This window comes from Aquila chrysaetos, chromosome 7 (assembly GCF_900496995.4).
Source record: "Aquila chrysaetos chrysaetos chromosome 7, bAquChr1.4, whole genome shotgun sequence".
Lineage (NCBI taxonomy): Eukaryota > Metazoa > Chordata > Aves > Accipitriformes > Accipitridae > Aquila > Aquila chrysaetos.
In genome coordinates this window covers 17,319,598-17,391,686 of record NC_044010.1, presented here as the reverse complement: position 1 = coordinate 17,391,686, position 72,089 = coordinate 17,319,598, and the positions used below count along the sequence as shown (strand labels likewise).

General features: G+C 42.3%; 1 protein-coding gene across 5 annotated transcripts; it reads right to left on the bottom strand.

The window, feature by feature from the left end:
• Positions 1 to 29,932: 29,932 nt before the first annotated feature.
• Positions 29,933 to 58,250, bottom strand: VGLL3 (vestigial like family member 3). Of its 5 annotated transcripts, none has more exons than XM_030020749.1 (4): positions 57,998 to 58,250; positions 48,405 to 48,660; positions 42,396 to 42,899; positions 29,933 to 35,800 (listed from the first exon to the last, which is right to left on the bottom strand). In XM_030020749.1, exons 1-4 carry the CDS (start codon positions 58,100 to 58,102, stop codon positions 35,757 to 35,759), a joined length of 909 nt encoding a protein of 302 aa, XP_029876609.1. In that variant the 5' UTR covers positions 58,103 to 58,250; the 3' UTR covers positions 29,933 to 35,756. The 5 variants fall into 5 exon arrangements, with proteins under 5 accessions (XP_029876609.1, XP_029876610.1, XP_029876611.1 ...); XM_030020750.1 differs by having other exon boundaries at positions 48,405 to 48,657; XM_030020751.1 differs by lacking the exon at positions 57,998 to 58,250 and adding an exon at positions 57,751 to 57,813.
• Between the last annotated feature and the right edge of the window lie 13,839 nt (positions 58,251 to 72,089).

The following is a 72,089-nucleotide window of genomic DNA, read 5'->3' as shown; positions in this document are numbered from 1 at the left end:
TGACACAGGCAGAGATTCTAGGGGTCAAAAGCATACTCTGAATGTGTGATTTGCCAGTTCTGCTTTCCATGACCTGTGTGGTCTGAAACATAGTAGCCTGTGAAATTATCTTTGAGTTACTGCTAGGGTTCAAACTGGCAGGACTACTAATGCTATCAGGTTCCCAGTTGCAGAGGGGGGACTGGTTATGGTGATATTTCCATCCAGGGTCACCCACTGCTCATCCTCTCCTCAGCTCTTCCAGACCCACACCAAAATCTGTTAACTTTCAAGGAACCCTGTAAAACAACTTCACCTGCTGAAATTCTCGGTAAGGAGGAAACTGTATGGAAACAAGGCAAATCATACAACTGCTGGAAGACAGTTGCCTTCTTGCTGGTTACTTATGTTTTGGAATCTGACTTAATCTGAAAGGCTTTGTCATTATTTATCTTTTCCTGTATTTATAATCATCTATGTAAGTATCTGGTGTTTGAGGACAGGCACTCTTGAACTAGAAAGTAAACATTGGCTCAACCCATATTCCAAAATATTCTAAATAGCAAAGTCCTTTTGAAAGCATATTGGTGACCTTGCTTGGCATTGCTGCAGCATGATTACCCTCCATTCTCTCACAAGGAGAGGGGAAAGTTGGATACTTCAGTCAAAGTAAGCAGACTGGCTTGCTTAAAAGCCTACTTACTTGCTAAAGTAAACCCAAAATAATGAACTAACTTTAATTCTTAAATAAACATCTTTGAGATTGTTATTTTAACACATCTGGTAACATGAAATGACCTATTGTGAGTCGCAAAGCATCCATGTATACGAGTCCCAAATCCTTATAAGCACAAAAGAAGCCACTTCAAATTCTTATTTTCCTATTTCTCTTCTGGTTTGAACCATTTTAATCAAAAGTGTCACTGAACCTACCATACTTTTAAAGTAGGTGATCTAAGAGGCAATAAGTATAAAGGAGAAATGAAAAATAAAACCCTGTAGATTATGAATGAGATAATAATTGCTGGAGTCTGCAAGATACTTCCATTATATGGGCAAACCAAACAATAAATCAATTATTTTTATTCCAAGAGCCATCCCAACCCACAGCACCAATTCGCTGCACTGGACTACTGGGGAGTTTGCTGGTGTCCAGATCTGGCAAGCAAATAAGAACTGTTATCAGGGAACTCTTGTACTCAGGTGTCCTAGTTTCAGCTGGGATAGAGTTAACTGTCTTCCTAGTAGCTGGTACGGTGCTATGTTTTGAGTTCAGTATGAGAAGAATGTCGATAACACTGATGTTTTCAGTTGCTGCTAGTAGTGTTTAGACTAATGTCAAGGATTTTTCAGCTTCTGATGCCCAGCCAGCGAGAAAGCTGGAGGGGCACAAGAAGTTGGCACAGGACACAGCCAGGGCAGCTGACCCAAACTGGCCAACAGGGTATTCCATACCATGGGACGTCACATCTAGTATAGGAACTGGGGGGAGTGGGGGCGGGGGATCGCCGCTCGGGGACTAGCTGGGTGTCGGTCGGCGGGTGGTGAGCAATTGCACTGCGCATCATTTGTACATTCCAATCCTTTCATTATTGCTGTTGTCATTTTATTAGTGTCATCATTATCATTATTCGTTTCTTCTTTTCTGTTCTATTAAACTGTTCTTATCTCAACCCGTGGGTTTTGCTTCTTTTTCCCGATTTTCTCCCCCATCCCACTGGTGGGGGGGAGTGAGTGAGTGGCTGCGTGGTGCTTAGTTGCTGGCTGGGGTTAAACCACGACATCAGGCAAACTCTTGCAAGTACTGAAGAAGTTGTCCAAGAGCAGTATTACTGCATGATGTGGGCCTACTGGTTGAAGAAAAAAGAAAAAACCTCCGAACACTATAAGGGTACCTAATACAAATTTCTTAAAATGTTTCAATTGACTGAATGTATATGGTATTTTAATAGTTCTTCTGCTCTGAAAGTAACCTAGGTACATGAATGTTTAAGTTTATCTTAAAACATTCTAAAGGTTAAATTTGTTGAAAGTAAGATAAATAAATAATAGTGTGTATAAAGTTTGGGTGAATAAAAACTAGAGTTCCCATTTGTCAAGAAACAATTATGGTGAATTAGATTCTTGCAAGAAGGTCCTTGTATACAGTAATACTATACACTATACTACTGTTCTAACTTTAAGCTTCCTGTATATGTAATTTGGTGGCATTACAGAACTATGAATTCCTCATATGTCTTCAGCTGTCTTTTCAGAGAAGTTTCCACAGCTTCTGGCTTCTATAACTCTTGGCAATGATGTAATCAAAACTAATCCTGAAGTCAGAAAATCAGTTGTTAATATATCAATGTGATTCAAAAATGCCTTTTGGGATAATAATTCTTTAAAAATACATATATACACACATACGTACCCATCCCACATTAATCCTAAACATGCATTCATTGATGAAAAAACTCCAAACATCAATTCTCCATTTTCTTTATATATATCTGCTGGCATTTTATAAACAAAAGCAATATTTAACTTTTAGTCTGCTGTAAATCTTGATGTTACTTTCACAGAATATTAAAGTGATAGTAAATTCTTTACTTTATAATTCCTTAAAGTAAGCCTTTTTTTTTCCTGAAAAACCCTAAATTTCACATGACCTTATAAATCCTATATTAATTTGGTAGATTTGTGGTCTGGAATAGTATGAATTTTTTCCAGGTAAACCCTTTGTATTGTTGAACTGGTGTAATGAGCTTTACTAGCCTCAAAACTCAGAATCACTGTTTTTTAGTCAATACTATTGCTATGCAGCTGAGGAAGAACCTATTATCAAAGTGCAAGTGTATACTATATTCTGAAGACTTTCAGACACTCTTTCCAACATTAATAAATATTCCCCAGAGAGTATGTATCTTAAATCACTTAAAAAAAGGAAAAGTCACTGCAAAAGTCTTTTTCACTTATCCAGTGGAGCTGATACACAGATAAATTCTGCAGTTCATTCAGACAGATATCTGGTTTGCCAAAAAGTATCAGACTTTAGATCTAGTCAAAGCAGGTTTTGGTCCATGTGGTGTGTCATGAATACCACTGTCGTCTTTTCTTATGGAGTAGGGAAAGATGGGTAATTTGTTCAAGATGACACTATCAGAACTTCAAACCATCTTTCTGCCTGTGTGGTTACAGTGAATCAGAGAAGAAAAAAGAGGTTATTCTTTGATGAACCTACCAAGGACTGGCTGCTAGTAAAACAAGTTGTTTCTATTAAGCAGGATTTGTGAGTTGTACCAGGTGCTTCAGCCCAGAAATCTCAAAATTTTCAGGGGATTTATTATCATTGAAATATGAATATGTTGCTGTATTTTATGAATATTTTACACGTCCCTGAATAAGAAGCAATGTCATCCAAGAATATCAGTGTAAAATCAGCAGCCAGGAGCTAACCCAGTAAAGGCAGAACCACCTCCTGTATTTTGCTTCCGGCTCTGTGGATGTGATTTTCATAATTCCCATCAAACCAGTCCAGGGAAAGTTGCTAGTCCTCTGTGATCCCAGGGAAAGTTAATGACTCGCTTTAAACTGCAGTAATCCGATAAACATGCTTTTCGCTTTAATGAAAGCAAGTATTTTCTTCACTTTTCCAGGATACAGAGAATGCCAGAAACCAAATCTCTTACATAGGTTACTGTCAATATACAGCCAGGCCTGGTTTTGATGAATTTCCTCATCCTTAGTAGTTCCTATGTATTACAAAGTATGAGTCAACATGAGCGAAGGTGGCAGAGACTGGCTCTTACGGCTGGCTTAATGTCTGCAGCAGCAGGGTTGCCATCTAAATTTAGACTAGCATTTGGGCAGCCAGCAGAGTAATTAATCTCTGGAACAAACTTCCAAGGGCGATGATAGTGACTTTCACCAACACGTTTAAACTAAGTGGCAGTTTGGGGCTACTCTGGTATCCCTACACTATACCACACCTGCACCACTGAGGGTGGCTGGGTATTAGATAGACAACATTGCTCCCTCAACAGGAGGAGGAGATAGTCGGTTGTATGCCCACCTTACTCTGGTTCAGCTTCACAAAAGAGTGATGGAATGAAACCTCAAGCCCTTCTTGGTTTCCTTAACTACTTTACTGCTCTCTCAGGGAAATGGGTGAAGAGGTTGAATGGTGATTCAAGGATATTACTGGAACTCTTCAGTAACTTGGGTCAGAGTTCAATCACCATTACCCGTGCGTGCGTGCCAGGTTGAGCTCATCACATGGCACATAAACTGTTGGCCAGAATTAAACCCACGAAAGAAGAGTTACGTTTGCAAGTAAAAGAAAATATCATTTCTGGGAGGCAGTTGCCGCAGAGCTGTCTCCAATGGTTAAGGGCATGCACCAGGAGATCCTCAAGGAGAGACCACAAGTTCAAGACCTGCATTCCTCACTGACTCGCAGACAGTGCTGCCTGTAATAGACCATGGCAGGTCGGAGACTCCATCAACTCCTCACTGCCAATGCTATGACTCTAATTACACCAGTTCTTGCCCTTTCCACACAAGATTATGGATCTGGAATTAATCTGAATTAGAAATAGGCAATCTCAACAAAAAATGCAAAACCTGAAATTCTCGCAAGTTGCTCCTCCAGGAATCCCAAGGTTTAAGTCTGCCCCTCGGTAACAGACTTCAAGGTTAGGCTTTGGTTTACCTATGCATTTAAAGTCTTGCACTGTGTTCTCATTTGCTATTATTAGCTCTATTCAGCACTGATACCTCTTGAATATAGGTGCTTCATCTTTCTCAGGTTCAGGCCAAAACCCATGCAATTCAGTATCAGCTGAACCCAGACTGACAACAATCCTAAAGCACTTGAACTTTCAGTGTTCTGTACAGACGCACGCTCAGATCTTAAAAAACAAGCAATCACGTAAATAACTATCTCGGTAACTTTTCTCTGGAGATAGATGGTAACAAAACTTTATTGACTTTATGTTGGCTAACAGAAGTCTTCTGGTTCATTTTTAGCTGTGGAGAACACTCAGATGCTACCACAATAAAGACAAGACACTGCACAGAACAGGATTTTTAACAACTTCAGGTGCTTGCCTGTCAGGTTGAATTACATTTTTTGTTAAACACCAAGTAGTTGTTCTGAGGAAGTTAAAGCCCATAACAAGTGGAGGAAGGAACCCAAGACTCCCATGCTTAACTTGATGCATAATCACTTTCTGAGATTTAAGAGCACAAAGGAACCACTAAGGAAAGCCAGACTTGCCAGAGAACACAGTGAAGGTTGTATGCAGTAAAGGTACATGTATACTTTTATAATGTGTGTGAAATAAGAAAATAATATATAGTCTTAACACAGGTTTATCTCCCAACCTAAAGCACAGGCCTCAGGAAAATAAGAATACATGTTAACCACATACTCTGGATGCTTCCAGGAAAGAGTTTCCTTGTGATCCCAAGCATTTCTGTTTGTAAATTTCAAAGATGAATATCCCATTCCCAATGGACTGCTTTAATAAATATGATTACTAATGAAACAACAACAAAAAGCAATGAGCTCCAAGCCTATATTTCCAGAAACTTAACTATGAACTGGTAAATTCAGTTTGAAAATTTTATAAAAAATTAATTGGAAACAATGAATTATGCACTACTTCTTCCTGTAAAAGCTGAGCTAATGAGAAGGCATATAGATAGACCAAGTGAGGGACTGACTGATCTAAAAATAAACCACTCTGGCTATAACCAAATACCATTTTGAGAAGCCTGTGTAGTTGTATTATAGCACAGCTCGTTTCTGAGCTGTCACTTCAGAGGGGGCATTTTCTTAAGTGGTTTTTTTCATATTGCTCTCTGGAAGCAGTGGGACAGCAGAAGGGTGTTTCTGTTTGTGCGGTCTCTGGACAAACATGGAATCTGCCACAGAGCAAGTACTACAGTGGCTTCCTGGTAGGGTGCAGATGAACTCCTCCTGCTCCAAAAAAAATCTCAGTGTGGTACCTTTCCCCAAGACGTGACCCCTCAGAGGAAGAAGCATTTTGGACATTTAGTTCTTGCTTCTGTTCCCTGCAATCCTCCTGTGTTTGCACGGCAAGGAAGAGAGGAGGAAGAGATGGGCTGCAGAGCTTGTTTCTAATTCACAGGGCAGCATGAGGGCCTGTGAGTTTTTACATTGTTAGTGATAACCCTCACTTCAAATGTGATTTTAAAGTGCATGGGAAAGGGCATGGTTACATTTAAACACTTTTCTTGGCCAAAGGCCACTGCCACTGTGTATGCCCTTCCACAGGGGGCTATGTCTGGAGTCAGTTTAAAGCAGGGATAAATTTGCCTTCTTTCCTCATTTTTGAGCCTCATACTACTTCTCAAATAGAGCTGTGCAAGGTAAAACACAGACAGAGTAATGGAGGCAGACCCAGGGTCAAACCAGAAATGCTGGTACCGGGACATCACGCAGGAGCCAGAGCCACAATTAGTTGGGGTACAGCCCAAGAGGTGACAGCTCCATTTTTTGCTGTAATCTGCTATTGCTCAGCAGGAAACTGTGTCCTGGTTGTAGCTTTATCACAGGACACCACATGGGTTTTGTAGCTGGGTCTTGCACTCCATTGACAATGCAGTTTTGCAGCACAGCCTTCCCAACAAGCAAGATGCAGGAGATCAGAAAGCGGTATAGCAGTTGTTGTAGGATGGCCTGAAACATCACCTTCCCAGGACCATGGCCATCCTTAAGTTCACCTGTGCTCTAGGCTGGACAGGAGTGCATCTTTTGAATGCTCCTTGTCAAAGCTGCAGGAGCCAACTACTGATGCGGCAACACCTGCCTGTGCAGGGTACCATTTACCTGAAATGTTGGGCTCTGCATAATCTCAGCATGGCACCAGACAAATGACTTTCAGAGGAAAGCGTCTAGAATTGGCATGTGTTGCAATTCAACCGTTTTGACATTGGCCATTTGTGTGGATTTAGACTGAAAGAAATCTGATTTCTCATAAAAGGAAATTCTGAAAATAATTCCTCTGGCCTCAACTTAAATATCTGGTTGGACAAAACAAGGTCCACTTTTGCCTGAATTGTGACTATTTTTTCAAGTGGAGACAGATTTATAAAAGGTAAAAGCAAAGAAGAAACCATGAAAATGTATTTTGGGGAAACAAATAAAAAATGCTATAAAAAACAACCACGCCTCAAACTCATCTCCACTAAATGCTTTTATTTTGACAAATGACCATTTTCTAGAGGAAGGTCAGCCACCAGCTGTGCCGGCATAAGGCAGAACCATGTTCATGGGACCCACTGCTGAAAAATAATAGCTACATCAGTAGCTAGTGCTGAGATGAGCAAAAAGCAGGAAATCAAAGGTGGCAAATAACTAAAGAGGAAACACTAAGTCAAGTAAAACTGCTACAAACACACAGCTTCAAGTAGTCTGCATCCTGGATTAGGCAAATAGTAGTTTAAACTTCTAACTCACGGAAGTACAGAGCGATTCACATAAGTAAGCCTTTATGCCTATGCAAAGTGCCATTGATTTCTGAACGAGGCAATATTTTCCTTTGCACTGGCTCTAAAACAGAAGACTAGATTATGGAAGGAAAATAGTGCACCAGCAACAGTATCAGATACTTGTTTCCACTGGGACACAACAAGGAAGGATATTTCTAAAGGCACACACAAGCAACACAAAACACTGCATATAGATGAGCTCCACAGATGCCTTTCAGAAATCTACAAAACTGTCAGGGAAAAAGATGGTTTTACTTCTCAAGGAGAGCCAGAAGTTGTGCCTGTCTTCATTATTCAGTCTCACAGAATTGCTGCCATCTCCCTACGGTATACATCCAACAGTCAGGCACACTCTTGCCAAGACATAGGTGGGCCTAGACCCACTGACTCTAGAATTTAATGAAAAGCATGCTTTCAGCAGCAAGAGGCACATTTTTGTGATCTTGAAGAAAAGTTGCCTTCCTTCTGTTCTTAAAACAAATGGGATTGTTCCATATTTCCAGAATATCAGATATTTATTTCATAACAGTGGTGTATTACGGTGATGTATGATTACAATAAAAAAAAAGCTAAAGTGATGTATTTCCTAATTACATTCTCAAAGAATTCACATCCAATACCAAAGTCTGAGCCACCTCCCAAAAGCAGTAATAGGAGTCCTCTGCACTAGCCTGTGAGGGAAAATAAGCCCACGAGTCATAGAAAATTATATTTAAAATTCTTTCTAGAGGGTAAAGTGCCCTTTTAGGTGGCTCTCGAATAAATGGAAAGCAGCCCACGGGAATCCTGCCATTAATTTTGACAGTCTTTGGATCTGTCCTTATTGTTTCATTAAAAACTGGAAATAAGTCTTGTCTACTCACATAATTTGAACCATACTGTAGCTATGCAAGTATAATTCACTGCAGTCCAATCCTCCTATGGGGATAGAGGCATAAATTCATATTATGTGAAAGGGACATAAACCATAACTGCATCCACAAGATGGCTCTGACCAGTATAACGTTATTGATCAGAAAACCACCTGCCTTCCCCCTCCCCAACACGGTCATGCTCATGGCACAACAGCTGTTCGTCAGGGGGCTTCTTTCCCACAGCCCTTCTAATTTGTGCCTATCACCCATGAGCATGCACACAGAGCTCTTTGGCTTCCATTTGCTAGGTCTCTCTGCTAATCCAGAAAGCCAGGACATTAAGCAAGCTATTAAATACATGAGCAAAAAAATGGCAAGTAGCCAAAATATTTCACATAGACTTGTACTGCTGATGTTGCTTCTGGATATGCACTGCATGCTTTGCAATGGGCATCTCAGATGATAGATTCCCTAAAAGTAAGGAAGTGTTTGAGTGCACAACAGAAGGACACATTTTAAAAAAACCAAAAACAACGAATGAAAAAAACCTTGGCCAGCTGACTTCTGATCACAGCTTGATTCCCAGCTGCTTGCCACATCCAGCCCCATTCTGACACTAAGAGCATTTCACTCTTTTTAGTTGCACAGAGACTTAAAGCCAGTATAAATGTAAAGTTACCCACTCTTACAGGTGTTCCCCTTGCTTTGCAACAGTGGACATATTTTAATAAGGTTTAAGCCCTCCATCTAACTACTTATGCCTGTGAAACTAGAATATAAATCACTCCCTGCCCCCCCGATGCTGCATGGAGAGAAATGAATGCACTGAGCACAAGGAAGAGAGACACTCATTACCTGGGCTCTCTACCTGCCAAGGCGGTCACACACACACACTCCATTCCTCTCACATCACATGGTTTATGTCAAATTTGTTTTCAGACTAAGGGAAGTTTTGGAAATGGGTAATAACCACTGGATATACACAATGATTAGGCGAGGTGGATAATCATATCCACGTGCAGAAGTATCAGCATTGTGTCCTGGTAACAGGAGAGGAAGACGGGGGGAAGGAGCAGGGAGCCAGGATTGCCAAGACAGCCTTGCTCATCGAGGAGGTGACTGCTGGCGCTCAGTTCATGCAGCAGCCTAAGGAAACGGGTAAGCAATTCAAGGTGTTGAGCACTCGCCCTCAGCAGCCTTGGGCTACAAGGGCTTGACTGCCTCTCTCCTACTGTCCACCCAATAGATGCCACTAAATTCAATCAAAATTTTTACTGATGCCTCATGGAACAATTACAAGCCAAGAAGGATGTGAATCAGGAAACACTTTTTTACTGTGAGGGTGGCTGAGCACTGGCACAGGTTACGCAGAGAAGTTGTGGAGTCTCCCACCTTGGAGATATTCAAAAGCCATCTGGATATAGTCCTGGGAAACCAGGTGTAGGTGATGCTGTTTGAGCAGGAGGGCTGGACCAGATGACCTCCAGAGGTCCCTTCCAACCTCAACCATTCTGTGAAAAAGTGAAGTAGCAATGCTCCACACACACCCCAAGTCTATATGGGTCTGTTTTGAAATAACTAGCCGAAATATACATGTCGTGCATAGTCCTACAGAGCTTGCAGCAAAGCAAATTATAGTCTGGAGTGAATGAAGGAAGCTGAATCAAGACATATTTCTGTACAAAATGCTCGTGGCTTAGCAGAACTGGTCATCGTCTTTCCTCTCATGGTTGAAATATCTTGTGTTATGAGCCAGTCTCATGCTAAGAAGCACAGAGAAGAAACTGGTCTGGTCTTTTAAATAGACAATTGTGGGACCAAAGCTAATCCATAGAAAATTCCAAATATCCTTGAAATGGAAGATCTACGTTGCTGCCTCTCTTCAGAAGTCTGACAATGGCCTCATACTAGATGTTATCATGAAGATCACAACAGCATTTTGACAGCATTCAGAGACAGGGAGATGAGAAAACAACCTATCTGAATTCTGACCGGAGCACATTCCAAGCAAAATTAAAAGTTCGAGTTTTACTCTCAAACCAGCTGTTACCCATTTATATATAGGTGCAACTGCAGGTTGCATTGGTACTGAACCTAACCAGATTATTTCAGGTACAAATATTTAAACAGCACAGAGCTCAACGCAGGCCAAAACCCACTGGTATTTTCCACCTGGCCCCAGTAATGCTAGCCTGTGTTGGGTCCTCCAGTGCCCTGGCTATGTTGTGATCAGCCTCCAGACAGGGACATTTTAACACCTTAGGTGCATCTTTGTGATCTGAACTCTTATCATCCACACATAAAAGCAGCTATCTTCCAGTAAGAGAAATGCTAAGCAATTCATATTGGTAAATAGCAACTTCTGTTATGAAAATGGCCTGGACACTATTAAGTTTCCAGGTATCTTCCATAAGATAATCTGTGCCATCTAAATGCAGCTAAGTGCTCAGCAAATACGAAGGACTTTTGCATCATGCACCAAGCTGGAAACAATTTGTTTTCCCGGAGGGTCAGGTATGCCACAAGCCACTTGCTTTATCACTCTCATATGTACAGGTCCTGTTTTGTAAGCTTCCTGACAAGGAGTCATTGGGCAGCTTAATTAATGTAGTTGCACAAATCATATGGCCTTACGCTTCTGTCTTGTCGTCCCACCTTCTTGCATTCATAGTGTTGAATAGCTGGTTATGATTTTCACTCCACTTCACACTAAAAGGTGCCAGAATACCAGTCTAGAAAGAAGCACTAGGGAGAACATACAGTCTGTTTATTTTTAATAGGCAGATATTACACCCTCCAAGTACTGTCCTTCATGGACTTGTGCCATACTGTAGTTGCATATTCTCAGAATAAAGAAAAAAAAATCCTTAAGAAAGTAAATAAAGTCTTGAATATCAAATCTTGTACTTCTCTGGTACTGTCATCCTTCTAGTCCACTTGGAGCAAAAAAAAATCCTCTCTCAGCAATCTATATGTTTTGCTTCTGATTTTTAATCCTTAATAGCAAAACTCCATGCCCAGTGTATCTCCTGGCACAATTAAAAGAAGCCAAACCAAAATGACCACGGCTCAGCTTTAAGACTGATGTCAAAATAATTCAAGTGTTTCAATATTCGATATGGCTTTCTCAAAGTAAACATAGTTGGGGAGAGGAAGCTACATTTCTTTTCTTGTTTGCTTATTTTTTGATTGGTGCAATAGTAGAGCAGATAAATGAGAAAAAGCTTTCTCAGAGCATCTCATGTCTTGTGCTATACTATACAGTGTGTTCACTTCAGAGTCAGTCAACTGGTTTTAATCATCCCAGTAGGATACCATCTCATTCCTAGCAGGGAAGCTTGGGGGGGAGGAAGAAGGAAACACTGAGCTGGCAAAGGCACTATTATTCAGCTAAAGTTTTACACTGAGGTCTATCTGTTCATCTATTGCTGAACGCTGTCTTGTGGGAGTCAGAGTTTATGCAGAGAGAGAACAAGGGTCACCTCAGTGTCTTTCCCAGCATCTCGAGAGAATGTTTTTGCTCGCTTAGGGCTGTGCATGAGCAGCTGCTAAGCATAAGGTGACAGCTGTGTTTGTCTGTATGGTCTCACTGCAGTACCACCATTAAAGAGACTGCTTTGGGCCAAACTGCAGGTTAAATGCATCCAGTTCACAGCTAAAATCCAATAGCATATATATAAAATAAATATGTGTTTTCAGAGAGTTCTTAATCTCACAGGGCTCACATGTCCAGTGTATTGGAAGAGCCTGTACTGCCCTGGCTCTGGCCACAGTCCACATCCCATCTCCTGTCACTTTTCTCTCAGTGGCGCAAGAGTTGGACTTTTCATCCTGAAATGGGACTAAGATGACTGCATCACCCTCTTCTGGGGGGTGAGGGAGGGTCAGGCCAGAGCAAAGGAGTGCCGTCGGGACAGTGGTGACCCCCAACACTAACTCAAGCACTCTTTAAACTCCTCTGACTTATGCCAGAGGCTTGGTTGGCCTTGCAAAAGGAAGAGGATGACTTAAAAGTTCCCTTCAGCCTTCCCTTGAGCAATTAAACTATATCTTCTGTTCTCTAATTCTGTTGGGGTTTTTTAAGCTGATTTATTTCTCCAACACTGTTCACCAAAGGTGAAATGATTTTCCATCCTGGAAAATATTATCTCCCTAGCATACCTACATGAGCTTCAGTGTAAATTTCTACACCCTGTGCCTGCAGTAACCTTGTCTCTGTTGAAACATCTGAGGCACAAATTTAGGCTTGAACATGTGCAATAGGAGACAAAATCTGGCTCCCCTAGTGTGAAATAGCTCAGTTGCCCACTGACTCAACATCAAAAAAAGATCAGCCTGTTGGAAAGGATTCATTTTCAAAACTTAAAGTAGTAAGGAGGTGAGGAGAGGGAAAAAAGGAAGAAAAAACAACAACAAAAAAAAGCACTTCATCTTTTATGCAGCCGAGTATCCATTCATATAATGCTTTGTTGAAAGCATTGACACACATGATAAAGTTTATTTTTTTTCCCCCAAATTAACAAGAATATTTTTCTGGTATCTTTCATTTCAGCTTTGTTACTAATATTTATAAAGCACTTGTTGATGCAATCATCCTTAATTAGAATTTACAGGAAGTAATCCCCGTCATACAATCTGCATTCAGGTACCTCTGAGAACAAACGGGTGCTACTTTCTGCAGTTGGCTAGGGTAGCAGAAGTTTTTATGCTTATTTTCATTCCATATTTAAAAGACTGGCCATAGCCTCACGATCCTTTAAAAGAAACCAAAACACAGAGCTCATTCACTGAGATTTTAATCTCCAGTTCAAGCAAAACCACGAAGTGTTTTGGAGACGCGGCAGGACACCCGGCTGACAGGGAGCGACCGCACCTGCTGCGCGTCCTCAGCACGGGCGGCCCCGCGCTGCCGCCCAAGCCGGGGAGGGGGGCACCTTTCCTGGGGGGCCAGCCAAACCCGTGCCGCAAAGACTCCACCGACAGCCCCGGGCGTTCGGTTCTGGGTGGAGAGGCATTTTGTTGGGCTGTGAATGCGTGTATGTGAACATACACAGTATTTAAAGAGAACAAATCACCAAGACCCCCAATCTTCTTATGCAGCAGAAAATGTCTTGCTGTGAATGATGGGAATAATAGTGCCTGTTGGGTTCAAGTCCTAAGTACACCCTTTTGTTACACCACTGTGAGACACCGAGATGCCCCAGTGACGGGCACAGCATAGGACCCTGGTTATATACTGCAATACCAAGTCCACTATTATCCTTGGCTTCACTCTTCCTTCAAGCCTCCCGTTGCACGTTCCTCCCACCTATCATAAACACAGAAAGCAAAGCCCAGGGATTTCACTGAACAGAGCTCTGAGTGGAGGGGATAAAGCTATAGGACCTGATTCCCGGTTACATGAAAGCAAAAGATGCCAAAGTCTTAAAGTACTTTGGCAGAAAGCTAGCTCTGTATAACCAAGAATGCAAGCTCTGTGGTTAGTTTAATCCCTGGAATAGCTCTGCAGATTTCTGAGTAATATTTCACAGGGTGAATTTGACTGTAATTTTTTGATATCTTTAAATTACTTACTGCTGTATTTTCCTTTCTCGTCTTTTCGGTCTTTATATAAGCTTTCCTTTTAAAACATACAGGAGAAGTGAGAAAAATAAGTATCTGAAAACAGACAGCAACTTCCACTGTAGAAAATTTGAATCCTGGGGGAGAAATTAGTTCCAGTAGCCGCCCAAGCAGTGATGTAGCCCCATCTAGAAAGGGTACATCTGCTGCCTCAAGGAGTTTTTCAAGGAAAAGAGCATTCCAAAAACCTTTATTACTGTTATTATTCTTTTTATTGCCATTAATTGAGTCTTAGGCTGCTAAAGCTGCACCAACCTGTTTCTGTATTACTGTCACTCTTCTGTGCCCAGAGCAATAATGTCAGTAAAGAGATGGAGTAGAAAGGGGAATTGGAGTTGCATGAATGAGACAGATGAGTTGGAGTTATTACAGGGTATTTCAGAAATATTATTTATTTTCCCCCTTTCTTCAAACACAGGCTTAGCATCTGAATACAAAAGTCTAGCTTAGCAGAGAGAGAGAAATGGCTTATCATTCCCATATGTTTCGGTACCTTTAAAATAAAGGCATGGTAATACTTAAATAGTATTAAGCTTCAAACAGCTGGTACTGTGTTTGTTACTATAATCATCCGTCTAATTATATTGGAATGTGACAAAAAAGTAAAAAAGGGGGTTGCTTTGACAGCTCTGTGTTCAGGGCTCCCAACAGGCCACCAATTAGAACCTGGAAAAAGGAAGGAACTTGTAAAAACTAATGACTGCTCAGCAATGGGATATAGACCTATTTTTGTCATAAAAGTACTTTTTTTTTTCCTACAAGAAATCTAGCCTCCTTTAGCTAAAGCAACTTTCTTTAGGTTACCTTCATGATATATAAACAAAAGATCTTGTCAGTCAGCACTTTTTTTCTGTTTTTTTTTCAATTATATCCCTTGGTTTCTATAAACATGCAAAACCTGTCACGAATCTTAACAGGAATTCATGATGATGAACGAAAATATTCTGATTTCCGGAAGTTCATGATCAATCTGAAGGGTTTAAGTCAGTGGCTCTATATACATTTGCACAAAAGGATCCAATTCCCACAGCATTCAGAGAACAGGGTTTCAACACACTCATCCAAGCTCTATCCACTGGTGACGGATTTCTTCTTTTTTGGACTCAGTGACACCTCCCACGCTTAAGAAAAAAAAAATTAGGCAAAACGCTGAGCACTACCAATGTTATTTAAAGCAGTATGCAGCTGAAAAAGCTTAACAACATACAGGGTGAGATGTAGAATATGGTCCACTAAGGAAGTCAGTTATACCAGTTGAAGGCTTAATCCAGCTGCACAGAGGTTAATGGGGATCTTTTCCCTTGCTCCAGTGCTATTGGATTTGGCCTAAACTATTTTCTCTGTAATGAAAAGAAATGAGCTTTTTGCCTCTGCTACATTTCTTTTACCACTGCACTGTAGCATCCATATCTTGTCTTTTCCACCACTCTCTTGTTCACATTTTAAAACAGAACTACATTTCCACTGTATAAGGATAATAGTATGTGAATTCAGATCTCATTTAGGTGAGGGTAAATAAAGTTTTTCAAATGTTTTTGGATCTCAGTTTTGGTGCTTGTCTGAGTCTGTTCCACAATACTTGGCTATTCAATTTTCTGGTTTGAAATTGCACAGACTGTTTTTCCACAGACAAGTCTTGCCTAGGTAGCTCAGTTCAAAGTCAACGAAAGCCAAGTTTGCACAGGCATTTCATATTTTTAATTCCCTGCATTGAGGTTTTTTGTACCCAGAAGCTCTGCTCAATGACAGCTGCACAATCGGAGCCTCAGCTGGAGGAAGGGCTGTGCTTGGTGTTACAAGTCTGTCACTTCAAAGTGAGATGGTTCAAGCAAGAACCATTTATCTATGTTCACACACAGCATACAAGTCATTTTGGCTCCATATCCAAAGGACTCCTTTTAATTAAGCATTTACAAACATGAGTGTTGGTAGGGGAGGTTCCTTTTTTTGCTTGGGTGGTTGGTTGGTTGTTCAGTAGCTTAACCCTACCTTAGTTAAGAGCAAAGATCCTGATTCAGCCAAGGACTTGTGCCTAAATACAACCACTTATATTAGCCCTACACTTACCCCAAGTTTAGATGATGGGCTGAAAAGACCTGAATGTGAAAAATAAGAATACACATATAGTTTATACTCAAATACTCCTATAAGCCATATTTTTTTGAAAGTAACTGAACTGATCTTTCAATAACATTGTTCTATTAACATTTTCTGCCCACTAGTTCTTTAGCACTCTCACATTCCACAGAATTTCCTTCTCCATTTTGGCTAGATATGATAACAACTACACGTCTTTGAATGCCTTGTAAGGAAAATTGAAAGTAATGTCCTTTTAAAGGTATACAAAGTGGTTGTCAGTACTTTCAATACATGTATTAAAGGAGAGAACATGTACAAGAGATGAGAACATCTTAAATACCTGCTACAATTTATAATATGCTAGCAAAGTTACATCACTTGTACTATCAGTTAGATTGTCTCATTGGCCCATCAGTTATTAGCATGAAACAGATGTTCAGTTGCTCCATTTCTCTTCATGGCATTCCTTTGCTCACCAAATTTCTTGTATTTATTTCTGCAGCTATAGTGATGGAAGACATTTACTGAGAGGAGTCACAGCAATTTAAAAGAGGTATATTATATATTAATTTTTAATGATTCAGAATATTTTATTAACACCCTAGTAATAGGCATTCGGAGGATGCGCCGTTGAAATTGCTGTAATAGGTATTTCCTATTATTTCCAATTTTGTAACAGGAATTCAGAAGTCTTCAAGAATCCTAAAGCTTATCAAGAAGCGTTCCTATACTATAGCATTCTTTCCAGTTTCTGATGTGAAATCTAAGTCTATCTTGTTTTGCAAGCCTGGTTTGTGAATGTAGTTGATTAGTTATTGTAGTTTTTCCATCAATGATTTCACTGGAACAGACTGAAATTGCTCTCGGAAACTAACATTGTATTCTTCCATACTCTTCAGCTTCTTTTCTGCTCTCGTGTAGCACTGCGACAGTGATTCACGTGATATGGTTTGCAGGGCACAAGTGCAAAACTCTTTTCTTTACCAAAAGATATCTTGGTCTTACTAAGGCCTTGATTGCAAAGGAAGCTGCACCAGCCTGCCTTCTGAAGTTGATATTCACAGTACATATCATTTCAATTTAAAAGTGACAGAGGGTACACAGAAAAAGGTAAACCCACAACAGATACGAGGCAAACTTGTAAAAGGCACTGGGAGCCCCAGGGCAGACCCCCACGGCCACCCAGATCCTGCAGCTGAACAAGGTGCCACTTGCCACCGCTTGCCTGGCCATCACCAGAGACATGCTGTGCACCTCAGCCCGGTGTACCCACCGAACCATTCACGTCAGTTTAACTGTGCTTATTTACTAACCAATGCTAATCTAGAGCAATACACCTTTCTAATAACATACAACCTTTTTTTAAGCTTCAGACCCAACCCTTGTGTAAGAGGTTACTCTCTAACATGAACAAAATACAAGGGACAGAAAGAGACAAATATGCAAAAGGTACTTTTTCCCCATTTCATACACATATGTAGGACTGCGTCTTTCCACTACACCTCCTGGAGATGGACTGATGCATCAGAGATTTCCATGCAACTAGTTAAATTATGTTTTCTATCTGTTTCATACAGATAGAGCTACAAAAAAAAAAAAAACCCCAAAAAAACCCATGTCAGAGAGCGAATCTGGTCTGCTGGCTTTCTTTAACAGTGCTACAGCCATTCAAAAGAGGTTCAGATAGGATCTTCCAGCACAAAAAAAGTTTTATACAGAAAAACCCAACAGCTATGAACAATGATGCTCAAGAAATTACAGTTTAGGGAGGGTTTAAATGCATTCAGTGAAACCATCACCAGAAAAGGTTGACATCTCAGTGAACACTAGTGGGAGGAAGTGGTGTCTGTGATCCACAGGCCCAAAATTATGGTATTGACGGCAACATCCAGCTGTTCTTTAGCCTTTGTCCTCAGCTCTATCTCTGCTAGGAGCCTTCCCCCAACAGCAGAGCTGGGAGGTTTTCAGTGGACAGCTGTGGATAGGCTGCTTGCAGATACAACCCTTCCTGGTGCTACAGGTCTAGCTTAGAGAAGCTCTCCCGTATAGTAAGCTCTTTCGTCACTTCAAAAGCTGTACAACTTCCATTCTTTCTCTTCGTGCATTCCCCTTACTGCACATGCACTCAATTTTTAATCAATGTAAAAACTTTCCTTTTTAAGGCCACATCTGAGACCATGCTGTGTGCCTCTATTGGCATATCAAGGTGGTTATAATAGCACAGATTTATTCTACAGTGGTAAAATGATCATGTTAATAAAACAAAACCAAAAAGCAAACCAAACAGTTCTGTAAAAGCAGGTACACGTAAAGCACACAGCTTTCTTCAATGACCAATTTCATAATAAGTTACATCATTACCCATTTCACCTCCTGCTCAACAGCTTTTTCCCCCCCCCCTTGTTTCCCAGCTTGACTTCTTTAGATGAGATCAGCTGTTCGTATCCAGTCCATAAGCAGCTGGAGAAATTTATCCTACTGTGAATGAAACTTTGTTTGTATAACTGGGGAAAATTAGCTCAATCTTAACTTCTCTGTTAAGGACAGAAAAGCAGCCTGCTGTAACAGCGCACCATGAAAGCTAAATACATATACAGGTGTCTTCAAAGTAGTTTATAAATATGAGAGCGTGTACATAGTCTTTAAGGGTAGATTTACAGTTTAAATCTCTATCTCTTAAAAAAATGAAGACAATACCTCCACATACAGGTATATTCGGTCGAAAGCCATTTGTTTTCAATGTGGTTCATACAGCTACTTTTCATGTTAACAGTTCGGTGCCACTGAAAAGGCTGTTGCCTCCAATACTAATTAGAGAGGTGGCAGTAATGGTTTTCTAATTAAAGCTGATTTAACTTTTGTATGTTAATTAGTCTCAGTTAATATCAATTAAATAAAGGAATAATGGGGTCATTTCACATTTAAATCACAGAAGCTTCAAGCATAAGCTGCCTTAGAGGAAATTAGCTTGCAATTTAACAGTGTTATTAATAATTGCTTGTAAATGGTAACAGCCAAGCTGTTGCACAGACCATGCCTAGTGGTTACAATTATAACCATCCACACAAAAAATGACAGAGGTAAATTCTGAATAATCCTTTCTCAGTATTTCAATCTGCTTATTTTGTTTAAATCTCCTGCCTTCCTAATTAATGTTACCCATCATTGTCTGTCAACAAGACATTTATTTCACAGGGTATTGTAATATGCTCTTCCACAATACCGTCCCTGTCTGCATTCACCTGCCTCCTGACAGCAGGGGGACCTCCCTGTTCTCCGAGCTCCTGTCAGCTACACTTACAACCAGAAGGCAATTTTTCCAACATACAGAAGTTTATGTACATGCAGCAGTTAACACAGAATGAGCCTCTGGTCATACTAGAGCCCTTAATGTAAAAATACAATGACAGAACTAATATTAATGTTATTGTCCACCGACATATTTAAACCTCCTTTTGGCTGCGCAATCTCTACATTAATAGTCTAAATACACAACCAGGCAACTGATACATGCTGTCCTCAGAAAATAGATATTTATCCTCATAACAAGCTTGAGGTCTTAAGTTACATGTGTTTTTTCCTGAAAGGGTGGACAGAATGCCCATGTTTCTCACAATTAGATATGAGCAGTTTGGGAAAACAGATAGAGGGAAGAAAAAGGGGACCGTATCAAAGTCAATATCAAAACACCATCTACCTTCAGGTGAGCTACAATTTTATTCAAGGACTCTGACAGTAGGAGGTTTTGTGCTGTCACACCCATTCCCAGAAGCACACCTATTATTGTGCATCCAGCACAATAAAACACTGCGCCCTTTAAAGAGTTCAATTCAAATGGAAGCGTCTCTAAAAATTCCCCAGAGAAAAAAAAAATTAAAAAGAAAGGGGGGGGGGCAACCTCAAATCTAGAAGACAGCATGATTCCCTCAGTACAGAAACTAAATACATAACTAATAATCATACCTCAAAACACAGGAAACACACTGATAGTAGTTATCATGCTATGCCTCTAAGCTTCCTCCTACTTAAAAATCTCAGCCAGCTTTTATAAGCTTTACTAAGTGAACAGTTGTAGGATAGTTATTGTGAAACTAAGTAACTTCCTTGACTTCAGGAATAGAATCACAGAAAATATAAGATCCACTCAGATCAGTATCATTTGCTTAGCTGATTTCAGTGCTCCTGACCAGTCCCTACAAAAAAACTGAGAAGGCAATTTTACTGAAGAAAAATAGATGATAGCCTACCTGAGTTTTCATCTTTGTCAGCAATGGTCTGATGAAATACAACAAAACCTTTTATCTCCTCCTTCAGCTTAGTCAGCAGTGTGCTCAGCTCAGCTGTGAATTTCTATGCTATTACCCTGACCTTTAATTAGTTAATCAAGCTACTTTGCTCTATATTGGAATATACTGATCACAAAGTATAATGTTCATGACCATCCTGGAAGTGAAGTCACCTTTAATGATGCCCATTCAGTGAACCAACACGTATAAAAGCAGAGCACCAGCAGCCACCACACTGTGTTTTCTAAACAGTGTTTCTCTCCTCCAGACATTATATCACTGCTGCTAAGAAGTCAGACCATATTCAGCTGTATACTGAGAAAGGCAACACCTGTTGTAGGACTCTAATGTGCACAAAACAGCCAGAATCAATGATGGTACTGCTTTTGAATAATGTCTTAGTATTAAAACTCTTCCACAATAGGACAGAAAGAATGAAGTGGAGGAGTTGTTTTGCTGAGCTTTGGGGAAATTGTTATAGACTGCTTCCCCTAGTAAGTCAGCTTGTAGGCAGAGGGGAAAAAACATAATCCAAAAACTGTTTTCTTGTTCCCATTTGAACTTTTAGAGACTGTGGCTAGGGTAGCAGTATGGAGGTAAACGTGTATTGGTAAGGAGCAGAGCTGCACCACTGACAGAACTGCACACCTCTACATCTGGCTGTTTGCAGAGGTTGTGTGAATCTGCATCTTTTTCCTGAGAGGAGCGTCTCTCGTACCATATACTTTCTTAGTTTATTTCAGGTTCTCTTGTTATGTGAGCCTGCTAGCTGCCTCCTCTCAAGCAGGGACAAGAATTGCTACAGATGCACCTGCTCAGAGATCACAGTGAGGCACTTGCAACTGGATCTGCCATATGGGAATTAATCTCTTAAACCTACAGACAGCAGAAAAACCACATGAAAATGAATGGCTTTGAGAGACCAGGAAAGCCTCAGCTCCTTGAGAGCATTTTGAATCCTCTCTCTTTTCCATTTACAAAGATAGCAATGGGCAGCAAAGGAATAAACGTACAAGTGAATATTGGCTTCTTTTTCTAGACCTTCAAAGAAACCAATGTAGAAACCAGATCTCCTGCGGCAGCACGGCTGCCAGGGGAGCAGAGGTGGGTTGGCTGGCTGCAGCTCCTTCGCCTCACTCTCACACAGCTCGCTGTGGGAGATGGCGGAGATCCCACCCACAGTAATGGCACGGCTTGTCCTGAGGGGTCTGGCTGCACCAGGGACAGCAGGATGCTGTGGATGGTTTTCCGCTGTTCTGCCACTTCTGTGCTCCTTGACATCAGTGTTAAGTGGGTGCAAATGAGCATAACCAGTGCTGAGGGGGAACATTTCACACCCACTTTGTGCAGGTGTAAATAACTACGCAAAGTACATAGTCCGGAACAAGGCCCCTTACTTACATCCTCCTGCTAAGGCTGTAAATAGTACATGTCCAAGTACTGTATACCAAGCACAGAGGTAGGAGAAAATATTCCCTTTGTGAAAGTTAGTTTTGATGCACTTAATGCTAAATCTCGTTACTCTTTCCAACAGGCTTATACTCCCTGGATTAATGAGAGTGACATGAATAGGATTTGGCCTCTAGTCTGTGATCTACCTTTCCTGGCCTCCCTGTGATGATATTGCCAATAGATCTCCGATTTCTTGGTTTTCTTGTTGAAGTTAGGATTCTGGCTCCCTAAACAGGTGAAATAAAAGAACTGAAACATCTTCAGGGCTTTCCCTTCCTCACAGACTAGCCAAATTAGAACAACTGCAGCAGCATGGTCCCATCTTACCTTGATCTAAGACCCGTGTGAAGCTGGGTCTTCTGAGATATTTCAGAAGACCAGCTATCTGTTGAACTATTTCCAAAATTTTTTTCAGTTTAAGCTGTTGTGCAACACATTCAGTGATCACAGAATAACAAGAGTGCAACTAAAACCAGTGCACTGCAAGGGTTCAGATGACTTAATAATAGATAATAGCTCACAGTTCATGAATGTCTTAATCTCTTAGTTTTAGCTTAGCTCAAGCACATTCTGTCTACAGATGTATACGGACAAATTATTTGGGGGAAAAAACACATGAATAAATACCAACACAACAGTGTCAGCCCTGGGAGATGGAAATCATACATAGTTGTCACTTCAGAGCAGAAAAATACACCTCCCAGTGACTTCATAGGATTATCACTCTCAAAACTCATGACAAAAAGGACAAAAATTTTATTGTTAACTGTCTTAGACCACATTGCTGATGTTAGTACTGAAGTAGGTAAAAAAAAAACCCAAACACACAAAAACACAGCAAAAGTCTGCCATTAAATGGAAAAAAAAAGGTATCAGAAAGACCTTGCGGTTATAAACTTCACATTGCCAGTGAAAAATCACACTTCTACAGGCAAAGGCACCTACAAGTGCACAAGAAGATTTGAGTTTTAATCCATTGTGGAAAGTCATTTATGTTTCTTGAAGATGCCTACCTTGGTACAAGCAGAAGGAACAGTTACTCTTATAAACCCTAACAACAAGGACACCACCAGCAAGATGCATGAGCTCCCAGTGGTGGATCTGGCTTCTACCCAGACTAAGCTCCTGCAGAAAGGCCTGCTTTGAAAAGAAGTAGTGTTGGTATCACCAAGGAGCCACTAGTGTTCGGACAAGAAGCACTGAAGTAATCTTCTAGTCCTTGCTGGGAGGGTTTGAGTCATAGCTCCTGGTGTCCCTCCTCGAAAGCTCTGCTTTAAGCCCTTTTTCTTTGGCTGCAGTCATTAAAGTTGGGGCCATAAATTAAACTGAATTATTAAAGCAATATGTCATGACAGGCACTGGAAGCGATGGCTGCAGCTTCTGCCTTGTGGTAAGTCAGTCACAGCGCAGTGGTCTATATGTTATATTGTGACTATCACTTAGAGAGTCACCCCCCTCATGCCGAAACCAACAGGGTCTCACTGAGGCCCAGGAAAAGCACTACATAATTCAGTGAGGAATTCTCTCTGAAAAGCCCTTGAGTATGGCTGATTAATGATCTTGTTTACCTCATTTAGCCCCAAGTTCTCCAAGTAAGAGCTGGCCATGAAGAGTTCTTATGCTCTCTGATATCCAGCCGGGACAATGTGTCCTGTCTTTGTTTTCAGCCATCAGGCTTGTGTCAAACACACCCTGACAGCTGCAAAATTTTTTGGTGAAAACAATAATTCCACTTTTCCTTTCCATCTGCCTGCAGATGGTTTAAATCTGACCCATCAAAAGGAGAAGGAAAAAAAAGGGGAGGGCATAATATTCCAGCTGAGATGAAATTATAATGATTGCTGATTTCATATAACGAAAATAACAGGTTTGAGATTTGCAGAAGAGTCCTTGCAATGATGAATTAAACTGTGCATGGAAGAACTGGAGGTTTACCAGTTGATCCGGGTTCTCTATACTTCTTCTCAGACCTCTTCAAATCAGCAAACAGCCACATGAAAACTGATCTGCAACGTCTGTCATGGATGACAGCTACTTTTTCTCCATTACTAAGGAGAACTTTTGTTAAGAATCACTGAAATACAGTCCAAAATATTATAAAGGAATAATTTCTGAAGGGACAGATTTGAAGCTTGGGGATCCTACTTAGTTTCAGTGTTCCTTTAAGCTTCTCTATGTTTCAAATCCAAATTAAAAAACTGATGTAATTCCCTGTTTGTAACCAACCACCTGCATTGCAAATGCTGCTTTGCAAGTGCACATTGTGAATGTGAGTTTGTTCATGGAGAACATCAGCTGTGGCACATAAATTACTAGTCAACTGGTTTCAGTGCTTGCTGTCCCCAGGTTTGATGAGACCAGCACATGCTGCAAAGTATCATAAATACATAGCAACAAAAATAAATTACTTTCTGCTTAGGGATATAGGAGCGAAGAACGAAATGGCATCTCTTGTTGTGCTGGTCTCTTCAGGACAACATGCAGACATTGCATGAGGGGGCAAGTGAGAAGTTCAGCACCTTTTTCTTGAGTTGTTTCTGCCTCTGAGTCTCTGCTTGGCTCACCCATGTCTGGACCTCTCTCCGTAAGTAGGGTGTTCTGGTCTTTTGGTACCTACTTTCATACAAAAAGCAACTATTTCTCCATCACAGAAAACAACAGAAAATTAACCAGGCCACACATGAGCCACAAAACAGTAAATTTTTTTCAAGTCATGGGCTTTAACAGCGGCCTCAAATACTTTACTGCATCATCCAGGCTGGAAGCAATTTCCAGTCACTGCAAAGGGAAACTGGTGGTAGAATATATGACATTACTGGAAGATTCATGTGGGACAAGACCTGAGGAAACAAGAGTTAAGAAACCTGTCACTTTTTAAACTAGGAGAATATAGCATTAATGCATCGTAAAATGCTATAGGTTGCCAGAGTGTCCTGTCCCCACGGTGCTGTTTTTTTGCATTAGGACACAGGTAAGGTGGGGATGAGGATCCTAACAGCACTAGATCTCATAAAGATCCCCTCGAGCCTATTCACACAGAAATGTCATTGACAGCATGGCAAAAAGGCCAGCTAGGCTAACTGGGAGCAAGGAGAATAAGTAGCAGCAGGTCTCTGTAGGATGCACTTAAGCTAATTCCCTTGCCAGAGTAAATGTGGCTTTTTTCTGAAGAAGCCAGACTGTCTCCTGGGATCCTGCTGAACAGCGCTCCACTTCCCCTTTGCCCTTTACCCAGGGCTGTTGTTTGTGCCAAGCACTTCCATTTGCTGTGACTGAAAACACCAAACAAACAAATGGAACTTGTATTTGTATTGCACCTTCAGACATCCACGAGTCCAAGCACCACGGCTTATGGACAGATCAAACTCGCCGTGCACACAGATGCTAACTGTGTGACAGAGAGTCGCTGTGTCATGTCCCTGGATATCCGCATTGCCAGACAGCCGGGAGTTTGGAAGACTGCCCTTAAAGCAGTGGAACTGGGAAACAAGAGCAAGGATAAGGGTGGAAAAAAAACATTAAAAACAACAGGTGGCTAAGTCACACAGAATATCCTGTAGAATTCAGAAGTGATTCAGAGACTTATAGTGCATACAGGATGAATTACCCTCTCTGCAAGGATGTCTAAAAAGCAGCACACTGTTTCATTTTAAAAAAAGTAATGTGAAGAGCCTAGTAGTGCTATGGACTGAGATTATTTTGGGTGACTTTCTTTTCTTCTTACTGCAGTTCTCCTGAAGTCTTCAGTAGGATCACACGTGTATGTAGGCTTCAGCTCTCCTGGCTAAATAAAGGACTTGAGGCTGCAAAACTGTCGCCCTTTCCTAAGCAACAGATTCAATTCAGGGAATTAAGACTCATACACCAGTGACTAATGCTTTTGTCAGGCCAGTTACGAAGCACCCGCAGATGGCCACGAACACTGTGTGCTCCATGTTGTGTCTTAGGTTACCGTTCTTGAAAGGCCAAGTTCAGTCGGACCCAGGCACCATCCCACCTCTAATGAAAAGCGATTGCTGTGTGCTGCCCTCAGGGCATGTGCTCCTGTGCTCTGTGGAAAAGAGGTTTCACCATACAGCAGGAGGTTATTCACAGAAGTTCAGGCAGACTTTAGGGCATCACTTAGGCCCATTCAGCCTCCTCCCTGTTTGTCCAGTGGGAATCACAGAGAAGTGATTATCTTGGAACAGACACAGATGCTTAAAAAAAGAGGGGATGATGGAACAAAAACACTACACAAAGCCTCCTCACGTGAGCAACAAGTACACCCCACAGCTGTTAGATTTGTTTTACATATTTTACATATTTACATACACAAAATATTTCCAAACATCCCTGTGTTTATTTAAAACTCCATCAGTAACATGGCTGGCAGAACAGATCCAGTGCAAATATATTCACTGGATGACACTTCCCTGCATTGGCTTTAAAACGCATCAGGGGTCCAAGGCTGCTTCTACTGAAGTCAACAAAAAATTCCCAGGTTTCCTGGGATTAGGAAAGAGGAAGAGCTAACTCTATAATCCTGAAGTATTCACCTTACAGCAAAGGCCTTCAGCCAAACAGTCTGAAAATGAATGAGGCAATACTTCTGAAACAAGGACAGCCGGTACATTAGAGAAAGGGATTTTTTGCTCATGTCACAGATACCAGTTGCTTATGGGTGGGTGGTGGGGGTGGGTTGGAATGCCCATTAAATCCTTCGAAGGAAGTGCTGAATAGCTTTCCTTAGATGGTGTAGAGAAGTCAAAGAAACTGCTCAAGAGCAGGAAGAGGTGGAGGGTGTTGCCTCCTCCTAAAAGCACATTCCGGCTTCAAAACAGGTAGAGTGACACCTATGTACATGCTCATCTTCAGGTGGCATTAGCTCCAATTCAGAAGAGGTCAAATGATTACATGAGGAAGCATTTGGCTATGAACATTTCTGGGTTTTATTTGTAAGATGTCCCTTCTGTTCCAGCTCAACCAGCCAGGCAGGGAACTGGGAGTCCCACTGTCCCTGGTCACCCTCTGTGGACACTGCACAGCTTGAAAGTCTGGCCATGGGAAAGAGCATAGGGCTGGCTTCCCGCAAACGCCCCTGATGAGAAAGGCAAGGAGGAAGGGAGCGTGGGGTGATGCCGCTGCTCCATGCTGCATCGTTGAGCTTACTTGCCAGGTGGAGCAGTCTGTCCCTCGGGGCCAAGGAATTAACTTCTCAACAAAAACAAACCAGAAAGAAAAGGGTAAAAAAAAGCAGGGGCAGCTGTGCAGCTCATGGAGTTCCCATTCACCATTGGCTCTGTTGCTCAGAAGACAGTCAAAGCAGGGCAGAAAAAAGCACACCAGTGTGTGGGGAAGCTTTACCCAGACTGCCCCCAAAAGTGCTTTACTGATGAGGCTCCGCAGAAATCTCCCCATTGGCTTCTACCATCTACAGATGCCAAAAAATAAGTTCATACCTTTTACACTGGCGTTTGAGAGAGACTAGGGAGTTTCCCACTGAGAAACTGGCTTCCTTAAAGTTGAATTTTTTTCTTTATCCATCTCCATCAGAAAAGAATAGAGTGTTATTCTTAAAAAGGAACAGATTTTTTGGTTTTGGCCAGATATAGGAATCTTTGTTGCTATATTTGGCTTCCAATGTAGGAGACTCTGCTTGCTGGTGGGAGGAGGAAATTAGAGCTGGTGTTATTCATAAGTAAATGGGCATGAAAAACAAACCACCTCCCTTTGAACCTTGGTGCTACTATGGGCATTCACATAACAAATCATTTTCAAAGCCTGTGATACCTCTGTACATGCAATGGCCAACATCTAAACTTTATTACCCGCTCATTTTCCCATAGTGATAAACTGTTGCAGATGTACATTTATTGTCAAGGCAAAGACACTGGTGTAGTTCCTGGTGTTGGTTTGTTGTTTTGGTTTTTTTTAAATGCAATTGCTCGCTTGTCTTCAAAGAAAGCAAAAGTGATATTCTGAAGGAGAGACAATTACTGGAAGGCTGCGGCATCCAACCCCCCTCCTCCTCCCAACAACCCCAAAAAAGAAATCAGCTAAATTAATCGGCATCCCAGCCCAACGCACAGCTCAGCCATGAGGAATTCTCACCAGATGTCTTGGTCCCCACCCGGCCTCCCACGTCATGCAGGCAACATAACCCCTCGGAGTCCGAGGTCCTGCCGGGACGACCATCCCCACTGCGCCTGGGGTCTCCATGAAGGGCTGATGGCAGCCCTGTCCCACCGGGACCAGCCAGCCCCAGCCCCAGCCCCAGCAGCTGGCATCTGGCCACACTCACTGCACGGAGGTTGCCAGCCCCGCTCCTCACTTTTTCCGTGGCATTTCTCCCTGCACCAGGCGGGCCGAGCACTGCTGAGGTCACCCAGCTCAGTCCTGGCTCCAAGGGAAGCACCTCCCCCAGGCACCAGGCTGGGACCCAGTTTCCAGCTGATAACACCCGAAATGAAGTTCATCCAGATGTAACTGATGAGATTTTCCATGGGCATTAAGATCACTAAAGCCAACTGAGGGATACTGATTTACATTAATGGAGGACGTGGATTGTCATGAATAAAATCAGTCAGAAAATAATGCTTACTCTTGAGCATCGCTTCCCCTGCTCTCATTTCTTGAGGTAATGACAGCATGTAGAAATAACCCCCATGAGCACCTGGACACCCAGGTGTGGGGCAACACAGCGGGAGCCCTACTTGGGTGAGAGCAGCAGAAGATACAGGGAGAAGAAAAAGCACTTCAGCTAGTTCATCCCCTAGCTTAACGCACTCTTGCTTCCTAAAGCACATTTGCTTCACTGAGGATAATTGTGATTGTCTTAAAGCAACAGGGCTCCCACATCTTTTCTCACAGACTAAACCGCAGTGTACACAGCTCACTTCAAAGAAAGAAATTTCCTGCAATGTTTATCCTAAGTTTTCCTTGACACTTAGTTTATACCAAATTTCTAAGTCCTCACATTATTCTAGTATTTTTTGATGGCTGCCACATCCCACTCTATGTCTTTCATGTATTAGCCAAGCAATTGTTAGGCATCATTTGCTTATTTTTCAGTGGTCCGTGTCTCATCTTCATCCCCACTGTCCACGGAGACTGCTTCTCTCCTGGTAGCTCCCAACCCCATTCTCTCCTACAAGAAACTTTTGAACCCAGTCTCTTCCTGGCCTTCCTTTCCTTGAGTTTCTGGCTGGCAGCTCTCTCCATCTCTTCCTCGCAGCCTAAGAAAGAAGAACATGGTGATTTTGCACAGAGAAAAAGTGCCCTGCTTTCTGTCTAGTCCTGGAAACAGGGCCTGGAGCAGGATGTGTGGGGAAAATCCTGCTCATCTCCTGATGCTCTGAAACAGAGTACATCCCATATGGTCAGGATCTTCAGAGGATTTTGCAACTAAACTCTTAACAGCTCCCTGTTGATTGCGTGCAAGTGGCAATTTTTCAAAAGCTGAGTGCTCGGCCAAAGTTTCAAGGGTATTTTTTTCCCCTCTGTTGGAACAGTAAATGATGTATCTGTGACCAAAACACCAAACCTTCAGCCCTCGAGCCAGAACATAGATATGCAAACATTTCTTAATTAAACAGTTGTAAAATAATTTTAGCAAGGGCAAAGTTACCACCTTAGTGGAAATCACTGAACTTTGCCAAAAAAAGTCAACTTGAGATACATAACTTGCGTAGAAAGTCTGTACTTGACAACTGTCAAAACTGCCAGGAAATGATAAAATTAAAAAGGGTCTTAAACTAAGTGTCATGTTGCGATTCTACTAGGTCTGATTGTAAAATAGCCTCTAGTGTTAATGCAACTTAAAAAGATATTTAAAAAAAAGAAGACTTTGTAGCAGAAGCAATTGACAGTATCTGAAATTGAAAGCTAGTGCCTTCATGAGAGCCCTGCTTGAAATCCCTTTGATGCTAGGCTTTCACTCCATCCAATTTTAGTAGATAACCAGTTTAGAACACTTGTTTTATAATGTTTGCAACACAAGACAAACCCTTGGCTCCTGGAAATTAATCCCATGAAAAAAAATAGGAACTCGGGATGCTGTAATTTACAAAGAGATTTATGAGTTCTTCAGTTGCGTAAGAATAAAAAGAAAGCATTAGCTAACTGTTGAGAAATACAGACCAAACTGAAAATGCTACATAAAAAAAAATAACAATAAAATTCACATTAAATTATTTATTCAGTAATTAAAACAGTGACACTTTTCTTTATACAAAGCCCCCGCATCAGTTTTGATGAGAGGGGCAAAAAAGTTCAATGGAGTTTTGAGGGAAGCAGGGCTGGAAAACAGGTAGGGGGAGGAGAGGGACCCTGATTTGACAGACGGTTTTAAACAACAGCTACAAACAGCTAGCAGGGAAAGTGCAGCATAGTTCTGCAGATACTTTACTAGATTACTGTAAACCTCAACTGCTATAAATATTGGTTGTCTATAGGTACTTGCTACCTGAGACCAAGCTCACTGGAATCAATGCAGATTCCAATTGATGTCCACCAACGTTGGGCCAGACCCCAGGCCACCACACTGTGCCAGCCAACACTGGACTGCAATTTAGGCATTCAAGGCTGGTCCCAATGATCTCAATGCCATCAAAGATTTCCAGAGACACTGAGGGGAGGAAGCAGTATTCAGGCTCCTGTACACAAATGGCCATCATCAATGATGCACAGCTGATCCACCTTGAAGGCTTGAGCCTTTGAGCAAGTGCATGAGATAACCGTGATGTTTTAATTACTCCCATCCCTAAAATCCATTGGGAGCTAAAACCATGCCATATTTCACAGGGAACTCCAGCCCAGTTTCCACAGGTCCCACCATGGTGTCATGGAGACCACAGAGCAAGAACAGGAAGAGTGTCATGGGCACTGTGCAGACCAAGGGCAGCTAAAACACAGGCTTCCAGGGACATCTCTAATTCCCCTTGGCAACCAGTTCGTCCCATAAGATGGGGCAAGTATAAACCTGCCAACAGAGCCTAATTTTAACATGTTAAGCAGTGGCTGCCCAACCATCTACATACAATGCTGGAGAGGATCATCTCTGCTCACAGCTCAATCAGCTCAACCTTTGCAAGAAAATTGCTCCTGCCTCTCCTGTCACAGGGACTGGATTTTGACCTTGCTCAGGCAAGCTCCCCTTAGTCTTTAAAGGGACAACTTCCTGCCTCACAACTGTCCGATTGTGCCCATAAGGCTAACATGTAAAAGCAGTATTTATTTTTAAATACCTTCCTGCTTTACATGAGATTTCAGTTCCAAACAACATGCATCAACTTTTTTTAAAAATCCACACATAAACAATATTTATCATCCAAATACCTTTTAAAAGCCCAAAGGCTGACATATTAAAGCCAAGAAGTCAATTTTAAAAATATATATATTTCTAAATTGTTTATAAGAAATATATGTTGCTGGTCCATTGATATGGAGAAAAAGCTTGTACCTGAAATATCATATTTCAAAGAATCATATTCAAAAAGATATGCTTGTCTGGTGAAAGACAATATATTGCACCTCTCTACATAACTCTGCTGGCTCCGTGGTCATCTTTACAGATACAATAAATCAGGGGGGTTGAAAGGCGGGCGGGGCGGGGTGTGTGAGTTTTTGTTGTTGTTATTTTTGGTTTTTTACAAGTAGGGAGAAATTCCATTCACTCCTGAGGTTACAGAGAATGCAATAAAATGCCTACATTTTCTCAGTCTCAGATGAGATTTAGTGACGTCATTCACTTCATTTCCAAAGGATGTGCATTTGAAGCATGAGGGTGGCATGGAAGGAACCAGGTATAGCTACACATGTATGTGCATATATACATCTATAAATATATACATACACATAAAAAATTGTGGGAGGGAGCAAGACATACAAAATAGCCTGGAAGCAGAAACGCTGGGTACAGGCAAGTTGATCCCAAGTACAAGTGGGGGGAAACATGACACTTCCCTCCCGCAACTTCTGCACTCTCTGAAAGCTGTGATGAGAGATTCATCCTCAAAAGCATGTTTTGAGGCAGAAGTAGACAATTGAGAGAAAACTGCCATTCACTGAAGAACTTCACACTATGAAAGAAGTATCAGATAAACTGATAACTGAATTTGTGTGTCTGGTGAAGAGAGGAATCAGAACGAAGTGCATTTTAATATTGCCAAGTGTAGCTTGGCCAGCCTTCCAGAAATCAAATCTGCTGGGCAGTCAGTAGCTGCACTATTCCATCATCTCATTGGGATGGAAATGCCCACTTGAAAGAAACTGGTATCTGCTTTTCAAAAACTGGTGGACAGCTTGAACCCTCCCAGTCTTCAAATGAAGACACAAAAATTGAAAACAGATTTCTCAACATTAATAGGAATAAAATCAAATCCTGGACAACTTTAAGGAGTTTAGTATGTAGATTTTCTTGAAATAAAACAATAATTTCCCTATGTTCTCCCAGAAGTGACAGAGTACATCATGTTTTATAAGTCCTCACAAAATGAATCATCCACTTTCTTGGGACAGCATCAGAACTCACCACACACAAAAAGAATGAAACAACTCCTTTAGTAATAGGTTAAGACACATAACTTGTCAGTGACCTGATTTTAAAGGGCCTTTTTTTCCTATCTGTGGAAACATGAGTAGTCTTAACATTTCTGTTTCTTTCTCACTGCCATCAATTCTCCGTAACTGCAACGTTGCAAGCAAGTACTCCCCTCCTCTTTCAAGAACAAAACCATCACAGCATCTGCTTCTCATAAGCACATTTGTGCGTGTGTATAAGTGTGCGTGTGAGAGGTGGGGGGGGGGGGGGGGTGGTGTAAATCTGCCGAATTGAACTTAGAAGTTTGTCACAGGGAAGAATTTTTTCTTTCCCACCCTTCAAATTGTAGAAGATAGAAGTAGGGCTACTGCTATGCACTTGTGCTTTTGCTTTCAACTTGCTTGTTAGTACAGGGGCTGGTTAGTGACTGAGGAAAAAAAAAAATAATTTATTTGAATTTCAAAGTCAACTGACTGGTGCATGAATGGCTATAGACGATAACAGGTTTTTATTGGCACTTGTCTCCCCAAGCCTGCAGAGCAACAGAAGTTCCTTCAGCACACTCACAGGTTAACAGTGGAAACTGGGCACATAACAGTAGTTCTTGAGGTGGAAGAGGCAATAGCTTCACCACATACTCATCCCCACTACCCATCAACTCAATAAATCAATCCAGAAAGGGATTCTAGTGCAAACTGTGGGCCTGTTTTTTCCTGTCCCATTCTGCTTTGACATCTATAGGGAACAGGAGGAGGTCCTTCATCATCTGACCTTGCAAAGAGGAAGGCAATGAACTGACTGCTCTTGCTAGACTTTAAACTATTTCAGGAAGTCAAAAAGAAACATTGCCTTTTCTTTTGCTCCCCTTATCACCTAAACCCTCCAGCCCTGAAGTTCAAAAAGGATACATTGCCTCTTTGCCTTCCGCTTTGCCAAGTCCAGGAAAAAAAAAAAAAAAAAAAAAAAGCTTAGATTTTTTTTTCTTCCCAGTATTTCTAATACTGTCAGAATTCCTATGTCAGAATTCCTAAGTCAGAACTTTTATTCTTGAGATATTTCCTGAACTTTACTGTCCTGATACGAAAGTGAAACATGGCAGCTATTACTACGTTCCCTACCATACAGTTTTCCCATTGCATTATGAATTCATTGACAAATTGAGGAGCTAGCTCCACCAGAGCAGCAATAATATATAGAACTGTCATGAGAGTAAAATTTATTAAGAGAAAGAAACGCTGATGGACTATAAAGATGAGGAAGAAGACCCCACCACATTTAATTCAGCATCCCAACACAGAAACTACAACCCTGCTATTTTAAAGTAATATTTAAGCATAGCCCATTCAGCACTTTTACGCTGTCTCAAACTTCAAATCAGCAAGGTACACACTTAAGGGTCTTGCCAAATTGTGACATAATCCTAATGCCTCCAGCGCCAGCATGTCAAGCCCTCTCACGTGGCAAAGGAGAACGCTCAACACCTCATAGGATCAAGTTCAAAAAGCCTAGAGAAAAGCAGCAGTGCAGGGAGGGAGGCCTGAACCTTGGAGTGGCATGCACATCCCAACACTCCCCCTCCCCTTTGACACGTAGATCCATGTGGTCTCCACCTGACAAACCTACATTTACAATGCTCGTTGCCTTAAAATTAAACTGTTTCTTATCTCAGCCATGTGTTTATGTCTTGGTTTCCATTCAGCTGGTTTGTCCTTCAGACAGGGATGTCTGAAAACAGTGGTAACAGAAATATAATAGGTTATAAGAGCCTTAGGAAATATTACAGAGGGACCCTGGGTGCACAGAGCAGAAAAGCAACATCTCCAAGTAATAGCTAGAATCTGGCAACCCAGGCCCCGATCCTGTGCTCAGTCCCACCTAAGCACATGTTGACACCCGCTGGAGTCACCAAGGGCTGGGCATGGAGGCTGACCCAGCTCCAGCTCATTGCAGGACTGTGGCTGTCAAGGGAAATCTTGCAGCCCTTATTCAGGATTGGATCGTGCTCACTTTGGTTTCAACTAAACTCATTATTATGCAAGTCAGACCCAAGGCCCAGGCCAGAAATGGGGTTTCCCAAACACCTTGCAGAGCATTGTGGCTACACATGGCCATGTCGTTTCCACATTCAGATTCTTACCCAGACAGCAGCCAAGCCTGAATTTATGCACACTGAGCATGTGCAACTTCTTACAAAATTCAAGAGCTTCAGCTGGAGTCTCATGACACCCCCAGCAAATCTTAGGTTAGACAAACAGATTTTGAAGTCAACAGGAGTCAAAAATCTCAGCGCTTTCCTTGAGGTGCTTAGCAGACGGATCAGGCCAGTTGAGAACATTTTGTTTCCACAAGTCACACATTTTTATAAAACTGACATTTCTTTCCTGAACACTGATGTTGTAAGTTGAAATGGCTTAGCTGAAAGTCCTGCCTCATGACTTAAAATAAGAGTATACTGGTATTTATGACCACTATGAGTGCCTGAAACATAACCCATAGGGGACTCTGTTCAACAGCTTCAACAGAGCATAGATGAGGCCCAGACTCATGTCTGATTTAAATCCGTGAGAGTATTTGGTCCATTTTGAAAGAATGGATGGGTTGGAAATGCAGTTCCTGTAACCCCAAGCTTTGTTTCATGCTAAAGGTGTTTGCAAGTTTCTGACAATCGGCACAGCACAAAGCCACCTTTAGAAGCAAGAAAATAAAGACACCCTTACTACAATCTAACACCAGGAAAAAATATTGGCTGAAACTTCAGGTGCAAATTATACTTGCTTAAGCTAGAACAAAAGGACAAAAACATCAAAATCTAGTAACGTGGAAACAAGGGAGGTTTAGCTTTTTAAAAAGAAAGGAAAGATAGACATTTGAGGTAACGAACAAAAAAACCAAAATGCACAAACACATCACAGACATCTAAAAATAGCATTTTATACATTTTTTTTGCCAGTGCTTCTCTGAGAGCAAGTTCTTTAAACAGAACTTAACAATTTTACAATTTTTTTTTAAAAAAATACGTCATCCTAAAATAGCCCATCAATCCTTACCCAAACTTTCTGTATTTCTACAAAAATAGATGCACAAAGAGCTACAAAATCCTGTATTCCTGAAAGGAGGCGCACTGTAGTCAAGGGAGAGTCTTCCTCCTGACAATTGAGACTGTTCATAAAAATATCAAGCTGAACAAAACAAAACACTGTTAAAGGAGCAGAAAGGAGTTAGGTTGCCCAGCTGCAGCAGGCTCAGATGAGGAAAGCAAGGAAAGTTAGGTTTTTGTTTTTTTCCAACACTGTGGGACCCATAAACAGCCTTACAAACAAAAGGCTCAATAGCAAAACCAGAATGGTTGACTCTTCATCTTCATGTGTGTCCTTTGCCCCATGCAGAAGGAGTCAACGACTGTTATATCGCTCGCCCAGCTGCGCTGATTCCAGCTCTAGCTGGTCTTAATTTATCTGAACTTCAGAACCAAGAAGTTTCCTTGCTCTTGTCCTGATGCTGTAGACCTACATTTCAGAAAAGAAAAAAAAAATTTAAATTTGATACAGCTTTTTCCTCCCCCTCCCCAAGCAACTAAAGTAAGGATAAACAAGCTTTGATTTAAAAAAAAAAGAAGAAAAAACCCCACAACTTACCAGCCTAGTGGGCTTTTTAGTAACATTGCTATTGCTCCCAATTTTTTAGTTTATGTGAGATAAGCTTAAACCACCCTTAAGTTTTAGACTGGCTCAAGCAGTTCAGGAATGGTGATAAAATCCTGCGTGTGCTTCCTTGTTTTGACCTCATTTGGAGCATGGCATGGCATGATAAAATCCTCCAGCAAGGTCTGCATAGATAATCCAGTACACAACAGAGTAATCTTTCCTGATAGGGGCCAGCCACAGACCCTACCTCTTTTAGAAAAGGTCTGTGACACTTTAGGCTCTCACAGTTTCTGTAGCATTTCACCTTACAGAAGAGAGAAGGAAAATGTTCCTGCAGCATGTAAGAAACCCAAATAATTTCACCTACAGAGTGTCAGGTTTTTAGCCAAGAATGGCTAGTGCTTCCACATGGGAGAAATTAATGCTTTTCAGCTTGCATTTGTTATGAGTTCCTCTAACATTTTCCTTTATAAAAAGTGAGGACTATCTAATAAACGTGGAGCTCTGTTGTGGCTTTAGCATTACAGACTTGGAACCTGTGTTATAATCTGGGATTTCTCGGCTCCAGAGGGATTCAATCTTTGCTAGGTTTACACCCAACAGGGCGTATACCTAAAATCCAGACTACAGAGGGGGAGGTGTGGATGAAACTTCCCAAAGAAGACACATTCTTGCTCATTTATAGGGAAAGTAAAAAGGAGAGAGATGCAGGCACATATTTTCAGAGGTAGTAAGGCACTTAGGACTCATCAATTTAAAACCTGCCCCTTGATGTTTTGAGCCAAGTAAATCACATTTCGTGAAAGGAAGGTTCACTTCCCACTGTAAACCATCATTGCTATATAGGCAGCAATGCTCCACTCTGTGTCATACTGTATATTACCCTGCTATATAGTGTACCAAGACCAATGCAACAACTACCTGATCTGCTAAGAATTTAGGGCCAATTTCACCACTAATGTAAGCAGGCGCAACTCCAGACTTCAATGATGCAACCGTTGAAGGTCCATGTTTATTTGATCTTTAACCTGTGAAAATTGACAGATCCATGTACTAAGCGTGGATCTCTCATTTCCATATTTGATCAAATAGTGAAACACAAGGGAAGACCCATATGTTTTCAGAAAGCCTAACAGGCATGATGGGATCAGTTCTGACCACTACGTCCTTGTTTTAAGACTACAAACAGTTAAATATTGAATAATGATCAACATAATTTCAGAGTTGCGCTACAAAGCAATTAACAGTCACATAAAAGATGACAGCATATGGCTCTATCCATGTGAAGATCCCTAAGCAGTGTCCAAACACTTGTGTGTCCAGCAGTGAACAGAGAGGGAAAGCAGAGCACACAGGTGTAGCATGCCAAAGCCCGTTCAGTGGCTTTCTGCTCCATTTCACATGCACTTGCACCTTTAGAGTGGAAAAACTGGGATATCCCTCCATTAAAGCATGCCTACAAAAACATGTTTGGAGGCTTTTTACTCAATGAAGGTGTCTCCTTGCAGCTTAAGAGTTACTTGTTTTCCTGGCAGCATCATTCACGAGCAGAGTCATAATAAACTGCTGTTAGTTTCCTTCAAAGCTCCCTCAAAGTTAGTGAAGATAATTTTGTGTTATTTTTCCCCTGGTATTTACAATTTTTTTAACAAAGACCCACAAAAAAAGAAAAGAAAAAAAAAAAAAGAGGGAGTCACACAGCAGAAAGCTTTCAGAGTGTAAGGAAGTCATTTAAATCCACCAGTGGGGCCCTAAAGGCCACGAGAGGCAATGAAATCCTATAAGAAGAGAAACGGATTATATGGCTCCTAGCAGCTTCAAAAAAAAAATGACACACACACCTGTTTAAAAGGATGTCCATCTGATAGTAGCAACTGGTAGAAGGGGAACAACCAGCTGAACGGACACCTTCCCAGTTAGGTGTCTTTGCAACAAACAGAAATAACTGTAACACGGAGGTTTAAGGTATAGCTATTAAGTCTAAACAGCCAGAGAAAACAATCCAAAAAAACAAAGTTGCCTTAGTTACAGAACTGAATGTGGAACACTTTCCGTGCCTTTTCCTCATTATATTCCCATCTCCTTCATGGCAAGGCTATCTGCAGTCCTAATCCAAGTGCAACCCTGCTACTAACTGAGAGCTTTCACTTGCAGCCTGCTGCAAGAACATCTTCTTAGCACGGATGTCCTCACTCGTGTTGCCCGAGTCAGTACTGCCACACCAGCACAACTGCCGTCTCCGGGATACCAACGGTATAGCCAGTTGCCACACAAGCAGAATGCAGGTTCGGGGGGAACACCTAAACAAACTTAATGAGTTGTGACAAACTTGCGGGGTGTGTGTGAACAGAGACAATTCTACAGAAGGCAGCAGACTGACTGACCAATTCCATATTCAACGTGACACACTGACATACAGGCATTTCCAAAAGTGGACTTTCCATAGTTAGCCAGGACTAGAGGATGTCATTAATTCACCTAAATTTAAAGCTATGCACCTCAATGTGCATAGCTTTGCATGGTAAAGGATGCGCACCTCAATTTTAAGATAGACTTGCAGCCCTCAAATATGCCAAAATCCTGATCTGCTTTTATGGTGTGCTGGGCCCACAGGAAGCCTCCTCCAGCACGTCTGTCCAACAGCAGGAGCAGATATCCTCCTAGGCTCCGCACTAGCAGGGCAAGTTGCTCTGCTCTCCTCCCCATGGGGCTGCCCGCAGACCTGGCAGCTGCCAGCACAGCCAGAGCCGACTGATCACCTGAAGTGCCCGCTGTGCTGGGCAGCCTCCCGCCCTGCTCCTGAGGAAAACACCGAGATGGCTGTAACCATCAGCTCCACTGCAAGACAGCAATTCCCCTTCCCACCCCCCTGGTCTTAAATGCTCAGCTCTGCTTGTGCACCCTTAACGTGAACACAAGGGTTTAGCTCTGACACTGTGGCATTACAGCTGCAGCAATGCTCTCTGTACCTATGCCGTGAACCGCAGTCAATGCGGTTAGAGGCTGACCTTGCTTTGCTCGACATCGGCAGGGCAGAGAATTGTGGCCTAAAGCACAAACATGCTGTGCTTATACCAATGTGTTTATGTCAATGCTTGATATAAAACATACTTTTATATTGAGCGTTATAGCTTGGGCACTTCAGCTTTGAAAAGACACTGCATACCAGCAGCCATAAACATTACAGGTTTTAACAGATTTTGATGTAGACTAGCATTTTCTTCAACCCCACTTGTACCAATAAAGAAGCTTCTAAAAGGGTTAATTGGCAGCACACAGTGTGAGGATTAAGCCACATTTAATGGGAATCAGGTAGCTAAATGCCTCTTCATCCTCTAAAATGGGACCATGTAAGTTCAAACAGATGTGCAAGACAGATCAATACTTTGCTAGCTCTATGAACAGTGATACGCTGATGTCCCACGCAATCTGTTCCGAAACATAAATTCCTGAACTATACAGTGCATGGAAGGGGAACCCCCTCTTAACCTTTGAAGTGATGCAGCATCACCCATTCATGAGATCGAATACTTGGCCTAGTATGGCAGAGATGCAACAATGTAGCTGGAAGAGGGTAAGATTACAGCAGCCTGCCCTGATCCCAACACTACCATTCCATGTAATTCAGCATGAGGAATTTTGCAAATGTTTCTATAATCGCATGTGACAGTATCACAAGAAATGTGACCCACAGTAAGGAAGGAGGGGGAATAATTTTTGTATCTGAAGGGCTCTGAAAAGCAATGTCTAGGTATATATCAAATGAGCTTTTTTATATAAATCATCTGAAGCTCATGGAATCCGATATATTGACAGCTCCACAGGTTGATGTCTTTTATTCTCCAGGGACATATGAGGAAAGACTTCCAGAACTGAAGTTTTCTTGCCACTATGGCCTCACCCTACTCTGGAGAAACCACTTCTATGCCTCAGAAAGCCAGTACACTCTGCCAGGCCCTTCAGTTTTTAGCCTCTCTGTTGAGATTGCTGTCTCACATTAGCGTTACATGTAATGAAATTCTGTGTGGAGATTTATGCAGTATAATCCTCCCCTGGAGTGGACGTGGAGCAAGAAAAGTTTCACCTGTGCTGGTGAGTGCTGGACGAGACTCAGTGTGGTGCTTCAGCAGCCCCCTCCTCTCCCCAGCAGCACATCTTCCCTGGGATGACACCATTTGACATGTATGCAAAACACTGGGGCAATTAAGCTCCTCTTTTCACCATGATCATGCCTCGAATGCCTGTCACCAAAGCATTTGTCTCAAATGTACGAGCAGCAGGCAAGGCTGAAAAGGGAGCTCAGAGCCTTCCTGCCCTTCCCCAGCAAGCCTCTGCTTGGAGAGCACAGGAGAGAGGAGTGTGCAGGGTAAGAGCAATTAATTGTAATGTCACAGGCTACCACTACCTGCTGTCTTTTGTTGCTTGCTCCCTTGTTTCCAAAGCCTTACGTGCCAAACTGGGGCTGCCTGATAAGGTTTTGCTCTTGTGTTTCAGTGCCTGGCCATTTTGAATAGTCACAAACAAGTGAGACGTTGGCCTGCTGAAATCCTCTGTTCCTGCAAACCAGTCACACATTTCCCCTCTTTCTTTTCCCCCATGGGAACTCATGGACTAAAACCCACACATCAGGCATGGGCCAGAAATTAACAGTTCAGGCCTTTTCCACTGCCTCCCACAGCGAGTAGACAACTACAAGACATGCAAGCCACTGTCAAGCACTGCCAAATCAGGATCCTGACAAAATTAGCATCCAGCTGTACCCCTCCATAGGGATTTTCACAAGGAGCAGGCAGCACCAAGCAAAGGGTATATTACTCCTGTAAGGCAGTGCTAGGATCCATAGTCCTTTTTGAGGTACTGTGCTCTTACAGAAAAGAGAAAAGGCACCTGGTTTATTAGACGTACTACTACCAACGAAGTAGCAGTAAGCAAACCAACTTGCCCAGCGCTGAAACAACTCACATTCCAGACCGGACTTATACCTAAGCCAGGTAGTGGTTTCTCCTGATTAACAATCCTTCACGCAGTTCTCAGCTCCCCAAAAGGTAAGTCAAATACCAGAGCTCTGGAGCTGGACTGGTGGGACTATTGTCAGACCAGGGTCTCATCCTTTCTAAACAGTGGCAGTGACAATTTCCTCATACTTCAGAGAAGGCAGCTCACTCCCATTATGGAATTTGTCAGAAGGGCAAAACTTGAGAACCTAGTCTTGTCAGATTATCATTTTATATCCGAAAGCATAAAATGTAATTCCTCTTGTATCATTGGCATGGCTGGAAAAGTTATTAACAGACGTAAAATTGTCCAGCGTTAAGAATCCTATTATGCTTTTCTTAATTTCTTGAGGCAGCAAGTGGCATGGTATTTAGAAGAGATTATTGGTTCCCAGTTGCTATTAAGGGAAGAGGGAGATTTGTATTAGGTTAGCTCAGTTATAATGGGGTTTTGGGTTCCTAGCATTTCGTATTTAAGAAACTGTATTTTTTTTTCTCCACCAATTCTTTGTTCCCCTGCACACTAATCAAAGCAAGGAAGTGCTTCTCACACATTGAATCAGTTGGCTAGAGCTATCAGGAAGAGAGATAAACAGATACTTTAAGGAAAAGGGCACAGATATGCAAACCTAGTATATTTCCTTAATATATAATATGTTTAAGTACTAATCTGCAAGGATTTCTGCTGGTGAGATAAATACCAAGCAGAAAAAGGAGACCTCAACGGTGCATATGAGCTCCAGGATGGATGTACTGGAAACTGTTAGTCACGCATCACCTGGTCGCAAGCAACTATGAACAGTGAGGACTGCTAGGCTGCTCCTAATACCAAGATGAGAGCCTGCCAGTCAAAGCTCGCAGATGTGGATGTAGTTCATGGAGGCTGTCCTATGGCTACAGACCCTACAGTAAAATGAATCTAATTCACAGACCTCTGCCTAGACCCTACAGAAAGAAGTTTAGTTTGATGGAGAGCACAGCTCAGCCAGCATCTTTACTCTCTGTGTGACACCTGGATACTACACAGTAAGGAAATGCTGATCTGTTCCAATTTAGATGAGCAAGATGCAATCTTCATGTACTGACAAGTTATGAATTCAGTCCTCATTGGAGCTATATTTTGGTGAATGCACATATGAACTAGCTGAACAAGCTGGAAGCTTCCACATGGAAGTTTAATTAACCATTTCCCACAAGATTTAAACAAAAAAAATGCGTATCATGTCACAAGTCATTTGGCTTGAATGGGACCAAAGCAGACAAAGGTCTCTCAGCAAAAGGCAGCAAAAGCTGGATGTTTCACAGCTCATCTGCCCTGACAGCAATTGCAGGAGAGATTCCCACCTGGAAATATATTTGGAAAAGGCTCTGAGAACAAACCCTGCGTCAGCTGCAAGGAGTCCTCTTCTTTGCTCAAATTCTTCCTGCTAAAACAAGTCACAGACATAATCGAACCATCTTACCTGTGTCAAACCCAAAACTTGGCACAATGTCCACCGTTCCATGAAAGGCTCCAGCCCATGCTGAGGTAGCGCTGGTGACAGCGGTGGGATCTGTCTTTGTCACGTCACACTGGGGAGCAGGAATCCTGGCTGTGCGGACTGAAGGCATCAGCAGGGACCCATACCTGGGGTCACGGTGCGAGCTGGGATGGTGATGGTGCACGTGTGGATGAGGGTGATGGCGATGCATGTACACATCATGCATGTGTGCATACGAAGGGCTCACCTGAGATGCTGCTAAAGGATAATGCCAGGATTCAGATGCAGCAGGGGGAGGAGGTGGAGCAGTCTGATGAAGGCCATGTCCTGGCCAGCTGCTGGGATCTGGTGTTGGGAAGGTGCCTGGTGCAGTAACGGGGAAATCAGGGTGTACCCCACTTAAGCACGGTGGAGGGGGAGGCTGATAAGAGCTGGTCCAAAATGAAGTTGGGAAACTGCTCCTTTGGCTTGAAATTGTTGAGCTTTCTGGTAGAGAGGAGAGAAATGAAGTATGACTGAAGCTGAACAACAAATTTAATGACAAAAACCCCACAATGATTTTCTGCTCTCTGAAATTTGTAACACTGAACTCAAGCTTCCTCGGCAGTTACACAATCACAGGACAGTTGAGGTAGGAGAGGACCTCTTGAGATCATCTAGCATGACCCCCCTGCTCAAGTGGGGTCACCTGGAACAGGTTGTCCAGGACCGGGTCCAGTCAGATTTTGATTGAGATCCAAACTGTACAGCATCTCTGGGCAACCTGTTCCAGTGTTTAGCTACCCTCAACAGTTTAAAAAAAAAGAAAGAAAGAAAAAAAAGAAAAAAAAAAGTGTTTTCTTGTGTTCAGATGGAATTTCCTGTTTTCTAATTCATGCCTATTGCCTCTTGTCAGCAAGTATTGCTGAAGAGAGCCTGGCTCCCCCATCTTCATTCCCTCTCATCAGGTATTTATACATATTGACAAGATCCTCCCTGAGAAGACTTTTCTTCTTCAGGCTGAAGAGTCTCAGCTCTCTCAGGATCAGGAGAGACTAACTCTGACCAGACCAGAACACATCATTTAGGAAGGCAGCTGTTGTGGCTGTAAATGCTTCTGAGGACAGAGAACCAGGTCACACGGCAGAATAGGAGACATTTGGCTAAAGGAACAATACGAGATCTTCTCAAACTAATTGCATACTTTGATGGGATAAAGATCATATCTAAGGCATTTTATGTTAGTCCCTCACAGAATATATCATGTTGCCCTATACCCAGTAGGATCAGACAAGCAGAAACATCTATGTAACTGAAAAAAGTCTGTGTCAGAAATAAAAGACTCACTGCTTCTTACAGCTAGGGCTCAACTTATATTTAAATAGATTCCAATACCTCTACATTATGAAATCACATTCTAAAAATTCCTCTTTTGAATGAGCGGTTAGTGGTTTTGATGTGTAGGAAAGTATTGGCATCTCCATTCTCACAATCCTCTTGCCAGCTCATGTTTGAAAGTACTGCTTCATGCAATATGTCTCAGCTCAAATAGGGGGTTTTTTTGGTCAAAGATGGAAACATAAAAATACAGGACTTCACTTCTGATGAAAGAACAGTCATAAAAATAGCCTACGGAGAAATAAAGCCAAGGAAGTTTAATATTCGATGAGGCGAGGAATCCTCTGTTCCTCATATAACATTTAAAAAAAAAAAATTGTAAATGACCTTTTGTTTTTCTTTGTTTAATAAGCAACTGGAATGAGACTTGGGTGAAGACACCATTGAGAATGAACAGATTCTTCAAACTCTCCTGCCTCTGAACTTTGCTTACACAAAAATATTATGGAAACAAAAACTGTAAAAGTGTTTTCTGACTGTATCACTAGGACAGTCATGTATCCATTTTAAAATCCATTAAAATCACAGACATTTTTCCATACATCAATTTGCTCTGATTTAGGCAGTTTATTGAGCCTGATTAACTTCCAATATTGGAAATTAACTTTGCAAATGCACTATGGACAAACGTAGAGAACTTCTTTTTGTGCCAAACTGCTTCAGAGGCTGCAAGCTTATCTAGCAAACTGTACTCAAACATGGCTTTCTTCAAAAGGTTGCTTTTTAGCAGTGTATTTATGTTGTAATTCATGCTAGAAGACTGGAGAGAGCTTCAAGAATATTACAGAAGACTCGGCACCCCTCCAAAATTGGTGTTGTTTCTTGTTTGTAAATTGTTCCTTGTTACAAGGGATTAGGCTGAGATGGAGAGTGTACATGGCTTACAGTGGTGGCAGCAGGGCTGAAAAAAAAAGCAAAAACAAGCATCTTCATGTCCAGTCTGTTGTTTTCCTCATTGCTGAACAGAGGAGCATAGCTTCACAATGCATTGCCAGTATTCTGGAAAATTAACCACTGTAATCGAGAGTTTTTGGAAACTATCTGGCTGTTATCTGCATGGAAAAGCCCTAAATCCAAAACATCTCACTTCAAAAAAGCACAGAAAACCACAAAGTATCTGCAGAACAACCTTAATACCAGGAGAGAGCACTTTAAACCACTGGATTTGCCAATATGAATTCATCCCAGATTGCATACCAGCTTGGCTTTACCAATCGTGCAGAAGGTCTAGGCCACAGAAAACATGTTTGGCCATCTCCATTTTTCAAACCTGTGCACCATTCACAAAACCATTACCCCTGTCAGAAACTGTCATGGACCAGCCCCCACCAAGATACCATTGAGTGTAACTGCAGAGGCCAACCTCACTGGTCAAGGTCAGGTCACGACACTGGAGATACAGGGTCCATCCAGGTTATAGGAACATGCAAGAAAACTTCATCCACCCTGAGTGCTCACAGAGGATGCTACTAAGTGTGCAGCAACCCCATCAACAAGAAGCAGCTCTGTGTTGAACTACAAGCCCCAACCACCACACATTTCCATGGTGTTTGAAGGGTCTCCCTTCCTTCCCACCTTTAATACAGCGAGCACAAGAAATTATCTTTACAGATACAATCATGTCAGATACCTGGCCTCTATGGGACATGGCAATGGAGAAACAGCCATTTCAGCACTGTCCTTGAGAAAGAGAGGGGGAAAAAAAAAAAAAAAAAAAAAAAAAAAATCTGAGTAGCTTCCACAGGCTTTCAGGAGCGGGGAAGGAGACATTTAACAAAAATTGTCTGCCAAGAAAGATACTACAGTTACCACAATTTCCTATTTGAAGTACAGGGAGGCAGGGTGATGGCAACATCTCGGATACCACGAAGTGGTGACTAATGCAAATGTTCATGGTGGTTGGCCAACACGCACTGAAAACATGCCAAAGCGCACATGCTGTAAAGACGACAATGTATGGAATTTTCTGTAGTACAATACTACTTCTCAGTTAATGCAGGAGGGGGGGGGGGGGGGGGAACAAAAAAAAAAACCAACCACCACCAAGAAAGAAGAAAAACCACTTTCAGCTATGAAAAACGTGTAACATCAGTTTCAAGGTATCATTAGTTTCATTAGCCCCTGCAAAAGATTTCAGGTTGCTACACCTACAATTGAATATTCAAAGTCTATGTTACTGAAGCCAGTTGTAGGGAACTATCTTTTTTAAAAGGTCCATTTTGAAGTTAATTTTAGCCTAAACTGATCGGTATTTTCAACATACAAAAGATGAAAACTTGCTCTTTTCAGGACAACAGATTCTATTTTCTATACATAAGCAAAATCACTCCTTGAAATAAAAAAAAACCCTACAACATCACCTTAATGATGAAATTACAGTTTCCTCTTCTACCAGGACACTAAAAAAACCCCACAAGATTAAAAAAAAAAAAAAAAAAAAAAAAAAGGCAAAAACCACTACCAATCCCTCCTTTGGAGAAATAACGCAGTGAGCTGAGTAGGCAGTTCATGCCCACACTTCCCATTTAAATCTGTACCTTCCAAAATGCAAAAGCTTTTTTTTTTTTTTAAATTTATCTTTGAGTAATTTAGCGACAAAAATTCAGACTACCCATGAAGGTTATTTGTAAAAGATCTTCAAGCTAATGATATTTTAACTTCTTTAGGCAATGGGATACAAATTCCCATCCCTTTGCTGTAACAGCATTTTTGACAACCGTACATGAAGCAGAAGACCAAGGTGTTAGTATCATTCCTTCTCCACTTTTTTTCAAGCAGGCATCTTTCAGAAACTCATTTGGGCCGCATAAAACTCTTGTTGGCTTCTCTTCTATGGAGAAGCAAATACCCTCAGCTTTCTCAGGTCCACAGCACAGAACCAAGCAGCCCTGCCCAGCAGCCTCCCTAGGGATTTTCACACCGCTTCAGCAGGTGCAGCGGCGGCAGAGGGCATATCCCCTTCCTTTATTCCCGGAAGACTTTCGGGACACGCAGACCTCCGTTCCCTGCCGACAGCACGGGGCACGCAGGGTCAGGAGGCAGCATGGCTGAAGAACCCTTATGCCAGGCCACCCTGTCCCCTGCAGGGCTCTCTGGGGAGGGCTGTGCAGCCATGGGGGAAGGCAGAGAAAAACAGCAGAGCATGTCTGAGGCCAAAGAGAAGACACACAACCCCACCCATGGTACGTCTCCAAGCTCAGGGAAGAAGGCTTGCTGTTAGGCATGGGGTCTCTGGGGACTGCCTTGATCCCATCTCTAGAACATTTATAGCCTGTCTGGGCCATTTATAAATGCTCCAGTCTCCTTTTTAGTAAGCACAGATTCAATCCTGCTCTCAGTCGACTCAACGGAAAATTTCCCATTAACATTAACGGTCCCGGCTCAAGCCATAAATTCCTCCAGCTCCCTAGCCGCTTGTGCTGACCTTTGCTTAAACTTCCTCAGATTTGTCATCATCCTTCTGGAAAGCAAGTCCTTCTGTGCTATTTTTCTCTTCACAGTGGTTTCCAAATATCCCGTCTCTCTTTATTATCTGTGACTTTCATCAATACACTCTCACCTCGACATCGCTGATTATGACCACCACCACTCCTACGAGGATCCTCACGGTATCTCTCACTCAACTCGATGCAAGGCCATTGCTCACAACACTTAGCTTGTGTCCCTTTGCCAGCCCACATAAGGATGTGATCAGAAATAATGCGGCTGTGGATCTGAAAAACTACTCGGACTGCCACATTCAACAAAACGGAGATAGCGTCTCACTGGCATGCTTTCTCTAGTCACCAATTTTGAAATCTTATCTGTAAGGTCTACCTAGTATATCTGGCAAGATCTGCTCTTTGTTACATTGATCATGCTTATATGCATAACGAGACATACATGTTATGGCAGTATGCAAATGCCTCGCAGTACCCACCATGTTTCTACTCCCTGCTCGGAAGCAGAGTAATAAACCCATCTTACATACGGGAAACCAGTGATGACGGCCGTATCTATCCCGTGAGCTCTGCCCATGGGCAGGCTGCAATGCACCACACCACACAGCTGCAGCCACGTGGGCCAGGGCTTGCATCGGAGCCTGTTCCACCCTGTGCTGGCTCCTCCTTACCTGGAAAGCAGCCATAGACAAATCCTAACTGCCTGGCAAAGTCACCCAAGAAGGCTGCATGGGTCTCCTCATGTCCAGTTAATTGCCTGGCAAAGCTACCCGAGAAGGCTGCGCGGGTCTCCTCATGTCCAAGGCTAGCATCCCAAACAGCTTTGCTCTTGCCTCACAGGCCAAGTTTCACACTTGGGGCTTAAAAATAAGCCCCCAACCTTGCAGCAGACGTTTGTGAAGCCGGGTGAGCCCTGCCCCGTTCCTTCCAGGCCTCGGCAGAGCTGTGGGCTATGGCAAGAGAGGGAGACGACTGCTTCTTCTGTGTCCTTGGCACCTCTTTCCCCTTTTTACACTTCAGATCACTCAACCCCAAGAAGCTCCTCAGTTCTTTCAAATCTGAGGGGAATTTTTTCACCTCCACAGAGCAAAATTTCAGCTGCAATGCAATATGCGTTACCGCAACACAGACCGAATAAGCCATACCACAGAGAGCACGTTACTGCTCCTCTTACCTCTCCACAGAGGACTTAGCCCTGCTTTGCTCTTGGTAAGGGCAGTTTCTGGATTGAAGCTACTGGCTTGGCTCAAAGCTCTTGAAAAGTGTTCATCCACTACTGAACCAATGTCTCCCTGGAAGTAAGTGAAAAGGACGCAGCGAGAGTTAAGGTACTCCATCTCGGCAGGCTGGTCTTTCTCATCCTCCTCTTGCTTGCTGGGAAGGGTCACTTCCAGAGACTCCTGCATCTTGTTGTATACAGCTAACTTCTTCTGGGATTAAAAACAAAACAAATGAGATGTATCACTGACGGCATTCAGTGCAAGCTCAACATCTGGTTTCCTTAAAGAAAAATAACTGAATACATTGAATATTCATTTCATAATTACAGTTGGAATATTGGGATATTTCGCACCGACATTTCACAAAGAGATTACCAGCGCCACTTAGAGTTTTTATTCCTCACACACAGATGGACCTGCTTCTCAGGCACGTTTCACAACCACAATTTATTGACAACGGCTTTCACTCAATACCTTCAAAAGAAAAGAGACAGGCTCTGACAATTTACTCCTGACTTCCACCTGGAAAGGATATTCCCATCAGTAAAGGCTACAGAGGTCGAGTCCAGCCCTGTGGAAGGGTGGCCAGATACACAACATCTGCATTTCACCCATGGAGCTGAACACGCACCAGGTTTTGCCAGCCACACTCCCCCGCTTGAGAGTACATGGCCCTCTGGACTCCCCACAGCTACTCATGGCTAAAGGTGTAAAGATGGGAGAATGTGGTGCTTCCTGAAAAATTCTCCACTGTATTATCAAAGTCAAAAAAAATACACAAATTCTCACTCAGTGCCACAAAAACTTTTGTCATAGGAAGCTATACCCTCGGGTGGTGATTGGAGGGTGGGGGAGTTGAGGGGTTTTTTTGTTTGGCTGGTTTGGGGTGTTTTGTTGTTGTTTTGGGGTTGGGGTGGGGTTGGTTTTTCCCTTTTTTTTTTTTTTTTCTTCTTATTTTTTAAACAACAGCTTCTGGAAAAAAGGACAAAAAATCAAGTCATAAAAAATTAAACATGTGATCTGGGGGAAGAGGGGGATTGACAAGTCTGCAAACACATGCAACAAAATCCACCCCAAACCAAAAACAGAGAGAAGCATATAAAAAAATAAAACCAGCACAAGCCATCTGTGAATGGCTATTTCAGAATCTTCTCTCTCTCTCTGAAATCAAACCTAAATGTCAAAATAAATGTGTGTGAAGATCCATTTTGCATGGAACATATTTTTCAGATGTTCCACTTTACCACTGTTTTCACAGAAAAAAATCTCCCCACAACAGTCAAGCTGCAGGAATCATAGCTTTTAGCTAGCTAGCCATTTCCACAGCTGACTTTACACACAAGCAGCTTCAGGAACCCCAAAACAACTACAGCACATATGTAGAAGTATTTCATAGCTTTTCTATAGAATTACAGTTTGACTTATCTTTTACGGTTTGCTTGGCAACACTTTAGCACCATCAGAATCTCTTTAAGTTCACGGCTTTTTTCCCTTTTTCCAAAGTTGTTCTATAGAAAAAGTTAAACAACTACGTAGTCTATAAAGTTCCATTTATACAGTAAATACACTTGTCCAATTTAGAAATAATTGAAAGTCATTTTCCAATCTTGTGTACCATCAATATATTTACATTCGGTGCTTTCTAAAATTGTCTAAGCCAATACAAATTCTCTGATTGTAATACAAAATAGATACTCTGGGGCTAAGTCTTAATTATGAATGGTTATTTAAAAAAAAAAAAAACCTGTAAGAATGAGCTATTGACAAGTGGAATTAAAACCTATGAATCTAAAAGCTCATAGCAACTTAGTGATGTATCTGACATTACAGTAGGTTAACTGATAAACATAAAACAGCTCAGTAATACCTTTAATTCTGATGCTGTTGCACGAACTGCAATCAGGGATGTAAATAATTTTATTTTACAGTTTGGGATATCCAGACAATGGTCTGGAATTCAAGTAACTCTGTGCTTCACAAAGCAAGTTATACCGTGGCTCTGCTTAGCACAGTATTACTTATTTAGACTTACAGTTTTATCCCAAGATCCTATAATATAGAAAGAAAAACTGGGATTCGTTAAAAAAAAAAAAAAAAGAACCAAAGATGGGAACATCAAATTAAAACGGTTTTACTAGAAACTAAAATTGCTAAAATGAAACACAATCTAAGGCTCTGAAAAATATTTTTGCAAATATACTTGCAGAGTTTGGGGTGACCTATACTTTTTTTTGTAAATGCTTTGTGCCTTCTGTAGACAAATAAACAAACAAAAAGTCTCCTAATATTTGTTCCTGAAATGCTTACTAATATATCACTCATAGAGAGCTTCATCGTTTTGCCTAAGTAATCACAGAACGATGAGACCTTAGTAAGACAGAAATGGTTATAACAATATTGCATATACGGGAGACATATGCTTTAGAAATCTGTAACACATCTACCTCAGCGAGTTGATCATTCTTAAAGGTGCACCATAACCCAGATCCTCTTAAAACTGCAAAACAAGTTTTTTTCATTTTTGTTTTTGGTTGGGTTTTGTTTTCTAAGTAGAGACAAAGTATGAAACAGATCCTTTATAGAAGTCTAAATAGATATTGATCTATTACAACATCTCAGGTGCAGTGTATATGCCAGACCTTGAATACATGCAACACACTTTAAAAGTTGACTTCTATCATTATAGGTACACTATTTGTATTTATACTGCAAGTATGCAAATACATATACAAGCACGCAATTATATACAGAAACACAGCGTTTAATATAGCCCCTGGCTTGACTTGGTTATCAGGAAGGAAGTCTTTCAATGTTCCTATATAGAGACAGGAGCTCAGGAAATTAAAACTTATCTCCAGAGTCGCTTCTCTGTGCAGGAATGTTCCCCCTTCCACAGCCTAAGAATCTAATTCATTTTCCATTTCAACTCTCTTCCCTCCCCTCCAGTCCACGGGCAGTCATTACAAGATATTATGAGCACTTGCTCCTTTTGAAAACACCAAATCTGACCTTTTTTTTTTTGTAAAAAATGTAAAAAAAGATGGTAGTACTGATGGACAAGTACAAGGCCTTGTGTACAGACTGAAGTTACTTACAGTGAAAAGCTGTGTTTTGTGGTGATTTTTTTTGCAAAGGATGAAAGTTCTAAATGAAAAGATTTTTCAAACCAGCATCAGGCCTGTGATCAGACCCAGATCTAATTAATATGTATTTCAGGAAGAAATTATCAGCCTGTAATTACAGACCTCTTTAAATAAGAGACTACAGTGAGACAAAGTGACTCAACAAGTTTTCTTTGCAACATATGCTTCCTTATGCAACATACATACATCCTTTCCATTGTATACATCCTTTAATAATGTTTTTTCTCCCCCTAACTCCCTTAAAATACCCTGTCTGCACACAAATTCCATATTACTTGTTCTGACCTTAACAGTAATCTTCTCATAGCATTTCTGACTGCACTTGTGTGAGTGGAAAAGTATGCAAGATCATCAACTGCTAAATGAACTTGTCTCACCATAGCGGGGGGGGGTTGACGGGGGGGGGGACGGGACAAAACCAAAAAAAAACAGGTTAGGTTTCCGATAACTAATCTGGGCTAACCCAGATTCGCTTCTACGTTTTTCATACAAACAGTTCTGGCATACATTTAAGCAGCCAACAGTATATGTAAGATCTTTATGAAGAATATTTTCTGACCAACACAATGTTATTTCTTGCCTATGTTCAGATCAGCAATACTTTAACATATTCATAAAACCCACCTCTCTCTTCCTTACAAACTAGAGACTGACATTAAGCAACCTCTGAAAAACAAAACAAAACAAAACAAACACACAAAATCTCATCTTGGCCAAGACCCAGGATACAGAATTAAAAGTCAGCTTAGCTTACTGGGAAATAGGGAAATCCAGTGTCTATAGCACCTGATGCCAGCTTAGATAATAGACTTCAGTTCGGGGCTGAAGGATGAGTGGTACAACCTCTGGGTAAATAGTGCTGTACAGCATGGACTGAATTCAGCTTAAACCAACATTATTTTTGTTATATCGTATATTCACAAACAGGCTCTTCCAAAGAGAATTTAAACTCTTTAACTGCAAGTTGTCTAACAAAAGGAAACTAAAGGTCAATAGCAAATCACCACTAACGTGGGAATATTAAAGAGAAGGTTTATGCTGGATAAGCATCATCCTGTCTTCTGGAAGAAAAGTGACCACTTTCAGACCAAGAAAGCATGTGGTGCAAAATCTCACACAAAAACCCCATCTTGAAGATTCCTGTTATTTTCTGACATACCCTATCCAGAATCAAGCAAAACGGTTCTCATGCAGTGAAATTCTGGCCACATTAAAGCCAGTGGCAAAAGTCCAACTGACTTCAAGGGTCCCGGATCTCACCCAGGGTGGCTGGTAAAAATGTCAGAACATTCCTCTTCACAAATTGAAAAAAATGCACTTCCAGCTGAAACCAGCTAGTAGGCAGGAAAACAGAAAAACAACCAAGCACAGTTGAGAACAGAGAAAGTTTTAGTTTAACCAAGTTTGAATCGAAACTTCAGGCCAGCTCTTATTTTTCACAGAAGCTGGTTGCCTATTTCTACAACTTATTATCTCCATACATGCCATCATACAGCATATGGTCCTTTATGCTCCCAAGCATGAAAGTCTGGTGTGCCTGTGGCCACCTGTTACAGATTTTCCATTATGAGAGAAAGAACAGGAACCAAAAATAAGGAATAACTACACTGAGGAAACACTATATGACCCTATCCTGAGAAAAAGGCTGTCATTTGACATAAGCTTCTGAGAAGGAATTTCAGCAACAAACTCGAGACAAATCACGGACAGTCCTCCATTTGTGGAGCTGTCTGCCAAGCAGGCTCCTAGTGATAACACAGAAAGTATTCAAGGAAGACGACAATTCCAAGCAATCAGGGCACCGAATGCTGGGCCTGAAAGCGGTATTTACAGCATGCCCTGAAAGCATGAGATGCTAACTTCTACGCTTGCAAATGAGCAAGCCAAGAGCAAAGCCACATGCTTGCTCTCAGGTGAGCCACTGGATTTGCAGCGATAGAGCCTGGAGTTCCTGCTATGCTCTGCTGATGGAGAGAAGCGGTGGAAAAAGAATGAATTTATACGTCTTTGGCTGTACATCTAAACAGAGGTGTACCATTAAAGTCTAAAGCTCTGGTTTTACATAGATAGAGGAAGATCAAATAAAATTTGGTCCCGTTCAGAATGACAAAGTAAAGCAAGCCAAATTTTTTAAATCAGCAGCATCTCGTGGGATTAAACAAAACAAACCAACAAAAGCCCCCACACAGGGCAAGACTTAATCCAGGTTTTACCTCCTGTAATTCTGAAAGTAGCCTTTAAAGGTGAGTTATATAGGTCTGATTCAGCTTCCAGTGAAGTCAGTAGCAGGGCAAACACCGGGCTTCAGACCAAGCTTTGAGAAAGCATCTGAACTACAAAAACTGAAATGTGAAGCTATCTTCTGCTGTTACCTGCTGTGTTAGATACTGAGGACTGCCACACAGTATAAGCAGTATAATAAGCTTGTCCTCAAAGTTGTGAGCACATGATACAAGGAACTTTACTGAAAAACTAAGCTACTGTACATGAATTAGGGTTTAGCTACAGCCAGCTGACACAATGGTAAACGCAACTTGTCCTTGTCTGTAATGTTTTTAGTTTGGAAGGAAGAGTTGAGTTAGTGACCTAATTTGCTAATGAAGACAAGCCCTTATCTGGAAAAAGTCTGTCTACAGCACTGCCAGCAGAAAGTCTGACTCGAGCATATCACAACTCTTTATGCAAGACTTGATTTAGCAAGGATGGCATTGGCTTAGCTGTCTACATCTACATACCATGAAGAAATTCCAAAACTATCATTTACTGTAACTTCCCATTTCAAAGGTCTTAAGCTCAGCTGTTAGTGAGCCAGGGTGAATCCTACCTTAGCCTCAGCTCTGCAGCTTGCTATACGTAGATTGACAGGGTGTTTCATGTCCCCCAAGAACACAACAGGATTCTTCACTGATTATGTGTTTCCAGAGTCTCTTCGAATGAGCAGCTCTGTTACACCCATTCCTTACCCAACCCATAGGAAAGCCAAAACTTACTACTACGGCTGCACAGCCCCTCAGGAAAGCACACGATGAAGAGCATTTTAATTCTGCCATTCTGCCAGGCTTTACCCTCACGCAGGCACGGCTCCTTACCATGCACAGGAACACGTTCGTTTCGTAACACCAGCACACACTCGCTCTCTCTTTTGGCAAAGGAATATGGAAACCCCAATTTATCTGTAAAATTAGGGCCACACCCCATTTTCATCAGTTCCTTCTGGCATCATATGAGCATGTATATATCCATACTCCACTTAATTCCCTCCAGCAAACACCCTGGACTTCAGCAATCTCAAAGATCTAAGGTGCTAAGCCTCCACTCCCATTAACATTCAATAGGAATTCAGGCTTCAGTCCATTAAACGCTTTTAAAAAAAATCCCATCTAAATTAATTTGCCAGCAAGTCTTTTCTTGGCTAAGGATTGGTGAAAGCTAAGCTTCCAGAAATTCTGCATTTCTGTGCAAGGCAAAAATCAGTTCTGCGCTGATTTTAAGGGAGTGAAAACTACAGATACAGAAATGTGGGAATAACTTTTGAGTGGGGTAACTTTAAAAAGGCATGATGGACCATCCCCTGAAAAAAAAAAAAAAAAAAAAAAAAAGTCACTTCTGTGCAACCCAGGTGCATGCTAGTCCATCATTTAAAAGCAATCCAAGATCTGTTATTTAAAAAAAAAAAAAAAAAAAAAAAAAGACTATTCAAACCTCTTTCACTGCAGAGCAGTGACACAATGCCAGCCACTTGCTAGAGATGTTTTTCCTGACCCATGTATGCAGCACACAACCTATAGAAACGTGATGAAGTTACCTCTCCAGGGAGACACCGCAGCCCAGAACTGGAGCCTATACATCTGCAACAGCAGTTCCACAGCTAAGGAGCTTGCTTTTCTCTTCGAAGGATACAGAACTGGTATCGAAAGCTGGCATAACCAATTACATATCTGTGACAAATTTATTACAAATACCTATGAAGATGCACAAGCTTTATTTAGAATAACACACCTACACTCCTTGCACCGAGAAGGAAAGAAAAGCCAACAGGAGCACAGCACAGAGAAGCTTTCTCTCTCAGAAAACAAACCATTTTACTGGGTACCAAGAGACACCGGAGTAGTACAACAACACTGAAAAATGCTTCAATGGAGTCCTTGGATATTTTAAGGGTGAACTCCACTTCATCTGCTGCAATGAAGAGCTTTATTTTTAAGATATCCCACTAATTCATCTTCCCTCGCTGTTATTTATAAAGGACAGTATCAATTCTAGCAAAGAAGAACATTCTTTAAAATGGTCAGCATCCTCACGATGAGTGCAGGAGCGTTTTACATGTTGAACACATGTGTAAAAAGAAATAAAAACCTGGCAGCAGATTCTTCACCCTTCTTTCTTATGCTCTTTACCAGTTGATTAAATGTCCCTGACAGGACAACTCTGAAGAAACAGAGACTTGCAAAATGTCATACATTACCCAAACAATAAATCTTTCCACTATGACTACAGATGCATGAGGAGTTCATTCTATGTTTACTTTCTTTTTTTTATTTAAAAAACATTGGATTCAGATAAAATACATAAACTGCTCTAAAGTTCACAGCTGTTAGAATTAGAGGGTGCAACATTCTTAGTTCAGCAACAACAGCTTGGTTTTTCAGTCTGACATTTGACTAGTTTGTGAAGTCCCTCCAGCTCCAAATATTTCAGGAAAACTGGCACAAGCAAGATTAACTAAAACAAATTGTCAATAACATGTAGGATAGCAAGGTTTAGAACGTTTTTTGGTGGAAATGGGATACATAGTGCTGGCCACCACTCATGAGCTGTATTGGCTCAACAGAGCTATCTATGTTTCTTGCCTTGCATATCTACCTCTGCTTTTCTTCAGTAGCGTAACCCACAAGAACTCAGTTTATTTAAAATGAAATTTCAAGAAACTTTAGCGTTCATTGGGGTGCCTCTGGGACATTTCGTATCTGGTACTGCTTTCAGCTGATGGAGAAACTTCATTATTCTGTTTAAAAATAAAAAGCAATTGCACTTGAGCGTGACACAGCTGCTAACGATCATTTAATAAATTTTCACGTACTATGTGTTCTATGCTCCAGATCTGGAAGAGAAATAGAGCCGATCACCTACAGAGTTAAATGCCAAAAAGTTCACTAAAGTTTCAATTGCAGTTTTCTACTTCTAGGTCTCTAAGTCAAAGGGTCAAGTTATTCGAGATTATTTATTTATTTTCCCTCCAAATCACGCAGGCTAAAAACCGGAGCTCCAGATATTCAAATACTAAGTTCGTAACTAAAATTACTGAATAGATGGAGGGTTCTGCAAGCCGTGACCTAGATTAGAGAAGAAATAATAACGAAGGCACGCTGCAACAGACAAGACTCACAAGTTTTCCAGAGCTTGCGTTTACAGTGAACAACGTGAGCAACCTGGAAAAGTTCGCTGGGGTATCATTTCTGCAAGCAGTCTCTCTCTCCCAACGATAAAGAAAAAAACCCAATAACACGCGATAGGAATTTTAATGTTTTAGCCCATATTCATGTCTCCCAGGCAAGTTGATATTAGGGGTCACTTCCCATGTACGGAGAAAACAATCTTCATGGATAATAATGATAAAACCTTATGGAATGCAGCAACAACCAAAAAATGTATTCTCAGATGACTACATTAGGGCCAAGTCAATATTAGTCCCACTTCACCCACGCACTGCATAGTCTAAAAATGCTGTCAGCCTGATAAGAATTTCCTGATTCACTTTTTAAAAAAAAAAAAAAAAAAATACATCTGATCACCAAATTCAGCTGGAAACCTGCCGGAGCCGATCTTCCAGAAGAGCCGCGCTGAGCGGAGCGGCGCGGCGCGCCCCGTCCGCAGGGAGCGGCGCGGGTCCCCTCCCGCCCGCGGGAGGAGGTTCCGCCCGTGTGCGCGCCCGCGGACCGCACCGCACCGGCGGACGGCAAAGGCGCGGCTCTGCGCCGGCAAAGCGGCCGAGCGGGGAGACTCGTCAAGTAAGGAGCGACGGCGGAGGGGAGGAGGGGGAAGGCGGCGAGAAATAACTTTCTCCCCCTTCCCCACGCCAGCCGAGCGAGCCAATACCCACCCCCAAATACAAGAATTTGGGGGGAAAAAGTGTTTTTCTTTTTAAAAAAGGTCTTACCGGGCTGCGCTGCTCTGGGGCACCCTCACCAAGTCCCCGCATCTCCAAATCAGGCCGGGGGCTGCATAGCGCATCGCTGGCTGGCCGGGGCGGAGACCTCCGCCCCGGCCAGCCAGCGATGAGCCATGCAGCCCGCTGGGGGGGGGGGGGCGCCTCCCCAAAAAGCCCCCCCACCTCCCGGTCCGCCCCACCGCCACGACGCGCGCGGTACCCCGCGCAAACCTTCCGCCCCCCTCCGCGGACTCACCTGCGGGCAGCCCGCCGCAGGCGCGGCCGCGGCGCCGGCCAGATAGCGGGGTGCCCCGCACGCCGCCGGGGCGGGCTGCTGCATGGCCACGTCCGAGCAGCTCATGGCCGCGGCCGTCCCGCGCCGCCACCGCCGCCTCCTCCCTCTTCTTCTTCCTCCTTCTCCTCCGCGCAGGGCGGCTGCGGCGGAGCGCCGCGCAGCCCCGGCTGCCAGCGCATCTTCGGCGGCCGCCGCGCCCCGCGCCCGCACTTATAGCGCGGCGGCGGCAGCGCGGGGCGCCTCGGCGGCGGCGGCGGCGGCGGCGCGGCCGCGGGGGCGGGGACCCGCCCCGCCCGCCCGCCCGCCCCCCTCGCAGCGGCTCCGCGGGCGCGCAGCACCTGCCCCCAGCCCGTCCCGCGGAGGGGCCGCGCCGCGGGCGAGGTGGGGGGTGTCCCGCGGCCGCCCTCCGCCTCGAGGCGGGTTTGGCCCCCGCGGGTACTTAGCGACTCGCTCTCGGTGCGAGTCCCCGTCGGTTCGGGCTGGGAGGGGAGCGCCTCGGCGCCGGGCTTCGCTCCGGGGGAAGCTGGGCCAAGCTTGAGCAGCCAGCACTCTCCCTAGGCAGGTGTCACCTGCAGCGGCCAGGCTTCCCCTCCCGAGGGATCCGTCCTGGAAATTCATCTGGGGGGAAGGAGGAACCCACTTGCCCCATAGGAGGTGGCAGGTTGGATACGTTTTCCACTAGCCTAGGACGTCTCTCCTCCCTCCCCACATTTGGCCCACAACGTTTTAAAAAAAAAAAAAAAAAAAAAAAAAATTAAGCATACCGCTCTACTTGAAAAATATGTGGAAAACCAGGAATGGTTGTAATGGCTCCAGTCCTACTCAAACATATTCCTCTGTATGCACATTTTTGCCAGCAAGCTGCCCTACTGCAGTCCCGCACTTGAAGGCTTTCGATGCCATTCCTCACATGGAAAAAGACTACGCATATGGCTCATTAGCATTATCCCAGCTTATGAGCCTGGGAATGACTACACTTGTTTGCTCTTGTTTTCTTCTCATTTGGCCTGGAGTGAATTATTTCAAGTCTCTTTTTCACAAAATTTGAAGTTTACCTACATTTAATAGCGGCCAAAAATTGAAGCCTGCAATCAAAAATTCTAAATTTATACACTCACTCACTCTCCGTGTGTATACACACACACACACACACACACATCTCCTTGGCCAGAACGGTTAGATGAATACACAAGGTGAAAATAGCTCTGTCTGACCCCAGTAGGATTCCCTGTTTATAGAAAGCATTTCTCCAAAACATTCAACTGCAATACTTTGAAAAAAAAAAAAAAGATCCAATTTCCTGCAGGCACATCTAATTTTTTTTTTTTTTTTAAAGTTTTGGGCATGCAGATTTTAAGGTAGCTATATACTTTTTTAATAGCACTCTGGCAATTTGTTCCTGTTGCATTTTGTGTATCTACCTAAACAGATTCAATCTTAAGCGTTAACCTTTGCAGCCATTCAGAAGTTTCCGCAAGGGTACAATACACATACAGCATACACTTTGCTATATCAAATGTATGGGCTTCTGAGCCATTTCTTCGGGGAAACAGAAAATCCAGGTGCTGATTGCTATCTAAAAATGTCTGGTCGATCTGGGCCCTATTAATTTCAGAACTGTCTTTCCCCTCGTTTCCTCCTGCAACACCAAGCCTAAGGCAGGACACTATCCCGACAGCAAGGTTCGTTCCTTTGCAGGAGCTGGAGGCCATCGATGGGCAATAACAAGTACCATCCTCTGAACTTGGCTGTTCCTGGACACACGCCTGATCCCGACCTGGAGGTTTTTACTGCGAGCGTACGGCCAGGCTGCCTTCAGGCATTCCTCTGGCCGCCCCGTCTCCTGGCACCCGGCCTCCTCGCTTTTGGACGACTGGCTGCTATCCACCCTCGCAGATCCTCTCAGGGAAGCTGTGCTGCTTGCCGCAGAGGATTGTGAAACATGTTTCCTGTTTTAGGTTAGATGTTGTTTAGCACCATTCTGTCTGAGGTAAAACGCTTTCAGATGCGATGGCAATAAGGCCTGATGCTAGTTTATAAAAAAAACCAAAAAAACAAAAAACACCCCCCCCCCAACAACCAACCCCCAAACAGCACCCTCCTACGCTTAATAACAGTAACAAAACAAGTCTGTAAAATCACAAATAGGAACAAGTTCTTTCAATACCAATTGATTGTTTTTAGGAGAAAATCCACTATCAGTCCTTAAAGCAGAGCCAGACCAAAATAGAAAATTATTTATCATCTACTATGCTAATGCAATACATTGAGGTGGGAGTACATTAGTGATCGTTTTACACCCAAGCACGTGAGGCACTTGCAAGAGATTTATAGATGTGCTAACATAGATATCACTGTTTTCCACAGGATGCCAAAATGCTCCGGTACTCAGCATACATTCCTTATTATCAGATCCTGCCACAATTCCTATCAGATGCCTTCGGGCACAATACAGTGGCATGATACATCATGTCAAAAAGAACGGGCCCATTTTCAGGCAGATGTTTGACATGATGCATCATGTCAGTCAGCCAGTGGCACGCAGCCATTGCTGAAAAGGATTTTGACATGATACAGTGTGCCAGTGCTGTAGCACAAAACTAGCATGTTCCAAAAATAGGGACAAATTCACCTCTGGCATAAGTAGAAGTAACTGCAGTGACTTCATTAGATTTGCATCTGCTTATGTCAACAGTGAGTTTGGCCCGTAATCTGGAATTTATATAAAAAGTGGTAAGTGACTGCATTTTCAGATATTTGTTATGTTGCTTTCTACTCCCAGCATTCAAGCATCATGAGACAGTTGGGGTAAAACCACCACCTTTGTCAAGTTTTTCCCTTCCACCCAACAAGAAGCAGCATCAAATTTCCATTTTTAGCAGCGTAACTATACCTCAGAGTACACAGAGGGTCACTCTTTTCAGAAGCATGGGAAGTGGTGAATTTGGGGATTTCGCAAGGAATAGGAATTTACAAAAAAGAAAGAGGATCTCCCCTTTCTGCCTCCATACTATTTCACAACATTGGCTTCAAGTGCTAGGTGCCCAAGAAGAGCAGCAGACTGTACGGTTTCAGTGGCAATTAGAGTAATAGTAGAAGAATGGCAGGAAAGAGCACCCAGGATGAAATGCGAGATCTGATAAGATTTGGAGATTTCTTAAAGGGCACTGTAATTTATTGTTGTCTCCTTTCACCACTCCGGAATGAAAAGCACAGCTTGCTAATGCAGATGCATCACACTGACAAAAGGAGAGGAGGGGAACAAGCTAAGGTATGACTGGTGCAAGATCTTCTTTACAGATGAGAAACACTCCAGCTTTCTTCCACAGTCTGCTTCTTTAATGAGGAAAAGAACCATCTGGCTGTATTTTAAGTAAAGTTCATTTTTCTTTGCTGTGTATTCCAGCTTCTTAAGTCCATCAGGCCACACCGATCCTTGGACCAGCTGAACTTCAGCAACGCTAAGGGCAACCGTCAGAAATAAAGACCAGAAAATCCTCACAGAGCTCTAGGTAAGCACCACAGCCCAACATGACTTGGTACAGCAGCTATGTGGGTTGTAACATCAAGGGAACGTGACTTGCCTGGTACGATCTAGTTCTGGAGGACTGAGGAAGAGCGTAGCAATGTGGTGGAAGCAGTCTGTACAAGCTCTTCAAGAATGCGTTTTTTTTCTCTGTTTTGAGATGAGCTTTTCCTGTTGGAGTTGGGGATGCTCGCCACTTCCACAGATCAGAAAATTTATGTAGAGGTCTGAATAAATGCTGGAAAAGTTGCAAGCCTTTCAAACCTTTTGAACAATAACAAGAAGTAAGGGTCCTCCCCCTCCCTTCTCACCACTATGCAATTATCTCCAAGTATTTCTTTGAGAAGACAACTCTGTACAGTTAGCAGTTCCACAGAGATTGAAACAAACAAGTCCTCTCTCTCCTTTACATCACCATCATATCCCCCCCCCCCCCCTCCCCACTCCTGTTTCACCCTCTGCTGGCATTCTATAAGTATTTAAATCACTGGAAACCACACCCTAGTTAGTTGTGGCTAGTATTTACAGGCAAAGCCCCTTGGCTTTGCTGTTATGGTCCACTCAACAGCCAAAACCAGAACAGATTAGTTTTTCCTAAAGGAGGAGACCAAATCTGAAGATACGCATGGTGTCCCAAGGAAATAAACACAGGGTATTTTCTATGCCTTATATATAAAGGAATAGGAAGGGTAAAAATAACGTTTGTTCAAACTGGCTGGGAATTCTCTGATGGGCAAAAAAAAAAAATTTAAAAAAAAGGTCAATTTTGATGAAACAGCATTTTTGTGGAGACGACTCAATTTTGACAAACACCCTTTAAAGCAAGGTAGGTTTCTGGTGGAATTTGCCGCACAAATTTCTAAAGGTTTCACGCCAACTTACATGATGCTGCATAGCCCAGCTAGGGAGTTTAGCTTGACCTAGGGACTCAAGGGCTGCTAGGCACGTTCCTGAAAAGCTGCAGTGCCATCACGACCGTGATCTACGCTTCCAGCTGATACGGTGCAAGTCCCAGAAGTGCAGGAGGCAACAGAGAGCTCAAAAACTCCTGGGTTGAGCTCAGGTTCTCCCTGTTCACCAGGGAAGATGCACAAGATGGAGGCAGGCAGGCATTCCCTTTCATTCCTGAAGAAAAGGAATGGAAACATACTTAGACTGCCCCAAATATTTGAGGAGGGAGAGAAGGATGAGAGTTATTTCCTTTCCAGAGGACAAAGTTTCTCTCTATACATACTTATATTGCTCCAATTTGAAACAATACAGAAATTGAAGGGTTGGGCGTTTGGGGGAAAAAAAGAAGTGTTCCATTCATACAATGCCATTTTCATTCATACAGCACCATGGGAGTACAGGAAACAGGCTTAACATTTCCCTTATACATATAGCAATTACACACCAGCGAGGTTTTGATCCCTCTGGAATGGGAGGCAACAGCTCGTGTGTGGCAAGTACGTTACCCTGAGATTTTAGAATCTCTCGATTCAAAAGGCGATGAAATACAGCAAACCACTGGCCAAAGTTATGATCATGAGATGCATAGTAACCTCTCCATATGATGCAAGGATCTGGACACCTCTCTAGTCCTCTCCTTCATAGTTTGTAAAATAAGCAAAGCCGCAGTGCCGGTTACGGCAAGTATCTTTCTTCAAGCCACTAACAGCTTTCACATCTCACGCCTGTAATCTTCAGCAAACAGATCAAGGACTGTTATTCATTTTGATGCCTAAATGCATTATATCTATTCTTGTTATAATATTTTCTGTTACCACAGAAAATGTTTGGATCCCAAAGAAAAAGAGGGAATTGTGTCAAAAGTCCAAATTCTTCCTTGAAACGCAAACATTTTTAATGGCTTTAATGGAAGATATGCATTGGAATCCCAGGGCACAATCTGGCACTAAAATCCTCCATCTACATTGGAATTTTTCACCATGTCTTTTTCGTAATATATTATTAAACATGTTTCCCTCTCAGCAGTTGAATTTTGGGGCCCTGTTGCATCTGAGAGGGAAGTGCAAAGCAGCTGGGGAGTAACTATAAAGGAGAAGCAGAAAACAGATCGAAACCTTCAGATGCTGGATGATGCCTTTCTCTTCCATCCTCCTCCTTATAGGAAAAAAGCACATTGGGATGCTCCTTTCGAACTTCCAGCTGGTACAGTAGCAGCAGCTGGCCCAGCGCAGGGTAGCTTCAATGCCATTCCCAGTTACCCAGAAGGTTTCTTTGGTCCCTAGCTGGCCACAGACCGAGCATTGACTCTCACTCCCTGCTCCCCCTGCGAATACCTGGGGCTGCAGCAAAAGTGGTGAATATGGAGCTATTGAGGATGAAGCCCAGCAGCTCCTGGCAACCAAAAAGCCTGCGAGAACATGGTTTTATTGTTCTGCAGACTGGGGACCAGTGACGGGTTCACGCGCACCAACTGACACTTCGCTCTGAAATCAGTCCTGTTGTCATCAGCATAGCTGCTCACAGAATATTACAGTGCTCCTCCAGTCTTTGATATGCCACCTGTAACTGCTGAACAGCATGCATACGAACACTTTTTGGATGAATTAGCCAGAATATGATATAAAGCGTTTGCCAGTTTTATGCAGCTGGGGGCAAACTGACAATGCCTTGTCTGGCATGAAGCCCATAGCAAAACATTAGTCCAGCAGCACATTTAGAACAAATCTAAACCAGCAAAGTGAGTTTGTAGCAGAGCATATTTGCATCAACTAACTGCAAAGGGTTTGATCCAGTCCAACAAGCCCTAAGGTTGGGCTAAGGCTTTTGATGACGCTTAAGCCATAATTGCTATATTTAAAAAAAAAAATCCTATCTCCTTGCTTACCTTTGCTTCCCGTCATGTCAGCGCCGACGCGTGTCTATAAGATTAATAAGAGAGAGACACCAGTCTAAGCTAGGTCTAGCTCAGTAAAATAATGATCAGTTTTATCTTGGATTAATTCTTAGTTTGAAAAAAAAACCCCAATCTTACAAACTGACTTCACAACACACAAATGATGCCTAGATTTTCTACAACCATCCCTGCTGGCATAGCTAACATTTCCCCCTGCCAGTCCTGCATTCAGATATTGCAATCTGCAGGAAAACAGGAATGATTTTACACTCCTGCTTCACCCTCAGACCTCTATCGCAATTGTACAGTTTTGTCACCAAACATGGCAAATCCATCTTTCTCAGGTAGGACACTTCAGATAATTTCTCATGAGGCAAAGTAATTGCAGTACTGCATCCAGTTGAGCTGCACTCATTTTACTTCCTCCTCCTTTCCTGCTGCTTGACTATAAGAATTCAGTTAGTAACACTCCTTATGTTTTATTGGGTGTGATTAGTGACTACAGGAGCATTCGATGAACACTCGTTTGCAGAAATGGGGCAATGCAAATCCTTTCTTTGGCTTAAATGACAGAAAGCATTTACTACAAGAAATGCTGCCACATTTTTAATACTACATACTAGTTCCCAACTCTAAATATGTATGTTAAATGCAAGTGAAAAGTTGTTTTGCTGCTGCAACACACAGTTTCATAACGGTCTTTAACAATTTAACAATTGCTTGGGTGGGGGTTTGGGGAGTTTTTTTTTACTCCTTTTGCCAAGAGTGTATATCAGTAATAATATAATTTGCTCCTATACTAGATTATTATAATAATCAAGACTGTCAGCATTTCCTAGTTTCTTTTCATACTGCTCTTGTGATTTCATTATCACAGGCTTTTCATTAGCTTTTCTTTGCTCATCAAAAGAACGTGTGCGTATGGTGAAGGAAATGGCTATAAAAATACTTCTAGAGTACTACCAGTCCCTTGGTAAATAAAATGCAGCTATCAATAACACTTAGTCAGGTCTTCTCAGTTGTCTATGGCATCATTCCTTTCTCATGCCAAAACCAGAATACTCAGTACGAGTGGGAAAGCAAGTAGTTAATTCTCAGTGAGTTAATACATTGTATAGTAAAACGTGTAAAATATTTATATACAAATGCACTAATCTCCACAATGACTATGCAACCTATCACCACTACTTCTTTTAGAGTTGGAGATGCAGAAGCTGTGGGCTTAATCAGCTCAAGATCATGGCCAGAATTTTTGCCATTCATGCACGGGCTTAAGTCATGCAACTTGTTTAGTCTCCTGTGGGGAGCAAGATTCATTGACGTGGTTCCCTACTCCATGGGCATCTCTGTGCTATAGGATGTGATTGCCTTAATGAAAAAGGAGGTCTTTAAGTGAGTAAAACCAGCACCCTGAAACTATCTGGGAAAAGCAACATATATTGCTCACGGTGATGTTTCTTCACTTCCCAGAAAGCCAGAGGATGGCGAAAATACGGTAGAATCGCTTTTGCTTGCACCAAAGCTAAAGCAAACTACTGAATAGAGATAATATTCACAAAATCAGGAATAAGAGAGCTGACGGTTAAAGTCCATCTTTTTCCCTCATAATGGAATTTTCTCACCTGTTAAACAGTCCTTACCCCTATACACACATACACACGCACTATCCTTAGCATCTAGAAGAAATACTGTGCTTTTGTCTTAAAAGTACATACAATATATGATGCATTTCAGGTTTTTTTGGAGGATGTGGGTCCAACAAAACAGTGCTTGGTGTTTTATTTCATTAATGTTAGCTTTTCTAAAAATTAAAAATTAAATTTTTTCTTCTAAACTCATTTTTCATATTTCAAAGTGAAACAGAGAGTTGTCACCTATGGCAAGGTACACTTGAGGCAAACAAACCAGACAAGCTAAGAGCACTGGCATAGCTACTATAGCTCAGTATGAATAAAAAACTCAATTCTCCAAGTGTATCAGTACTACAGTTCCCTTGAGCACCACCAGTTTTGGTGAGGGTTTGAGGTTTTTTTTTTTAAGCTTGCAGCAGTACATTAGAGAGACAGGAAGTAGTTAACAACACTAAAGACTAAACCAGGGCACACTACAGTTGAATAGCACACTACAGTTTATTTCGGACGTATCTTTACAATTTCAGTAGAGCATACTGGGGAGTCTCTCTGCAGAAACACAATCTTGAAGTATTTAATTTTGTGAAGAAGTCCTAATTGCCTTCCAAGTAAGAGAAGGTTGCACCACCAGAGAATGAGCCACTCTTTCTCACTGTAAGCAGCTTATTCCTTGCAGGCCTCTCTCAGAGGTATTAAACACCAACATTTTTGATTGCTGTTGCCCTCACATCCCAGCCCAAACAAGCAAGCGGCAAAGAGAAGTTGCTCACCTGTTCTTGAAATTCTTGCAGAGAAAACCCAAGAAGCAACATGAGCACAGGATACACAGGCAGTGATGGAGAAACATTTCCTCTCCCGGGCCAGGGAGCACAGCAACACCCCTCGCTGACAGCATTTTGCTTGGAAGGAGAATAGAAGCCTGTTTGTCTCCTCTGTCCTTACGCCTAAGCCCTGGGGTCCAAGCCTGCTGCCATAACTCCGAGTTAGAGGTGGCGAAGTCCTTTCACTCTGACAAAAGGCAACTATTTCTTCCACCAACAGCATCTGCATATTCCCAATCGGGGAATGCTTTAATAAGCGGCAGCATCTGAGAAAGGTGGGCTGCAGAGTCCTAATTAAATGGCAACTGACATATTGCTTTTCAAACTAAACATCCAACTGGGATGCTCTATCTATACACATGGTTTGTAAACAACTGAACAGAGCACTCCATAGAGCAGCCCTACACACTTCTACCATGAAATGCTGTAGGGGGTCCCTTCACCCTTGTAACAAATGATCTAACGATTCTCAGGAGGAGGAAACGAGGCTGATTTGTAGCTCTTTTCAAGAGGCTAACCCAGTTAAGCAAGACTTCTTAATTGCCTGCTCTTTATTATTTAATGCATAAGAAAGTTAAAAAAAAAAAACAAAACCAAAACAACAAAAAAAACCAACTTAGGGCCAGATCCCAAAAAAGTATTTAGGTATCTAGGCAGGCAGCTAGGCAGAATTTAGCTGCAATTACAAACAGTGATACTAAAAAACCTCTGCTCAGCTGCTGCCCAACTCTGAAGGCTCTTAAACCTAAGTAGTTACCTATTTCAATTTTAAAGTTCTCCAGGTGCCTAGCATTCAGCTTCCACACATGCCAAGAAACACTTCATTCCTGACAGCGCCGAGGAAGCTCATGCCGGCCCAGTGCTGAGCCTCTCGAGAGCCAGGAGAAGCCTGAGAGGTTTCAACCATGATGAACATTTCGTCTGGTAGACAGAAGCATGTGAAAGCCTACTTGTAGCTCTTGAATGGGTTATAAATAAAGTCAGCCTAATTATAATGTGGCAAGCAAACAGGCCTGCTCAAAGACATGTCACAGATCCAGCAGTTACACGATGGGAAGCAATACAGCAGAGAGGCAGTCCTAATGCTCTCAGAAGCACTTAGAGCTGCAAATTGTGAAGGACAAATAAGCCAGGTACCTCACCCATAGCGAGGCAAGAAACATACTTTCTAAAACCCTGCATCTGTCAGGACCCAGACTGGACAGACCAGGGAGTCGTGTTTAATTTGAAATTCCCTCGGGCTAAATTAAGGTGAAACGACACCAAACAGTCAGTTAAAGATTTTATTCGTGACAGAAGCAAACTGAACTGGGGAGGCATAGTAGTAGGTGGCAGGGTTTCTCACAACAGGAATTGGCATAAGACTACTTCTGTAAACTGTGTAACCATATACATCAATTCAGGGAATAAGGAGATCCCTCCCATTGAGTCACGAGGTTCAGAGCAGACCCCCTTGCTTTCCAGACCCCTCCTCAGAGAAGGGCCCGGGGGCGGCTGGATCTACTCCTAGTCTCAGACTTGGTCAACGGTTTATGTCTTGAAATGGATGAGGTGTAGGGATTGTGGAAAAAGAAAAGGAAAGAGAGAGGAAGACAGAGAGAGAGAAAGGAGGAGAGAAAGATTTCACCAGTCCTGGGTCCAGCATTCATTCAGTCAGCTGAGGGGTCCAGTCCCGGTGGGCTTGCGCACCTGGGGCTTCAGTTTGTGTCCTTTTATCATCCTTGCCCCTCCTTCGGGTGGGCACCCGAACTCGTCAGGCTAATGAGCAGTTTGTGAGCCTTTGGGCTTGGGGGTCGTTTGGGGAGTAACTTGTCCTTCCCTGCTGATGTGGCCATGGTTTGATCTTTGTATCAGAACAGCTTATCAGAACAGGTTGCTGCGCACCCTCCAGCACGCCCTCCCCCTCCTGTTGCTGATGTCTGAGCCGATGGGCTTTTCACCTTGGCTCCTTGCTGTGCAGGGTTTGTCTTTAAGCAGAACTTGCCCCACCACAATGTTTTAGACATTAACTCTTTCAATCTCTCACAGCATCTTCTCCCTTCAGACCAAAGTGTGAAAATTAATCCTTTACATGAGTTGGACCCAGGTCAGATTAACGTTTGAAGCTCATCAGCTGCAGTATCTGAAAGCAGGGAGGCAGCCCCTGTAGCCTTTCCCCACTTAGATTCCTGCCAGGAACAAGGAGGGAGACACAGGAATGAGGGCAGGAGCGCTTCGTCCACTCTACTCGCACATCCCATCAGTGTTTTTATACAGAGATCATCTGAAAAATCTCGCTTTCCCAAAGAATGGCATTTGCACCATGCAATTTAGATATCACCATTTTGAAAAAGTTTGTTGTTCTCTTTTGCCACATATAATCTTACTCTCATTGATATCTGCTTGAGAGGGATGGGGCTTTCTCAGGAGAGCGTTTGGGACTGAGCTATGTTCCACATACAACATCTAATAAGATTTATTGCCATATTTCATTACTTTGCTGTGAATTCAGGTAGTGCACTAGTGGAACAATGAGATAGACCCTTGACTTGGTAAATACGGAGTCAGAAGAAAAAAGGCTTATGTAAGAGCCTATAAAAACAAGATGGTTCAGAAATCAGGCAGCTGCTCTATTCTTGATTCTCTCCATTGTGCCTCAGGATGGACAGACATCAGACTGCCAGATCTCTTACGTGCATTATTGCATTTTGTAAAGTTTGGGCATAATGGAGAAAATTGCAAAGATGAAATGGTAATGTTAACTTTTCTGTTCATCTTCTGACACTTTAAATCACTTCATGTGACATCGCACTCCTGGGAGATTTGATTACTTTTAAAATTAATGCTGTGTAAGAAAAAAATGTCCCTTAGGCATATTGCAATATTTATAAAGGCAATTGCTCTTTTCTCAGAATATTTAACCTTGGCAGAGATATTCGACTTGTTCTGAATAGCATCTATATAGCAAAGCAATATCAAAATACGTCTTAAGGTCCAGGAGTAGTTTTGATTTATGTTTCACTTGCTGTCATGGTCAGTGCCTGCAGATCACTCCAGGACATTGGAAAGACTACCTAATGCTCCATACTGAAAACTAGTTGGAAACAAAGCCTGTTTGGCATGAGGTTTCTGCCTCTCCAGAGCAAGGGCTGAGCTCCCAGAGCTCTATAGAGCGAAGGTGATGCAAATCTCTAGAGAAGACAGAACTTTCTGCAGATAAAAAGGGGACAGCCTCCCCCAGAGTCCTTGCAAACTTCAATACTGCTTCCATCAGATATAAGGAATTGCTCTCTCTAAAACATACACAGCGACATGTATAGCTATTTCAGTAATTGAACCAACTCTGTCCCTTTACACGTGCACCTCTCTGAAGAGAACGTAAACATTACCATGCACAGCTGGAAGGTGCTTAGATATTATAGTAGTTTTTTCTATTGCTATATGCAAGGAATAAAATTGGTGTTCTATGAATAATGGTATTAACAGCAATACTAACATTTTTGATGTGCAAAAGAGAATAAAGTTGTTACATTCATTCGTGGCTTTCCCTCTCAAAAAAAGAAAGCTGAATGCACGCGGTGAATTTTAAGTGAGTCAAATCAGAAAGTTAAGCCATTGCATACAGTTAAGCACCAACACACACCAACACATCACTTACCAATTGTTTAGTTATTTATTATGCTTTTGAATTGTTCAAATGACAACTTGAGTAGGCTTTTGTTGACTTTCTCTGTGTAGAGCAGCCTTAAAAGGCTGTTAGAATTAAAACTTGTTGAGAACATGTAAGTGTTTTTCATACAGAATTGCTCAGTTGGTAACCCTGAAGCTTCTCACTAGAGGTATTCCATTTCAGTGGAGCTTCTTCGCTGTAACAAGCATACAAAACACATCACAAGAAGAAAAAGTCTTGTCAAATTGCAAATATCAATTTTTAAAAGAAGTTAATGGTTGGGAATGCTGCCCTACTCATTCAGCAAAGCATTAGGGACAACACAGCTCACTGGGTAATTAATTAGCCTGATACAGGTACTTGGAAGGAGAAAAAGAGCATGCACAGCAGGACACTTGGTGCTCCAAGATCATCAAAGCAAGACTTGCAACCAATTTCCAGTTACACTGTGGTCACAGCTCTTCTGTTAAACGACTGAAGTAAATGATCATTGTGTTGGCTGGGATTCAGAGACATGGATCTATCAGTTACTCACTTCACTCAGGCAGCACGGGTAAAGAGAAGATCCAGGGAGAGTAGATGACTGCAGCATAAAGGCAGCAACAGTGCTTGCCCTTCCACGTTGACATGAAGGGAGAATGTGAAATGCAGCAGGATTCCCTTTTCTGGCAGTCCAACACTTTGGTTTGGTGCCACAAAACATTTTACTTTTAAATAATTTTGATTAGATGGTCTCAAAAATCTCATGACATTTTCAAAAGGGTTTTGTGATTTGTTTCTTGTTCTCTGACCTATGATTACTTCAATGGGTTGTGGTAGTCAAGATGATGAGGGACTTGGGATACACACAATTATTCTTCATAAATAAAATTGATATGAAAACCTGTTTGTTAACCATGCTAATTCAAGATTTTACCTTTCTGTTTCACAGGGCTCCTATTGTTAAACACAGTTCAGGTACACTGTGCTATTACATATGCCAGTTGTACATCTCCTAGGCAGCAAGATCTAGTGCACACAAGTAAGAGGATTCATTTAAGTCTCTCAAGAGTCTTCCTGCTGTAATGTCTGCTGAAGCAAATGGAGAGGGATTGCAGAACTGCGCCTTTAATTCATTTATATGGTTTAGATCTCTCAGACAGTGATCAGTCATTCTTCTCCAAAATTTCTACGTGCTCTCTGGTGGTAAATTTATCAGCAGGGAACCAGTCAAAGTCCAGATTTTGAACTTGAAGAAAACGCCAGCAGCAGCATCAGGATGTAGGTAAGCATCTGAAAAAAAAAAAAAAGTGAGAATGTATCTCCGTCAAGAACGATAAGTTTATTGAGAAAAGCAATCCATCAGAGAAACTCTCTCGCAAGCTTCGAGAATTTGCGAATAAACCTATCTCCTTTAAAAAAAAAAAAAAAATCACGTTTATACGTATAGGCAATGCTAGCGTACCTGTTAAGAAGCCGTTGGGTTTTGCTGCTGTAATATCGAGTTGTGTCCACTAGATGGACGCCATTTTCAAGAAGTTGAAAGTTTTGGGTCTGCGCCCGGCTTCGGGGCTCAATTTAACAACCCCATACAGTGCACTT

Excerpts from the sequence above, each read along its gene's own strand:
- VGLL3 (XM_030020749.1), bottom strand. The coding sequence starts at position 58,102 with ATGAGCTGCTCGGACGTGGCCATGCAGCAGCCCGCCCCGGCGGCGTGC. Across the intron at positions 42,900-48,404 it reads GCTAAGTCCTCTGTGGAGAG|AAAGCTCAACAATTTCAAGC; the intron begins GTAAGAGGAGCA and ends CCTCTCTACCAG. Across the intron at positions 35,801-42,395 it reads AAGTTTTGGGTTTGACACAG|GTCTACAGCATCAGGACAAG; the intron begins GTAAGATGGTTC and ends TCTGAAATGTAG.